General features: G+C 47.2%; 1 long non-coding RNA gene across 1 annotated transcript; it reads left to right on the plus strand.

Annotated features, from left to right (window-relative positions):
• The first annotated feature begins 47,280 nt into the window (after positions 1 to 47,280).
• LOC119977999 lies at positions 47,281 to 54,749 on the plus strand. The gene is made up of 3 exons (XR_005463341.1): positions 47,281 to 47,631; positions 47,824 to 47,951; positions 54,506 to 54,749. It is a non-coding gene; the product is annotated as an uncharacterized LOC119977999 (long non-coding RNA).
• Positions 54,750 to 72,089: the final 17,340 nt, after the last annotated feature.

Genomic DNA, 72,089 nt, shown 5'->3' on the forward strand with positions numbered 1-72,089 from the left:
TCACAGTTGGTCATTTATATTGCCTGCCTATCCTTGAAATAAAACATGAATCTATTTTCCTACAGAATGTTATAGAAAACTAATTTTAGCAGAGGGTGGTGAAGTTGTCAAACTCACTGCCCTATTGTGCGGTAGAGTCGGAATCATTAAATGGCTTCAAGAAGGAGATAGATATACTTCTGTTGAAAAAAAAATTAAAGGGATATGGGGAACAGGCAGGGTGGTGGATCTGAGACCAGGAAGAGATCAGCCCTGATCTGATTGAATGGCGGAGCAGACTTGAAGCGCTGAATTGCCTACTTCTGCTCATAATTCCTATGTTCCAATGTAACTTGAATTTGCTCTGTTCTTGACACTAGGCTACAGGATCTATTGACTTATTTCTTCGGTCCTCTGTCCAAAACATGTGACCTCTGCCACAGGTAGGACTAGGAGGCAGGTTCTGAATCCATACCCAGCCAGAACATGTTGTTGACACGAGTCTCAATGACACCAGCTGTCCAGTCAACTGGCCCCACCGAAAGAGCTTGCGTTGCATAGCAATGTGCACTTTTAAATGCATGTTGTATTCCAGATGTATAAATAGTGATCGTAAAGGCTCCAATTTTCTTTCCATCTCATGGCTGACCAGTAATATCTCCCGCTCATAAATAAAAGAGTATGAAGTAGGAGCAGGAGTATACCACACAACCCAATAAGGTTTCTCCACCATTCAATATCATCGTGGCTGATTTTTGGCTTCAAATCTGTTTTCCCACCCACTCCCTATATCACTTAATTCCCTGAGAGCCCAAAAAATCTATATATCCCAGCCCATTAAATGTATTCAACAAAGAAGCATCTACAACTGTCTGGGAAATGAGAATTCCAAAGGTTCACAACCCTTTGACTGAAGAAATAGTTCCTCATCTCAGTCCTAAACGATCGATCCCTAATCCTGAGAATGTGCCCTCTTGTTTTAGATTCCCCGACCAATGGAAACAGTCTCTCAGCATTCATCCTATCAAGCTCCTTCAGAATTTTGTAGGTTTCAATGAGTTCACCTCTTATTGTTCTAAACACTAGAAAATGTCAGCCCAATTTACTGAATCTCATAGGACCACCTGCTCATTCCAGGGACAAATTTATTGAACCTTGCTGTCGCTCCTCCAATGCAAGTATATCCTTTCTTAAATGTGGAGACTAAACTGCACACAGATGCAGTCTGTCATGTGAGAGTACCTTTAAGAAATGAGTGTTTATAAATGGGTGTTTATAAATGGATGTGTATATAAACATCTGTAGTGAGTGCATCTTTAAGAAATGCGTGTTTATTACTGCAGTGATGTCAGAGTGCGGGTGGAGCCGGGCTGTCTGTCAGCTTTTTACTTTTGTTTTAGGCTGTTTGCTGCAGGGTGTGTTTTAGATTCGTTTTAGAGCTGCATGGCTGCAGTCACAGCCAGAAGGTGTATTAGTCTCTCTCTCTCTGTAATCTAAAGACTGTAAATCAATTTAAAACTAATAACAGTTCTCAGTAGTGACTTTAACCTGATATGCGTCTGTTAAAAGTGTTTTTTAAAAAAGTCTTATGGATGTTAAAAGGACAGCTTAGGGATTACTTAGTGTTGTATTCTTTGGGGGTTGTATTTGAATTAATGGTTACTAAGATGTTCACTGTATGTTTTAAAAATGTTAACTTGAGTTCATAGAACAAGCATTGTTTTGCTTTAAAATTTGCTTTTCCATTTCTGCTGTACCACAGCTGTAGAGTGGGCCGTGTGCTCCCCGTACCACAAACTATTAAAAGTTGTGGGTCAGGTGAACTCCATGATACACTTTGGGGTCCTCTAAACCCTGACCCATAACAAGTCTCACCAAAACTCTGTACAAATATAGCAGGATTACTGCCTGCCATTGACATACTTTTGTCAGGAAAATAAAGGTAGTTTTAAGGGATTTATATTTGCATTGGTCATTAGAAATTAGGGGCTGGTTTAGCACACTGGGCTAAGTAGCTGGCTTTTAAAGCAGACCAAGACAGGCCAGCAGCACGGTTCAATTCCTGTACTAGCCTCCCCGAACAGGTGCTGGAATGTGGTGACTAGGGGCTTTTCACAGTAACTTAATTGAAGCCTACTTGTGACAATAAGCGATTTTCATTTTTCAAATAAGGTATAGGTGCAATCTACCGGCCGCGTCCCCCTGCAACCGGGGCACAACATGGCTGGTAAATTCCAGGAGAGGCCTCCCTGAGGATTTCCACCGGCCATTGCACTTCACGAGATTTAAACAAAAAATGTATTTTATTACAAACATTTATCCAAACAGGTTACAGCAAATAAACACCCCGGGAAGCATACTTTCCAGCAATCAACTATACAGTCTTTACAGATTTTTTCCCTTTTTCGCAATCCCAAAATGTGTGCGCATGATTCGCTGGCCCCCGGCCACACCTCTCACACTCATCTGCTACCCCCTGAAAGAACCCACTAATTCTCGCTCGAGACATATGCATCTTGTGCACCAACTAGCGGCCAGGTCTCTGGCACTGAGTCTGGCTCTGGGGATCAGAAGGGAAGGGGGGAGCATAGAAAAGCAATAGCAATAGGAGATTCAATGGTTAGGGCAATAGATTGGAGATTCTGTAGTCGCGAGCGAGACTCCCGGAAGGTATGTTGCCTCCCGGGTGCCAGGGCCAGGGATGTCTCGGATCGTGTCTTCAGGATCCTGAAGGGGGAGGGTGAGCAGCCAGAAGTCGTGGTGCACATTGGTACCAACGACGTAGGTAGGGCAAGGGGTGTGGAGGTAATAAACAAGTTTAGGGAGTTAGGCTGGAAGTTAAAGGCCAGGACAGACAGAGTTGTCATCTCTGGTTTGTTGCCGGTGCCACGTGATTGCGAGGCTAGGAATAGGGAGAGAGTGCAGTTGAACACGTGGCTGCAGGAATGGTGTAGGAGGGAGGGCTTCAGGTATTTGGATAATTGGAGCGCATTCTGGGGATGGTGGGACCTGTACAAGCAGGACGGGTTGCATCTGAACCAGAGGGGCACCAATATCCTGGGGGGGAGGTTTTCTAGTAGTCTTCGGGAGGGTTTAAACTAATTTGGCAGGGGATTGAGAACCAGATTTGTAGTCCAGCAACTAAGGAAGCCGATATTCAGGACGCCAAAGCATGTAGTGATACAGTGGGGAAGGTAACACTGACAAAGGAGAGTACTTGCAGGCAAGGAGATGGGTTGAAGTGTGTATACTTCAATGCAAGAAGCATCAGGAATAAGGTGGGTGAACTTAAGGCATGGATAGGTACTTGGGACTACGATGTGGTGGCCATCACGGAAACTTGGATAGAAGAGGGGCAGAAATGGTTGTTGGGGGTCCCTGGTTATAGATGTTTCAACAAGATTAGGGAGGATGGTAAAAGAGGTGGGGGGGGGGGGTGGCATTGTTAATTAGAGATAGTATAACAGCAGCAGAAAGGCAGTTCGAGGGGGATCTGCCTACTGAGGTAATATGGGTTGAAGTCAGAAATAGGAAAGGAGCAGTCACCTTGTTGGGAGTTTTCTATAGGCCCCCCTAATAACAGCAGAGATGTGGAGGAACAGATTGGGAAACAGATTTTGGAAAGGTGCAGAAGTCACAGGGTAGTAGTCATGGGTGATTTCAACTTCCCAAACATTGAGTGGAAACTCTTTAGATCAAACAGCTTGGATGGGGTAGTGCTTGTGCAGTGTGTCCAGGAAGCTTTTCTAACACAATATGTAGATTGTCTGACCAGAGGGGAGGCCATATTGGATTTGGTACTTGGTAATGAACCAGGGCAGGTGATAGATTTGTTAGTGGGGGAGCATTTTGGAGGTAATGACCACAATTCTGTGACTTTCACTTTAGTAATGGAGAGGGATAGGTGCGTGCAACAGGGTAAGGTTTACAATTGGGGGAAGGGTAAATACAATGCTGTCAGACAAGAACTGAAGTGCATAAGTTGGGAACATAGGCTGTCAGGGAAGGACACAAGTGAAATGTGGAACTTGTTCAAGGAACAGGTACTGCGTGTTTTTGATATGTATGTCCCTGTCAGGCAGGGAAGAGATGGTCGAGTGAGGGAACCATGGTTGACAAGTGAGGTTGAATGTCTTGTTAAGAGGAAGAAGGATACTTATGTAAGGCTGAAGAAACAAGGTTCAGACAGGGCGCTGAAGGAATACAAGACAGCCAGGAGGGAACTGAAGAAAGGGATTAGGAGAGCTAAGAGAGAGCATCAAAAATGTTTGGCGGGTAGGATCAAGGAAAACCCCAAGGCCTTTTACACATATGTGAGAAATATGAGAATGACTAGAGCGAGGGTAGGTCCAATCAAGGGCAGTAGCGGGAGATTGTGTATTGAGTCTGAAGAGATAGGAGAGGTCTTGAACAAGTATTTTTCTTCAGTATTTACAAACGAGAGGGGCCATATTGTTGGACAGGACAGTGTGAAACAGACTGGTAAGCTCGAGGAGATACTTGTTAGGAAGGAAGATGTGTTGAGCATTTTGAAAAACTTGAGGAAAGACAGGTCCCCCGGGCCTGACGGGATATATCCAAGGATTCTATGGGAAGCAAGAAATGAAATTGCAGAGCCGTTGGCAATTATCTTTTCGTCCTCGCTGTCAACAGGGGTGGTACCAGAGGATTGGAGAGTGGCGAATGTCGTGCCCCTGTTCAAAAAAGTGAATAGGGATAACCCTGGGAATTACAGGCCAGTTAGTCTTACTTCGGTGGTAGGCAAAGTAATGGAAAGAGTACTGAGGGATAGGATTTCTGAGCATCTGGAAAGACACTGCTTGATTAGGGATAGTCAGCACGGATTTGTGAGGGGTAGGTCTTGCCTTAAAAGTCTTCTTGACTTCTTTGAGGAGGTGACCAAGCATGTGGATGAAGGTAAAGCAGTGGATGTAGTGTACATGGATTTTAGTAAGGCATTTTATAAGGTTCCCCATGGTAGGCTTATGCAGAAAGTAAGGAGGCATGGGATAGTGGGAAATTTGGCCAGTTGGATAACGAACTGGCTAACCGATAGAAGACAGAGAGTGATGGTGGATGGCAAATATTCAGCCTGAAGCCCAGTTACCAGTGGCGTACCGCAGGGATCAGTTCTGGGTCCTCTGCTGTTTGTGATTTTCATTAATGACTTGGATGAGGGAGTTGAAGTGTGGGTCAGTAAATTTGCAGATGATACGAAGATTGGTGGAGTTGTGGATAGTGAGGAGGGCTGTTGTCGGCTTCAAAGAGACATAGATAGGATGCAGAGCTGGGCTGAGAAGTGGCAGATGGAGTTTAACCCTGACAAGTGTGAGGTTGTCCATTTTGGAAGGACAAATATGAATGCGGAATACAGGGTTAACGGTAGGGTTCTTGGCAATGTAGAGGAGCAGAGAGATCTTGGGGTCTATGTTCATAGATCTTTGAAAGTTGCCACTCAAGTGGATAGAGCTGTGAAGAAGGCCTATGGTGTGCTAGCGTTCATTAGCAGAGGGATTGAATTTAAGAGCCGTGAGGTGATGATGCAGCTGTACAAAACCTTGGTCAGGCCACATTTGGAGTACTGTGTACAGTTCTGTTCACCTCATTTTAGGAAGGATGTGGAAGCTTTGGAAAAGGTGCAAAGGAGATTTACCAGGATGTTGCCTGGAATGGAGAGTAGGTCTTACGAGGAAAGGTTGAGGGTGCTAGGCCTTTTCTCATTAGAACGGAGAAGGATGAGGGGGCGACTTGATAGAGGTTTATAAGATGATTAGGGGAATAGATTGAGTAGACAGTCAGAGACTTTTTCCCCGGGTGGAACAAACCATTACAAGGGGACATAAATTTAAGGTAAATGGTGGAAGATATAGGGGGGATGTCAGAGGTAGGTTCTTTACTCAGAGAGTAGTGGGGGCATGGAATGCACTGCCTGTGGAAGTAGTTGAGTCGGAAACGTTAGGGACCTTCAAGCGGCTATTGGATAGGTACAAGGATTAGGGTAGAATAATGGAGTGTAGATTAATTTCTACACTCAGCACAGTAGCATTGTGGATAGCACAATTGCTTCACAGCTCCAGGGTCCCAAGTTCGATTTCGACTTGGGTCACTGTCTGTGTGGAGTCTGCACATCCTCCCCATGTGTGCGTGGATTTCCTCCGGGCACTCCGGTTTCCTCCCACAGACCAAAGATGTGCAGGTTGGGTGGATTGGCCATGATAAATTGCCCTTAGTGTCCAAAATTCTATGATTAACCTAAGACAAAGGTTCGGCACAACATCGTGTGCTGAAGGGCCTGTTCTGTGCTGTATTTCTCTAACTTAAACTGTTTCAAGCTCATCCTTGCACAAGAGGAGGTCCTGTTAACCCTATGCAGTGCCTCACTCCATACTCCCTAATTGATCTCCCTCCCCTCCCAACTCCACTTTCCATTTCTCCTTAACCTTCACCACCCGCTCACCTCCCTGCTACCCGGAGCGAGATCTAACCAGATCTCACGGGATGTCGTCACCTTGATCCCGCTCACAATGGGCGGGACCCAGAATTCCATGGCTGAGTGAGTTCAAGAACCCACTTAGCCAAATTTCGCACCGGATCTGACGGCCACCCGGCATCTATCAGCCTCGCCGTGGAGACCCCAGCTGGACAACGTTCAGTACTGGCCCCCACAAATGAGGACCAGGCGGAACGGTATGTGGGGTGTCTCCTAGATAATCAGATGCCCCTAGGTGGTTGGCCTCCCGGCCATGTGGCACCCTAGCACTGCTGGTGCCACTCAGGCACCTTGGCACTGCCAGTCTGGTACCCTGGCAGGGTTATCCTGGCAGTACCACCTGGGTGCTATTCTGGCTGGGAGGAGTACCCAAGTGGTACTGGCAGGGTAGCACTGCCAGTGTGCCAAATGCAAAATGCTAAGGGAATGCATACTTAAGAGGGAAGGTTTTAGCGTGTGCTTTTGGGAGTAGAGTTTAGAAAGCCTCACGTGGCAATCATCTGGGGGGAGGATTCTGAAGATACATCCACAACCATTCACTTGGGGTTCAGAATGGAAAGTGTATTTTTCCACAGTCATCCAGTGTGTTTAAAAGGGTGTTTGTGTTGGGACCACTGTTGATTAAGATGTACTTTGTAATCAGTGTTAATCCTAACACCTATTGTGATTGTTGAGATAAGAGGTGAGTAAGGGCATATTTTATCATAATTCAATGTTTTCATGTTTAATAAATGTTTTTTTCTTGTTAAAACTAATTAGCGGCCTTGTGACTCTGTTCCTCTCCATTTTATTGCAAAATGTAAATGCTATGGTCTTTTGAGCCAGGGTTCCATTCTGGGATCTTCCTGTCCAGTTATGTCATCAACTGGGATCGTAACATTTTGGAAAGATTTACGGGTTGGTATTCAACCTATTTGACCATGTTACGAATGCACCTCCCTCAAGTATTAAATTCTGGAATGGGACCTGAACCCAGAGTTTCTGTCTCAGAGACAAGGACGCTACCCATTGTGCCACTCGACATCCTTACTGACCTTATGCAATTAAATTATTAATTCTTAATAGCTCACCACATTTTTAAAGATACAATGTAAAAAAAATGTGCTGATGAATCAGAGGAAATGTTGAATTACAATACACATATTTATCGTTGACCTGTTAATTGAGAGTTTAAATTTATATATGAATTATGATTTGCATCACCAGTAGAAATATCCATCACCATACACTATGACAATCACTCATTATTTCATGTGCCACACTTTAAAATTATAATTTCAAAATTTACATTTAATGACCCAAGTTCAGATATGTAAAATTATTTTCATGGTTACCATGGAATTCTCCGGCCGTTGGGATTCTCTTTTCCTTCCGGCAACGAACTCTGCCCACGGGTTTCCTGGTTATGCGGAGTATCTTCTATAGAAATCCCATTGGTGGTGGTGGGGGCGGTGTGGTGATTAAACAAAAGGAAGATGGTGATTTAGCAAAAGCAAGCAGCAAAGACATAGGTTTCAAAAAGTGATAGATTGACTCTAAGGGCAGCCCGGTAGCATGGTGGTTAGCATAATTGCTTCACAACTCCAGGGTCCCAGGTTCAATTCCCTGCTGGGTCACTGTCTGTGTGGAGTCTGCACGTTCTCCCCGTGTCTGCGTGGGTTTCTTCTGGGTGCTGTGGTTTCCTCCCACAGTCCAAAGACGTGCAGGTGAGGTGGATTGGCCATGATAAATTGCCCTTAGTGACCAAAAATGTTTAGGAGGGGATATTGGGTTATGGGGATAGGGTGGCAGTGAGGGCTTAAGTGGGTCTGTGCAGACTCGATGGGCCAAATGGCCTCCTCCTTCACTGTTCTATGTGGCTGGGGCATCTGAAGAATCCTTCCTGAAATATCTAGTTATGAGCAGAAACATTAACAGATTGTGTAGCCAACCCAATTATCAATGTATGTTTTACATTTTTAAAGGCTCAATATTATTTGAAAATGGTTTCTCATTAGTGTTTGCTCCAACAAATACTCAACGTATGTTTGCAGTTATTTAATCACAGTGGAAATTTGTTGTTTCACAAGTGTACATCTTCTCATTTAGATGGGAGTCATGTGCTGAGTTTATCTATTTATTTTCTTAATGTTGCTGAGTGTTACGTTGATCAAAGTGAGGGTTTTTAGTGCTGGGATATTGGAACAGTCTCTTATTTCAGGTAATGCTTTTCATTCGGTCCTGTTTTTTGCCTCCCAACCTTGCAGCTACGTACCAGTAATGTTTATGGTCCCCATTGGCATAATTTATAGAGACAGTTCCTATTGCAACATATTGATCTTCTGTACTGAAATGACTTCCTCAACACCAAACAACAAAAGATTTTCAGAGCCACCCACAGAAACCCATCTTCATGATTAGTTTTGGAAAGCACCAGCGATCTGCACACAGCTTGCTCATTGGCATGCTTCGATCTCCTAGTGAGGCGAAGATGAAAAATAAATTAATGTGCGAAGCCTCTCAGTTAACGATCACTAATACAGTCATGAATGATGGGCCTGGGCTTTGCTATTTATGTGGTTTTCAAATACAAGTATTTTGTTTCAGTCTGTGACTGAAATACAAGTGAGTTCATATTTGATATATCTATGCTAATCACGTGTGTGATACTGGCCACATTTATTACCTATTCCAAGTTGTCCTGAAATAGGGGGCGATGGAGTTGTTAAACCCGCTGAAGTCCTTGGGATGGTGTTGTTCGTATAAAGATGTTAGGTAAGGGATTGCCGGACTTTGACCCAGGAATGGGAAAAGGATAACACTACCGTCTAAACTTTGGTCTTCACCACCTGGGCATAATCTGGAAGGTGAGATCACCCACCCAGTATAGAACCTGCCCACTTTTCATTCTATACATTTTAATGGAATGAAAGTTGGACATTCCATTGAATAGAGATTGATTCTACTACATTGATACATATAATTTACAGTGCAGAAGGAGGCCATTCGGCCCATCGAGTCTGCACAGGCTCCTGGAAAGAGCACCCCACCCAAGATCAACACCTCGATCCTATCCCCATAACCCAGTAACCCCACCCAACACTAAGGGCAATTTTGGACACTAAGGGCAATTTTATCATGGCCAATCCACCTAACCTGCACAACTTCGGACTGTGGGAGGAAACCGGAGCACCCAGAGGAAACCCGGCGATGTAAACAAAAACTCACCCTGTATAAGTTTTAAGGTCAAAAGAAATAGGAGTTGGACTAGGCCATTCAATCCTTGAGCCTACGCCACCAGTCAATAAGATCCTGGCTGATCTGACTGGGCTTTAACTCCACTTTCCTGTTTCCACCCCCACAACCCTTGACCCTATTCACAAGGTCTAACTCAACCATGAATATATTCAATGACCCATCCTCCACTGCTATCTGAGGGAGAGAACTCTAAAGATTAATGAGAAGAAATTCCTCTTCATCTTCATTTGAAATGGGAGACCTCTTATTGCTGTCTTGCTCTTAGTTCGAGATTCCACCATGCTTTCAACAACTACCCTTGGTCAAAATCTTACATGTTTCAAGAAGATCACTTCTCATTCTTCTAATGAGTACAGATCTAATCTCCTTAAACTTTCCTCATAAGACAACCCTTAATCCCAGGGAACAACCACATGAACCTTCTCTGAACTGCTTCCAATTAAATTATTTCCCTCAAGTAAGGAGACCAAAACGGTATGCAGTACTCGAGGCATGGTCTCACTAAACTTCTATACAACGGTAGCAAGACTTTGCTATTTTAGTATTCCATTCCCCTTGAAATTAACAGCAACATTCCATTTGTTTTCCTATTTACTTGCTGGACCGGCATCCTATCTTTACCTGGTTCATGTACAAGGACACCCAGGTCCCACTACACTGCAGCATGATGCAATCTCTTCCTATTTAAATAATATGCAGCTATCGCCAAAATGGACAACCTTACATTTTCCCACATTATATGTCATCTGTCAAATTTTTGGCCACTCATTTAACCTATCTATATCCCTTTGCAGACTCATTATATCCTCCCCACAACTTGATTTCCTGGCCATTATCATCATCCTAAAATACTGTTGGGCCCTTCACCCGGGCCACAAATAGCTGAGGCCCCAGCAGTTAATTTGCGGTTCTCACTAATTATGGTTTGACAATCTAAAAATGACTTATTTATTCCGACTCGGGGCTGGATTCTCCCAAAATGGGACTATTAGATTACATAGATTACATAGAATGTACAGTGCAGAAGGAGGCCATTCAGCCCATCGAGTCTGCACCGGCTCTTGGAAAGAGCACCCTACCCCCTATCCTAGGTCAACACCTCCACCCTATCTCCATAACTCAGTAACCCCATCCAACACTAAGGGCAATTTTGGACACTAAGGGCAATTTATCATGGCCAATCCACCTAACCCGCAAATCTTTGGACTGTGGGAGGAAACCGGAGCACCCGGAGGAACCCACGCACACACGGGGAGGATGTGCAGACTCCGCACAGACAGTGACCCAAGCCTGAATAGAACCTGGGACCCTGGAGCTATGAAGCGATTGTGCTATCCACAAGGCTACCGTGCTGCCTATGTCCCCTACGCGGCATAAAAACGCTGGCGTTTCAGTCTGAAGATGCCTGTGAAAAACATGAGCCAATTGACTGACATGCAGGGGATTAGCAGGGACTGAGAGTAGTTTACACAGCTTTAGCTGTGGATACGAGCCCCGCACTTCCGATTTTGAACCCGTGCATGCGCAATGTGCCATGGTGGACTTGGACCGTGGAAAAATATAGACCCCACCAATCGGCCGCGCGCTCGAAGATCTGACCATGCTGATCTGTCCCGCGGCTGCCTATAAAGCCGCCCCCCCTCGGTTCCGACCCCCTCCCCCCCCCCCCCCGCCCCCTACCAGAGTGGCCGCGGACCAGGCAAGCATCCCGACTGGCGACGGAGGGTTAAAACCATGCCGTCGGGAATTCGGCCGGTCAGGAGCGGAGGATCACTGGGCGGGCCTATGTCAATGGGCCCCAGTCACGAGGAGTACTCCGAGGACACACCGATTCTCGGGTCACGGAGAATTGGCGGACCGGTGTCAGGCCCGATTTCGGCATGAAATTCAATTCCCCGCCCCCGCGCCAAACGTGATTTCAGCGCGAGGCTGCGGAGAACCCAGCCCCCTATTATTCCTGTTCATTAGTCAATCAAGAATTGAGCTAATATGTCACTTCCAACATCATGAATTCTTATATTGTGCAGTAATCTTTTATGTGGAACCTTAGGCGTGATTTAGGCCTCGTCGAAGCTGTTGAATCTTGTGAGAGGCTGAGATGAAGATTCACGACATTTGAAATGTCTCACAAGTTTCAACGGAATCTTTAGATGCGTCGGGATCTGGATCCCCCTCTCGCTGGACGAGATCCAGACGTTCATATTTACATGAGCCACTAGAAGATTAGTTTTAGTGATGGTGCCATGAAACTATCATTGATTTATTTTGTAAAGAACCTTTTCCGAGTCTTACCTATGTCATTATCTATGTGGACCACAATGACTGGATCCTTGTCCCCCATTCCAGGTTTCTCCCCAGCCCTGGGACTTATGATCTTGGCTGAAGAGAACAATTTATATCTACCTAAATGTATTGTCCCTCCTATAACTATATTTCCTATTTACGCCCCCTACTTGAATGCGCCCTTGCACCATACTGCTGTGGTCAGTTTGTTCCTGCTGCCCGCAGTCCCTGTTTTCAACCAAGCAGCTGCAGAAAACCTCAAACCCGCTGAGCAATTGCAAGGCCTGAAACTCCTCCACTGTTCCCTACTCAATCCCCATACTTGACTCTCTTACGTTCAGATCCTCCTGTCCCTGACCATGGGTTTAAATGTAAAGAACCTAGCCTAAAGGGTGTGACTGACTCATGAACCAAAATGGCTAGATAACTTTCCCTTTCCCTGATGCATTGCTGTGTCCGAAACTTGGATTCTGACTCAGCATTTCTGAGTCTTAACTCCTCAAGCTGCAGACATTTATTGCCGATGTTGTGACCGTGGATTACACAGGTGTCCACCCGCTCCCTACATGCCATAGCTACAACGCATCACTTGTCATTTTTATTGTGGTTTCTTTAACTATTTAGGTTTCAAATTTAGAAATATCGCCAGTTATCCATAGTTATATTATGGAGCTTAACTAGTTGTGTTATAGATTTAGTACAATAATCATATCTTCCCACTGTCCCAGTTTAGATAGCGAGAACTCGCCTGACTGCTCACACAATTAATGATCATGGCCTTCAGGAAGTGCAGCACGACACACACTCCCATCTGCATCAATGGCTCCGAAGTGGAGGGGGTCGATAGCTTTAAGTTCCTGGGGGTCACCACCACCAAAAATCTGTCCTGTTCCACTCACGTTGATGCAACAGTCAAGAAAGAAACTGTAGACTGTGGTGAACACAGCCCAACGCATTACACAAACTTGTCACCCCCACATTGATTCTGCATACACCTCTCGCTGCCTCAGGAAGGCAGACAGCATTATCAGAGACCTCTCCCACCCAGGCATTGCCTTCTTCCAGACCCTTCCATCAGGCAGAAGGTACAGAAGTCTGAAGACTCGCACATCCAGACATAGGAACAGCTTCTTCCCCACAGCTACAAAACTCCTCAACAACTCCCCCTCAGACTGATCTGTTCCCTGTAAGATCACTATTCACTATGCTGCTCTTGCTCATGTATTTGCTTTGTTTGCTTTGCTTGGCCTCTTGTTCTGCAATGTAACCGATCACTATTTTGTCGATGTACCATTTGTTAATGTTCTCTGTTGATTATTCTTGTGTCTATTATGTACGCACTGTGTACATTCCTCGGCTGCAGAAAAATACTTTTCACTGTACTTTGATACATGTGACAATAAATCAAATCAAATCAAATCCAGATTTTAGCTCTTGGTTCTCGCTGTCTCCAGTTCTTTCTCTTGGACCATTCTTTTGCAAAAGACTAGAAGAGCACCTTCTCATACAGCACCAATCTTTCTCACTTACCAAATTCCCAGAGTTAAGTACTTGCATCTGCTAAAACTGCTGTATTTATATTAGCTGAAATTCCATACTGTGAGCTGAATCAGCCACAGATGGCTAGGGAACCAGTTCAAACTGGCTATCTAATCAACTAACTGCAGCTGCCTCGACCAGTGAACTTATTTATCCTAGAGTAAGACTGAAAGAAACTACAATTTACTGTTCCAGCTAAGTTAAATGCTGAATGCAAACTTGACTAGGTTTTTGAGAGATCAACCTCACTTACTACATTCCAAGAGTTAAATACTCTCTCTTTCTCTGCTCAGTATCAAGCTGCCATCTTTATACAACTTACACATTGGCCAGACAATGGAGAAGCAGAACCTGGAATCCTCTTTATCATCCATGGACTACAAGAAAGAGGGAGTTAAACATTTGAATAATGATTGGAAAAGAAAGATGGATGCTCATTTGGTAAAATTGTTGGCAACTTTTAATATCACTGGAAAGAGAGACATGTTGCCACAGCTTTTCTTTTGAAAGAATGGCAAATTTCAAATGAATTCAACAATTCATACTGAAGGCAAAAAGGGTGCTGGTTGGTTGGCACGTCGACTGACTGGCCGAGACATTGCCATGGAGGAAGCAAGAGGGGACATTAGGCTCCCCAAACTCCTGAGTGATTCAAAGAAAGGCACAAGGTTTGAACATATTAATTTTGACTTAATTGAGTGCAAGAAGAAACACTTTGGATATAAGCCTTCCTTTTTAGCAATAATCAAGTTCTGTGCTGGCAAGTTCACTGTTGAGAAATTGTGAAGTACAGAATGAGAAAACATAGGTTTAGACATATCTTGTCATGTCCACTGGCTCGGTCTGATAATGTTCCAGGAATCATTTCCATTGCTTCCTTCAAAGTATCGACAAGAATGAGCTCAGCTGATATTGTTTTGATTTTTCATATTGATTCTGCAAATAGTGTCACTAGTTTGGGTTGAAGAGCCTGGATCTTTCAGGAAAGATCTCGCCATTCTATTTTTTTAAATATAATACAATCACAATAAATTGATCTTCGGAGCTTTCAGGGCATTGATTCTATTCCAGCGTTCACAGATCATAAGGGTGTTGAGAGAATGGAAACCCATCTGTTTATGATAGACATATCTTTATGTAAGTAATTCTCATATCTCTAGTGCAGGACTTGAACCCGCAACCTTTACACTCAGAGGCAAGAGTGGCAAGGATTGCTGATGCCAATGGCACAGGAGAAGGCACAGCTCTGACACTCCGCACGCGATTCAACCAAAAGATTTCTAAATGTCATTTTGGGCGGGCTTGGCGGATTGCTTCTCGCCGACATTTTGGATGAGATCCACACGTCTACTCAAACACACTTAGAGCGCGATCTAACAGAAAAAAACAGAGTCCGCTCCAGGCGGGATAAGTGGGGTCATTCCTGGCACTACAACGCTCTGGCTATCTAATGGCGCTCTGTTTTGTTTTTGGACCTCAGCACCTCGCCATAGTCGCACTCAGTCGCATTTCCTGCATTGAAGAGCACTGTTCGCCAGTGCAGGAAACGATCGGGACGCCATTTTTAGATGCCGCCCCAATATTTCGAGCCCCCAATGCGACCCTCGGATCCCCACAAAGCCCAAACTCACTTGTTGGGGGTCCTTTTCCCCAACCCCCCCGCCCCAACCCCTCCCCCCCCCCCCCCGCCCCCGCACCCCACCTCATAAGGGAAGGACACCCCCGGGCCCAGCCCCCAATGCGGGAAAAATACCACCAGGAAAAATGCAACCTGCAGTGCTAGGGTGACACTCAGGTGGCACTGCCAGTGCTTCAGCACTGCCAGAAGCGAAAGGCTCCTCAGAGATTGGGCCACCATTTTGAAAGGGCGCCCTGACCTTCAAGTGATATTGAAGGTCTCATACACACCCCCATCCCTGGGCAATGTCACCCTCTGTACACATGGACATTAGCCCACACCCTTTCAAGTGAGGACACCCCACTATAGGGTCACTGAGGGCCCTCCATTTTCAGACCCCCCTAACCCCCACTTTCGGCGCCCAGCTTTCAGAACTCCCACCCTTCACCCCCCCCAACCTTCATAACTCTTCTCATCCCCACTCTCATGGGCATGGACCCTCCCTTCAGGCCCCAACCCTTGGCAATGCCAACCTGGCAATGTCACCCAAGCACCCTGGTGGTGTTCCTGAGCACCCTGGCAGTGCCAGGGCTGCAGTGCCAAGGTGCCAGGCTGGAAGTGCCAAGATGCCGAGTGCCAGAGGGAGAGAAAGTGGGCCATCCTGCCCTGTCACTGACTACCCAGGGATCTCCAATGGTCTGGGAAATCCCTCAGGTGCCATTAGGCCTGTCCCACGTTTGTGTGGACCAGTACTAAACGTCGCCTGGTTGAAGCCTCGTTAGTACCAGGGTGGCGGGAGAATCCGGCACAGACATATAAGTGAGTCAAATGAATCATTTAAATATGTTGATCTCGATCTCGTCCAGCAAGATTCAACACAATGCCTGACATGGCGAGGCCGGTGAATCATGCCCTACATCTCTGAGGCTCTGCTCTTAAAATAAGTAGTAGTGCCTGGCTAGGTGCCATGATGTGGAGATGCCGGCGTTGGACTGGGGTGAGCACAGTAAGAAGTCTTACAACACCAGGTTAAAGTCCAACAGGTTTGTTTCAAACACGAGCTTTCGGAGCACGGCTCCTTCTTCACCTGAAGAAGGAGCCGTGCTCCGAAAGCTCGTGTTTGAAACAAACCTGTTGGACTTTAACCTGGTGTTGTAAGACTTCTTACTGTGGCTAGGTGCAACTAAGGAGATTATCATAGAATTTACAGTGCAGAAGCAGGCCACTCGGCCCATCGAGTCTGCACCGGCTCTTGGAAAGACCACCCTACCCGAGGTCAACACCTCCACCCTAGCCCCATAACCCAGCAACCCCACCCAACACTAAGGGCAATTTTGGACACTAAGGGCAATTTATCATGGCCAATCCACCTAACCTGCACATCTTTGGACTGTGGGAGGAAACCAGAGCACCAGGAGCAAACCCATGCACACATGGGGAGGATGTGCAGACTCCGCACAGACAGTGACCCAAGTCGAAATCGAACTTGGGACCCTGGAGCTGTGAAGCAATTGTGCCGTCCACAATGCTACCGTGCTACCCAGTAAATGTATGAGATGTATTGACACGCATATGAACAGTATGTTTTTATATCTCTGCCAACCCATTCATGGTCCTGATGATCTTCCTGACAAAGCTGAATGTGAGGGAAGTGCTAAATACAAGTCCCATTCTGCTGTGCGTACAGAACAACTTTGTCCAAAGGAAATTCGGTAAACCAACTCATTCCTGCTGAACACAAACTACAGATTAGCTCAATCCTTAAGGCGTACAGGTGTCAACAACACATCACAGGCTGTGTGGAAGCTTTGTTATATATTCTCTGTGCTCCTTCACTGAACACCCCATCAGTTAACTAACATTTATATGACATTAACTATCTTGATCAACACAGTGCATGCATGGAGAAATCTGATGCATAAAAGCCCCTTCTCAGGCCAACTGATGATATGTGGATAAAAGCAAATCACTGCAGATGCTGGAATCTGAAACAAAAACAGGAAATGCTGGACAATCTCAGCGGTTCTGACAGCACCTGTGGAGAGAAAAGGGAGCTCACGTTTTGAGTCTGGGTGACTCTTAGTCAACGCGAGAGAGAACTGGAAATAGGATGAGATTTATCCTACTCCAAGGGGTTGCTTGGAGTAGGACTGGAACAGGGAATGTTTCACGTACCCCATAAAAGAGACAGGGGCCGGGATTATCCCCTATCCAGCGGGGCGGGGGATCCCGACGGGACGGAGTGGCGTGAACCACTCCGGCGTCGGGCCTCCCCAAAGGTGCGGAATTCTCCACACCTTTAGGGGCTAGGCCCACGCCAGAGTGGCTCCTGCTCCGCCGGCCGGCGCGAACGGTCTTTATCGCCCCGCCAGCCGGGGCCGAAAGGCCTTCGCCAGTCGGCGGATGTCCACGCATGTGCCAGTGCGTCAGCGGCTGCTGACGTCATACCAGCGCATGTGCAGCGGAGGGGGTTCTCTTCTGCCCCCGCCATGGTGAAGGCCATGGCAAGGTAGAAGAAAAAGAGTGCCCCCATGGCACAGGCCCGCCCGCCGATTGGTGGGCCCCGATCGCGGGCCAGGCCACCATGGGGGCACCCTCCGGGGCCAGATCGCCCCGCACCCCCCCCAGGACCTCAGCGCCCGCCCGCACCGCCAATTCCGCCGGCACCAGACGTGCTTTGATTCCCGCCGGTGCGAACGGCCTGTCAGCAGCGGGACTTCGGCCCATCGCGGGCCAGAGGATCGCCGCGGGGGGCCCGCCGACTGGCGCGGCGCAATTCCCGCCCCTGCTGATTCCCGGACGGCGGAGAATTCGGGCCACGGCGGGGGCAGGATTGACGTCGGCCCCGGGCGATTCTCCGACCCCCCGGGGGGTCGTAGAATTCTGCCCAAGGTGCCCATACGCGTAACCATAGTCTTGGCTTTGCTTTGGAGGATGTGATACAAGTTAAAAATAAGTTTTTCAGTGTGAGGACACGTTCAGCCGGATGGACGAGAGTGGTGGTGGATGGGGATTGTTCAGGCCTATACTGGTAGGAAATTGAGGTATAGAGCAACTGAGATTCCATGGTAAAGAGGGGGTGGTTAGGGCCTTGGTACTGGAAATTGTTGATGTGACGTAGGGCATCAGAGCAATCGCAGATGTAGATGGGAATAGACTGGAGAAGAGGAGAGAGGATAGGGTCAAGATGGGAAGAAATTAGTTCAGTGGTGCAGGACGAGGCAGACACGATGGAGTTACTGGGACAGTCCTGTTGATGGATTTTGGGACTGAAATGGGAAACATGCTCCGTGTAGCATTTCTTTAAAAAAAAAACAAATTTAGAGTACCCAATTATTTTTTCCAATTAAGGGGCAATTTAGCGTGGCCAATCCACCTACCCTGCACATCTTTTGGGTTGTGGGGGTGAAACCCACACAGACACGGGGAGAATGTGCAAACTCCACACGGACAGTGACCCAGAGCCGGGATTCGAATCCGGGTCCTCAGCGCCGTAGGCAGCAATGCTAACCACTGTGCCACCGTGCTGCCTGCCGTGTAGCATTTCTGATATTATTACCACATTTCCTCCATTGCCACTGGCATACGTCTTTACGCTGACAGTCACTTATCAATGATGCCACATTCTTTGTATTTAATGCCATGATTTTCCAAAGTGTGAGTTCCTGTTATTTGTTGAGCCATTTTGCTGGAGCACTGCAATAAAAAAGAGCAAAACGGCGGAGGTTGTGCCAGTTTGAGCAACCTTTATGCCTCTTCTCCAGGCTATTTAGCAATGACTCAGGAATCCTTATCTACTGCAGCAGGGAGCAGTGTATGCCAGTGGTTAGAATTACATTACAACTTTGAGAATAAAAACAGGCATTTCGGCCCAATTGGTCTGTACAGGAGTTTATCCGTCACCTGAACCTCCTTTCACCCTACTTCATTTAACCCTGTCAGCATAACCTTCTATAAAAGCAGACAAATAAAGGAAGTCATCTTAATGAAGGGAAACTAGAAATTGAAATGCTTACATTTAGTTTAAATGTCGTGTTGTCATTTACCAAACATCAAAGACGAGATACAGTAACTAATTTACAGATGACAGAATTTATTGGTTAGTTTATCAAAACAGTTCTAATCACATGGTAATGAAAGGTATAAATCAGCTCTGGTGCCCTAAGTTGCAGTGTAATTTATTAAACAGGTCATGTATAAGTAAAGAATATAAATGCTTCAGTTTATGTTAATAAATGCTGGCCTCGAGTTTCTTCTGCATTTCCGTCCAGGCATGTCCGTAGTATGGTTATTAATATGCCTAAAAGTTCACTAATTGCACCTATGACCACAATATGCATATATTTCCTTGTTTATTATAACCCTTCTATCCAACCATAATGATGCCCTCAACATTAGCCACGACTCGGACTCTCAAATGCGACTATCCTCTAACTGCTCTTGTGCAGAAAAATGTCTCTGAATGAGATGACCAGATTTTCAGAAAGCAGGAAACAAAGTCATTTCTCTTAACTTCGAATTGCAATTTTTTGAGTGAGCTAAACAAAAGATTATCCTTAAGTTATCTTGCTCTGTGTTTTCTGTTTTGCAAAGCATGTCCCTGGGAGAAAAGTATTTTTGCAGTTCAGTGGAGCAGCCTAGACTTTTGTCAATGAGAAGGATTTTGGATTTGAAAAGGTTCCCAACTCAACAAACTCACCTCGCATAAGGAGGTAAAGTCCTCCATATTTTCGGTCTGGGGAGGTGCAAGTGGATGGTGTCAGGCGTACCACCTCCAAAGATAACTCGAGGTGGTAAAGGAGATGGGCAAGTGAGAGGTCAGGTGGACTAGAAGCCCCATCTCCATTTACAAATTCTGCAGCAGGGGAAGAGGCTACACTGAAAATAGGGTGAACGGTTATTGGGGGAAAAGCAGCAATGGGGAGTTCAGCTTACAATCCGGTCAGACGCAATATTATTGAATGATAGAGCAGGCCTGAGGGGCTGAGTGGCCTACTACTGCTCCTAATTTGTATATTTATATGCTGTGAGCAGATTCTAAATCGTTAGGGCTCAGAAAAGCCCTGGGAGCTGTTTCATGCAGTTTGGGATCAAGAGTGGCTTGGCAAGAGTCGCCCTCGCCGGCAGCAGGAATCTCCATTCCAGCAGCCGGCAAATGGGATTTCCCATTATGGCCATCCCATGCCATAAGACCATAAGACATCGGAGCAGATTTGGCCACTCGGCCCATCGGGTCTGCTCCGCCATTTAATCATGACTGATATTTTTCTCATCCCTTTTCCTGCCTTCTCCCCATAACCCCTGATCCCCTTATTAATCAAGAACCTATCTATCTCCGTCTTAAAGGCACTAAGTGATTTGGCTTCCACAGCCTTCTGCGGCAAAGAGTTCCACAGATTCACCATCCTCTAGCTGAAGAAATTCCTCCTCATAACTGTTGGATCGTCCCTTCAGTTTGAGGTTGTGCCCCCGGTTCTAGATTTTTCCGCTAGTGGAAACATCCTCTCCACATCCACTCTATCCAGGCCTTGCAGTATCCTGTAAGTTTCAATAAGATCCCTCTCATCCGTCTAAACTTCCAACGAATCCAGGCCCAGAGTCCTCAACCGCTCCTCCGTCGAGGATCCCGCGTGCGAGAGTGTGCTGCCGGCAGAACGGAGGATCCCGCTGACTGAGAATTCCACCCTAGATTGTTGAAAGTCAAGAGTCAAAGTTCCTCATAAAGGAGATCGGGGGCAATTCTCCCAAATGGAGCCCAAATATTCACGCCGTCGTGAACGCCGTTGCGTTTCACGATGGCGTAGACCAGGCCCCGGTATGACCGATTCTGTCTCCCACAGGGGGCCAGCACGGCGCTGGAACGGTTCACGCCGCTCCAGCCTCCCTTCCTGGTGCCAAATGGGTGCCGCGCCAACCCGCACATGCGCAGTTGAGCCGCGCCAACCTGCGCATGTGCGGGGGACTTCTTCCGCACGCCGGCCCCGACTCAACATGGCGTCGGTGTTCAGGGTCCGGTCGCGCAGGAAAGTAGGCCCGGGGGGAGACAGGCCAGCCCGCTGATCGGTGGGCCCCGATCGCGGGCCAGACCCCATCGGAGGCCGCCCACCGGGGTCAGAGCCCCCCCCCCCCCCACAGGCCGCTCCCCGACCGTTCGCGCAGAGTTCCCGCTGGCAGCGACCAGGGGTGAACGGCGCCGGCGGGACTCTATCGTATCCAGCCGGGTGCTCGGTCCGTCCGGGACAGAAAATTGGCAGCCCCGCCGATTCCAGCGTCTCGTGGCCGGCGCCGGGCCAACTGCGCCGGCGCAAATAACGCCGATTCTCTGCAACTCGGAGAATCATGCGCCAGCGTCGTGGCACGGTTGGGCCGATTCTCTGGCCCGGCGCGGGGCTCGGAAAATCGCCCCCTGCGCGTTTTAGTGAGATATTGGGACTCTCAGTGGTCAATGATGTTTGGGTGGGTTGCTGAGAAATCCATGGATCTGTCTTGTCCAAATCTGGCATTTAATGTGCAGTGTAGTGTGTTCGACCAGAGTTTGCCTGTTAATTTATTTTAACCTTCTTAAATCGGAATGTTTGATTATAAGGTTGACATTGTGAATTGTTTTATTTTTCTGACTTGGTATTGTAAAGTTTATTTTGTTTGTTGATACTCTGACAATCTTTTGACTTAACTCTGCTATTGGGTAACAGGGATTTCAACGTTGTCTATTTAAAACAAAGAATTACTCGTCCCTAACTGCACTGTATATACACTCAGGTTCCTCTGCTCCCACGCCCCCTTTACCCTTTATTTTCTATTTTCTCTCCGTGTTCCTCCTGCCAAAATTAATCACTACACATTCTTCTGTATTTTGCTTCATCTGCCACCAGTCTGCACATTCTGCCAACTTACCAATATCCTTTTGAGGTTCCACACGATTCTTTATACAGTTCTCAATGCTTTCAATTTTCATATCATCCGCAGATTTTGAAATTCTGCCATGTATACCAAGGTCTAGGCCAATCATATTTACATTAGGAAAAGCAAGGGTCCCAACATTGATCTCTGGGGAACTTCACTGCAACCTGTCCTCCAGTCTGAATAACATCTATTAGCCGTTACTAGCTATCTCCTGTCATTCAGCCAATTTTGTATTCATGTTGCTACTTTCCCTTTTATTACATGAGTTTGGTGAGTTGCTGCAGTGGATTTTGTAGACGTGTTAACACTGTTGCATCTGTGATGGAGGGAGTGAATGTTTAAGGTGGTAGAGGAGATGCTCATCAAGTAGGTTGCTTTGTTCTGGATAGTGTTATGTTTCTTGAATTCTGCTGGAGCCTGCATTGGAATAGCTTGGCCAAAGGCACAGCGAGTTATGGATTACAGGTTTTCAAGTTAATTATGAATAAATCCACTATGGAAATAAGAAGAAATACATTGATTCAAGAGAGTGGTTAAATGTGGAACTCGCCACAGTAAGTGATTGAGGCAAAGAGCTTAGATACTTTCAAAAGGAAACTGAACAAGTACACAGAGAGAAAGGAAGAGGAAGATTTGCTGAAAGGCTAAAACGAGATAAATGTGATGGGAGTAGACTTATGTGGAGCATAAATGCCAGCACAGGTTAGTTGGACCAAATGGCTTGTTTTGGAGCTATATATTCCATGTAATTCCGTATAAATAGAAAATCTTGTGGTACAGTAGTAGCATCCCTACCTCTGGACCAGAAACTGCAAGGCCAAGTCCAACGCCAGGACTTGTTGTTCATAGAAGGGGCATTCATAATATGGTTCAGAGGGCTGATAATCAGCACAGGAATCCTTCCATAAGTGTTTGTGTAAAGATGCGCTATAAAAGATTGCATATAATAAATATAAATATGCAGTTGACAAATTTTATTATAAAAACAATTGAGGTTGCGCTGATAGAAAATGGTTGTAGTGCACTTTTGTTTCTTTCTGCTGTGCAGGAAACATGCTGTGCAGATAGTTTCAAGGTTGAAATGGTGTGATAATAGGATTCAGGGTATTATGAAGATATGTGAGTAATTGCATCTTGTGACATACTATGAAATTATTTTTTTTCAACATTATACGAGTTCACAAACAATGTTGCATATATTATATGATTTAATAGCTTATACCAAATCATATAAATGAGAATACAATGTTTTCTGAATGTATATTAACAGAAAAAGGGTTGTCAGAGCAATGGGGCTTATTAAGGGTCAAAACTGAGATCTATTGGCAGAAGCAGGAGACATGGCAGAACTTTTTAAAAATGTATTTATGAGAAGTGGGTGTCACTGTTAAGACCAGCATTTATTACCCACTGCTGATTGCCTTTGAGAAGGTAGTGGTGAGCTGCCTTTTTGAACTGCTGCAGTCTCAGAGGTGTAGATACACCCACAGTGCTGCTTGGGGAGGGAGTTTGAGGATTTTGATCCAGCGACAGTGAAGGAATGGCGATATATTTCCAAGTCAGGATCATGAGTGACTTGGAGAGGATCCTTCATGTTGTGAGGTCCCCAGATATCTGCTGTTCCTGTCCTTCTAGATGTGAGTTTGGAAACTGCTGTCTGAGGACCTTGGTGAGTTCATGCAATGCACCTTATAAATGGTACACACGGCTGCCACAGCTCACCGGTAGTAGAGGGATTTAATGTTTGTGGAAGGGGTGCCTATCAAACTGGCTACTTTGTCTTGTTGGCGTCAAGCTTCTTGGATGTTGTTGGAGCTACACTTATCCACGCAAGTGGAGAGTATTCCATTCCACTCCGAACTTGTAGATGGTGGACAGTTTTTGGGTAGTCAGGAGGCGAGTTATTCACCATAGGAGTCTTAGCTTTTGACCTGCTCTGATAGCTATCGTACTTATTTGGCTAGTCCAGTTCAGTTTCTGGTCAATGGAAGCCCCCAAGATGTTGATAGTGGGGGATTCAGTGATGGTACTGCCATTGAATGTCAGGGGGCGATGGGTAGATCTTCTCTTATTGGAGATGGTCATAGCCTGGAAATTGATGTGGTGCGAATGTTACTAAAACAATAGTTTATCAAGGAAGGGGTTTTACCAGTAAATGAGAAGGGTATTTGGACTGTGAATAAGATAAAGGGTTAAAAGGCGGTGTTAGAAATGCTGGCGTAATAACTTCAAGAATTGGCTCCACCAGTTAATTTACAAGAATTAACAGGTTTTTCCAATAATAAACTATTTTCAGAGTGTTTTAAAATGGTCTTTTCATACTCAGCTCGAGGGTCCCACCACGTCTCAGTGAACTCTCAACTCCCGTATCTGAATAGACTAACAGGTCACTAGCATGCTCGTGGACAGCACGGTAGCACAAGTGATTAACACTGTGGCTTCACAGCGCCAGGGTCCCAGGTTCGATTCCCTGCTGGGTCACTGTGCGGAGTCTGCACGTTCTCCCCGTGTCTGCGTGGGTTTCCTCCAGGTGCTCCGGTTTCCTCCCACAGGCCAAAGACGTGCAGGTTAGGTGGATTGGCCATGATAAATTGCCCTTAGTGACCATAAAAAAGGTTAGGTGGGGTTATTGGGTTACGGGGATAGGGTGGAAGTGAGGGCTAAACTGGTTCGGTGCAGACTCGATGGGCCGAATGGCTTCCTTCTGCACTATAAGTTCTCTGTTCTATGTCACATGATCTCTTCCTCAAGAGAACATCCCTTCAAGGAGCAATACACCTGGCAGTATAGAAGTGACAATTTGGGGAACCTTTAAGGTTTCTGAGGAAAGCAATGTAGAAATTGTGTGGTTGCTGGTCTCAATCTACCAGTCCTCCTTAATGGCAGAACCATACGGTTTGTAATTGCGGCGTCATATTTGACCCAAACATGAGCTACCAACTTCATTTATGTGCTTTTTCTGTGGCTGTAACAAATATAATCCACTAACTAAGAAGGGAGAGCAAGAGAAAACAGAACTGCAGGCCTGTTAGCTTGACGTCAGCAGTAGGGATAATGTTCAAATCTATTATAAAGGGTGTGATAGCTGAACTCTAAGAAAAGAATGATATAATTGAGCAGAGTCAAGATAGATCTATGGACTTCCGGTGGCAGCTATGAGGGAGTAAGTCACACATTTGGTGGCTCTCGCTCCGGTCTGACTTTAAGACCTTTTTCCCTGACTTTTTTGAACTTTTGAGCGCTGGAGTGAAAAGCAATAGCACTCTAGATCTGAATCCATACAGAGTTGTATGGACTTAAGGAGCAGAAGGGAGCGAAAACAGGCGAAGAAAGGGCTGAACAAAGGTGGTGTGGAAGCTCAAGTAGGAGGAAAGATGACCGATGAACGGACCACGGAAAGGACGGTCCAGGCAGCACTGGACAACATGCTACAGATCATGAAAGAGAGCTTCGCAGTACTAAAGCGGGATAATTTGGAACCGCTCCAGAAAGCGGTGGAGCGACTTGACCAGAGGCTGGATGCTCAGGATAAGAAATGAAAATGAAAATCGCTTATTGTCACGAGTAGGCTTCAATGAAGTTACTGTGAAAAGCCCCTAGTCGCCACATTCCGGCGCCTGTCCGGGGAGGCTGGTACCGGAATCGAACCGTGCTGCTGGTCTGCTGAAGGTCCAGGCATTGGAGAAGACAGTGGAAGAGCAGGCGGATTTCCAAACGGTAGCGGACGTGGAAATTAGTAAGTTGAAGGAGCAGCAAGCAAGGCTGATGGACAAGCTGGAGGACCTGGAAAATAGGTCTCGCCGGCAGAATCTGAGAATCATTGGGCTCCCGGAGGGGGCCGAGGGAGTGGATGTCACGGCATATGTGGCAGACATGCTGCAGAAACTGGTGGGGGATGGTTTCTTCCTGCATCCGTTGGAGCTGGACAGGGCACACAGAGTGCAGGCGAGGCAGCCACGAGTGGGGGGGCCCGGGCGATGGTGGTCAGGTTCCAGAGGTTCGTGGACAAGGAGCGGGTTCTACAGTGGGCCAAGAGCATGAGGAGCTGCTCATGGAACAACAGTGTCCTGCAGACAAATTTAAGAGATTTTGTTTAAAAAGAAGGTCAAGTTTGGGCTATTTTTCCCGGCGCGGCTTTGGGTCACATACCGAGAACAGCAACATTATTTTGACGACCCGGAGGAAGCGATGGACTTCGCTAAGGGGCATGGACTGGTGCTGAACTGAGGACCCATGGACTCAAGTTAGAGTGTACTAAGGGATGTCTGCAGTTGTTCACAGATTGCCCTTCGTGTTAGCGATGTCGTTCGGCATGCTCTTTTATTTAAAATTGGGGGTGTTCTTCTGTTTGTGTTTGCCTGTTTGAAAGTTGATGTACCATCAATTGAACGCGAGACGAGTTGCTGGACAAAAGTACGGCTTTAATCAGCTAGATGTTAGCCCTGCGGTCGATTACAGTATAAGGACGACCGCCGGGAGTACTGGGTATTTATGGGCGGGGTTAACTTAGCCTCCCGACCAATCGGGGAGCCGTCACATGACTGGTCTCAACCAACCGGTCGAGAGGCACATGACCGACCAGGGCCAATGTTTGTTTGCTCTCTGTCTCGGTCCCAGAGCGATTGCTCGAACAGGGCTGTTCTGGGGAGGTGGTGTTGATGGGCGGGGGGAAGGGGAGCAGGGGGACAATAGGTGTGAGACATGGTGGCGGCGGAGTTGAGAGCCACCAGGCCACCAGGCTCTCAACTGATGCGGAGGCATTCGGGCTTGATCCGGATCGCCATCTTCAAATTTCTAGCTGATTAAATTGATGTAATGAGGGGACGGGCCTTGTCGGCGTAATTGGGAACCCATTGGGCGTAGTAAGCGAAGAAACCCAGGCAGCGTTTAAGGGATTTGAGGGTATTGGGGAGAGGGAGTTCCATCAGGGGGCGCATGCATTCGGGGTCGGGGCCTATCACTCCGTTACGCACTACGTAGCCGAGGATGGCTAGACGGTCGGTGCTAAACACGCATTTATCCTTATTGTAAGTTAGGTTGAGGAGTTTGCGGTTTGGAGGAATTTTCGGAGGTTGATGTCATAGTCCTGCTGGTCGTGGCCGCAGATGGTGACATTATCGAGATACGGGAAGGTAGCCTGTAATCCGTACTTGTCGACCATTCGGTCCATCTCCCGTTGGAAGACCGAGACCCCATTTGTGACACCGAATGGAATCCTGAGGAAGTGGTAGAGGCGCCCATCAGCCTCGAACGCGGTGTACTTGCGGTCACTCGCGTGGATGGGGAGCTGGTGATAAGTGGACTTGAGGTCCACAGTGGAGAAGACTTTGTATTTCACAATCTCGTTTACCATGGCGGAAATACGGGGGAGAGGATACGCGTCCAGTTGCGTAAACCGGTTGCTGGTCTGGCTGTAGTCGATGACCATCCGGTTTTTCTCCCCAGTCCGGACCACCAGCACTTGGGCTTGCCAGGGACTGTTGCTGGCCTCGATGACCCCTCCCTTCAGCAACCTCTGGACCTCGGACCGGATGAAGGTCCAGTCCTGGGCGCTGTACCGTCTGCTCCGGGTCGCGACGGGTTTGCAATCGGGGGTGAGATTAGCAAACAAGGAGGGGGGGTCCACTTTGAGGGATGCGAGGCTGCAGACAGTGAGGGGGGGTATAGGGCCGCCGAATTGGAAGGTCAAGCTCTGCAGGTTGAACTGGAAGTCTAGTCCTAGGAGTGCCGGTGCGCAAAGGTCGGGAAGAATAAGGACTTTATAATTTTAAAAAACCTTCCCTTGGACCGTGAGGTCCGCGATGCAGCACCCGGTGATGCAGACGGAGTTCGAACCTGAGGCTAACCCGATTTTGTGTTTTACAGAGTGGACAGGGAGCGCGCAGCGTCTTACCGTGTCAGGGTGTACGAAGCTTTCCGTGCTCCCGGAGTCCAGCAGGCAGCCCGTCTCGTGCCCGTTGAGGTGGATTAGCGTCGTCGTCTTGGCGTGCGTGCGTGGACGTGACTGGTCGAGCTGAATGGCCGCGAGCCGTGGAGAAGATCCATCGTCGGCGGCGGCGGCCGAGTAGGTGCTGGCAGGACCTTGTGTGCCAGTCCAGGATGGCGGCGCCCAGGATCCGCACGTGGAGTCGGGGCCCCAAGATGGCGGCACCCAGGACCGGCACGTGGAGTCAGTGCCCCAAGATGGCAGCGCCCAGGACCCGCACGTGGCATCCGGGGCCCAAGATGGCGGCGCCCGCAGGACCCTCGTGGTTGCTGGGGGCGGGGTTAGCGGTGCCGGCGGGCCGATCGGAGCGGCTGAGAGCGGGGGCAGAGAGGCGCGCAGGCCAGGCGCAGGGTCCCGGGGGCGGGGGGGGGAGAGATTGGCGCTGTGCGCTGGAAGGGCCTGGGAGGGCCCGGAGGAGGAGATCCCCGGTCGCTGCGTGGCACAGCAACAGATTGCTCAAACAGGGCTGTTCTGGGGAGGTGGTGTTGATGGGCAGGGGGGAGGGGAGCAGGGGGACAATAGGTGTGAGACATGGTGGCGCCGGAGTTGAGAGCCACCAGGCTAGCTTTTTTGAGCTAGTCAACGGGAGCGAGGTGGGGGATGTGTATACAGCCAGTATATGGCAGGGGTTAGGTTACAAGGGATTGTTGCTGGGGGAGGGGGGGAGGGGGAGAAGATGATCTGCTGACGAGGGAGGGAACTGAACCAGGTTACAGGGTAGGCGTCGGGGGTGGGAGCTGCCAAGAGGCGGACCAGGGGAGGCGCGGCACATGGGCAGGGGGTGGGCCAAAGAAGAGGGATGGCTGATCGGCGTGGGGGGGGGGGGGGGGGGGGGGGGGGGGAGCAGGGTGCCCTCCAGCCAGGCTGATCACCCAGGATTAAACGGGCCGGTCAAGAGGGCACGTGTGTTCGCGCACTTACGGGCTCTGAAGGCGGATGTAATGTTACTGCAGGAGACACATTTTAAAGTGGCGGACCAGATTAGATTACGGAAGGGCTGAGTTAGACAGGTCTTCCATTCGGGGCTTGACGCTAAGACCAGAGGGGTCGCGATCATGATTAACAAACGGGTTAAATTTGAGGCGGACAGCACAGTTGCGGATGGGGGTGGTAGATTTCTCATGGTCCGGGGCAAGCTTGAGGGGGTGAGGGTGGTCCTAGTTAATGTTTACGCTCCAAACTCGGATGATGTAGCTTTCATCAAAAGGCTGCTGGGGAAAATCCCCGACTTGGATTCGCACAAGTTGATTGGGTGGGGACTTTAATACAGTCCTCTACCCCAAACTCGACCAGTCGTGCTCCAGAACGGGCAGGGTCCCGGCAATGGCAAGAGAACTGAGAGGGTTCATGGAACAAATGGGGGCGGTAGACCCCTGGAGAGTCAGCCGGCCGACGGGGAAGGAGTTCTATTCACATGTTCACAAGGTTTATTCTCGTATTGACTTCTTTATTATGAGTAGGGACTTTTTGGAGGAGGTGAGGGATACTGAATACTCGGCGATCGCTATTTCGGACCATGCTCCACATTGGGTTGATCTGCTGGTCTGCAAAGAAAGTTACCAGCGCCCACAATGAAGGTTAGAGATGGGATTGTTGGCAGAGGAGAGGGTCTGTGAGAGAGTGGGGAAATGCATGCAGGACTACCTGTAGGTCAACAATACAGGGGAAGTCTCAGCAGCGGTGCTCTGGGAGGCGCTGAAGGTGGTGGCGAGAGGGGAACTGATCTCAATCTGAGCCCATAGGGACAGAACGGATAGGGCAGAGATGGACAGACTGGTGCAGGAGATGACACGGACAGATAGGGAATATGCGGACTCCCCGAGGGAAGAGCTATTTAGGGAACGACGGAGACTGCAGGCGGAGCTGGGAGCGCTATCCACTGGGAAGGCCTTAGAGCAACTCAGAAAGTCAGGGGCGCGGTGTATGAGTATGGGGAGAAAGCCAGCAGAATGCTTGCACAGCAACGTAGGAAGAGGGAGGCAGCCAGGGAGATAGGGACGGTAGTGGACGGGGCAGGGAACCGGGTGGGAGACCCGGCAGAACAGGGTATTCAAGGACTTTTACAGTAAGCTGTATACCTTGGAACTCCCCACGGGGATGGAGGGGATGAGGCGCTTCTTCGATGGGCTGACCTTCCCAAAGGTGGGCAGGGGGATAGTAGAGGGGCTGGGGGCCCCGATTAGAGCTGAAGCAGTAATGGGGGGCCTGAACGGCATGCAGTCGGGTAAAGCCCCGGGGCCGGACGGGTGTCCAGTGGAGTTCTACAAAAAGTTTGCGGGTATACTGGGGCCGGAGCTGGTTAGGGTGTTTAACGAGGCGAGGGACAATGGGGTGTTACCCCCGACGATGTTGCAAGCCACCATCTCGCTGATATTAAAACGGGATAAGGATCTGGAGGTCTGTGGGTCCTATAGACCAATCTCCCTGATTAATGTAGACACTAAACTGCTGGCCAAGATCCTGGCATCCAGAATCAAAGACAGTGTACCTAAGGTGATTGTGGAGGACCAAACAGAGTTTGTTAAGGGCAGGCAGCTAGTAGCCAATCTAAGAAGGCTACTCAATGTGATTATGATGCCCCCGGAGGGCAGAATGGTGGAGGTAGTGGTGGCAATGGATGCCGAATAGGCTTTTGACCGGGTGGAGTGGGACTATTTATGGGAGGTGCTGGGACGGTTTGGGTTTGGAGAGGGCTTTGTGGACTGGGCTAGACTGCTATATCAGGCCCCTGAGGCTAGTGTAAGGACGAACAGGACGACATCTGAGTATTTTAGACTATACCGCGGGAGAAGACAAGGATGCCCCCTCTCTCCACTGCTGTTTGCGTTGGCCATAGAACCGCTGGCAATTGCTCTGAGAGCGGCAAGGGGATGGAAGGGAATGGCCAGGGGAGGGATAGAACACAAGGTCTTGCTCTACGCGGACGACCTGCTTTTGTATGTGTCAGATCCAGCGGCAGGGATGGACGGGATTATGGAAATCCTAGGGGTGTTTGGCCGGTTTTCGGGCTACAAGTTGAATATGGCAAAAGCGAGATGTTTGTGGTGCAGGCGAGGGGTCAGGAGAATAGGCTGAGGGAGCTACCATTTAGGCTGGTTGGGGAAAGTTTTAGCTATCTAGGGATACAGGTGGCGCGCGACTGGGGTAAGATGCATAAGTTGAACTTGTCCATGCTGGTGGAGCAAATGAGGAGCGAGTTTCGGAGGAGGGATGCACTCCCGCTGTCACTAGTGGGGAGAGTACAGACAGTGAAGATGACGATCCTCCCGAGATTCCTATTTATTTTTCAGTGTCTCCCTATTTTCATTCCACGGTGCTTCTTTAAAAGAATCAATAAAATCATCCTGGGGATTTGTTTGGGCGGGGAACCCCCCGCGGGTAAAGAGGGGGATCCTGGAACAGAACCGTAGCGAAGGGGGGCTGGCGTTGCCGAACCTCAGCAACTACTACTGGGCGGCTAACATAGCCATGATAAGGAAATGGATGGTGGGTAGGGGGTCGGTTTGGGAGCCGGTGGAGGCTGCTTCGTGCAGGGGCACCAGCTTGATAGCCCTGGTCACGGCTCCCCTGCCATTTCCGCCGGCCAGGTACTCCACCAGCCCTGTAGTGGTGGCGGCTTTGCGGATTTGGGGTGATGTACCATCAATTGGACGCGAGACACGATGAAGATCCAAACTGTGGCTTTAATCAGCTAGTTGTTAGCCCGGTGGTCGACTACAGAGAAAGGCCGACCGCCAGGAAACCTGGGTACTTATACCCCGCCTCCGAGGCGGGGTCTACTTGCCTATCGACCAATTGGTGAGCAGTCACATGACTATTCCCAGCCAATCAGACGAGAGGCATATGACCAGCCAGAGCCAATGGGAAACCAATGCTCTGCACCAATGGCAGTGCTCCCACTCATATCACCACATGGGGCCAATGGAGGAAGCATGTGGGGGACGTGGGAGCATCGGTCTGGTCCCCAATATGTGACAGCCACCGATTTGTCCCGGGGAAGATGGATGGCGGGTTTCGAGCGTGGCGGAGGGTGGGGGTGGGAAGGATGTGCGACTTGTTCCTGGAAGGGAGCTTCGTGAACATGAGGGCGCTGGAGGAGAAGTTCGGGCTGGCGAGGGGGAATGACTTTCGGTACTTGCAGGTGCGGGATTTCGTACGTAGACAGGTCCCATCCTTTCCACGCCTTCCACCAAGGAGGATCCAGGACAGGGTAATTTCCAGGGGTGAGGTAGGAGAGGGGAGAGTCTCAGATATTTATAAGGAGCTTATGGGAGCGAAGGACACAGGGACCGAGGAACTGAAACTTAAGTGGGAGGAGGAGCTTGGTGGGGAGTTGGAGGGAGGCGTATGGGCAGACGCTCTGAGGAGGGTAAATACAACCGCAACATGTGCCAGGCTCGGTCTGATTCAGTTCAAGGTGGTTCGCCGGGCCCACATGACGGTGGCCCGGATGAGCAAATTCTTTGGGCTGGAGGACAAGTGTGCTAGATGTGGGGGAGGACCAGCGAACCATGTCCACATGTTCTGGGCATGTCCAAAACTCAGGGGATACTGGCATGGATTTGCGGACGTCATATCCCGGGTATTGAAAACAAGGGTGGCGATGAGTCCAGAGGTGGCGATTTTTGGGGTGTCGGAAGACCCGGGAGTACAGGAGGGGATAGAGGCCGATGTGGTGGCCTTTGCTTCCCTGATAGCCCGGCAATGGATACTGTTGGCCTGGAGGGACTCAAAGCCCCCAAAGACTGAAATATGGCTGTCGGACATGGCAAGCTTTCTCGGCTTGGAAAAAATCAAGTTCGCCTTACGAGGATCACTATCAGGGTTCGCCCGGAGGTGGCAACCATTCATCGACTTCTTCGCGGGGAACTAATCGTCAGCGGGGGGGGGGGGTACAATAGTGTAGAGTAGGGGGGAAGAATAGGCGGGTCTATCTGCGAGAATGGTACTGTCATTTGCACTATGTTTTTTGTAATTGGTAGATAGATTTATGAATTGCCAATCATGTTTGACAAAACTTTTGGAGTTTTTTGAGGATGTTACTTGTAGTATAGATAAAGAAGAACTAGTGGATCGGGTGTATTTGGGTTTTCAGAAGACTTTTTATAAGGTCCCACAGGAGATTAGGAAACAAAATTAGACCTCACGGGATTGGGGGTAATAGATTGGTATGGATTGACGAGCAGTTAACAGACAAAAAACAGAGTTTGAATAAACAGGTCATTCTCAGGGTAGCAGGCTATTACTAGTGGTCAGCACGGTAGCATGGTGGTTAGCACAGTTGCTTCACATTCCCTGCTGGGTCACTGTGCGGAGTCTGCACATTCTCCCCGTGTCTGCGTGGGTTTCCTCCGGGTGCTCCATTTTCCTCCCACAGTCCAAAGATGTGCGGGTTAGGTGGATTGACCATGCTAAATTGTTCTCAGTGTCCAAAACATGTTAAGTGGGGGTTACTGGGTTCCGGGGATAGGGTAGATATGTGGGCTTGAGTAGGGTGCTCTTTGTAAGGGCCAGTGTGGGCTCAATGGGCCGAATGGCCTTCTTCTTCACTGTAAATTCTATGGTTTTATGATACTAGTGGGGTACCGCATGGCTCAGTGCTGCGGCCACAGCTGCTCACAATCTATATAAATGATTTGGATGCGGGGAACAAATTGTAATATTTCCAAATTTGCTGATGACAAAAGACTAGGTGGGAATGTAAGTTGTGAAGAAGATGTTAGGAGGCTTCAAGGAAATTTGGAGAGGAACTAAATGGGGAAGAACATGGCAGATGAAATACAATATGAAAAAGAGAGAAGTTATCTGCTTTATAGAACAAACAGAAAGGCAGAGTCTTTCTTAAACGATGAGAGGTTGAGAAGTATTGATGTCGAATGAAACCTGAGTGTCCTTATTCACGAGGCACTAAGCAAGAAATTAGGAAGGCAAGTGACATGTTTGTCTTCATTGAAAGGGGATTTGCGTGCAGGTGTAAAGAAGTCTTGCTGCAATTGTAGAGACCTCTTCGTGAGACCACACCTGGAATATTGAGTACAGTTGATCTCTCCTTATCGCAGGAAAGATATAATTACCGTCACGTTAGGTAGATTGGCCATGCTAAATTGCCCCTTAGTGTCCAAATATATGGAGGTTAGATCTGGTGATGGGGTTACGGGGATAGTGCAGAGGAGTGAGCCTAGGTAGAGTGCTCTTTCAGAGGATTGGTGCAGACTCAATGTGCTGAATGGCTTCTTTCTGCACTGTAGGAATTCTATGGTTCTTAATCACTCTCTGGCCTCACCCCTTCCATGGCTATAATTTCCTCTTGTGAAAAACTCTCGAATAAATCTGTGCTCCTCCAATTCTGGCCTCTTGAGTGTTCTTGAATGTATTCATTCCATCGTTGGTAGCATGCATTCAGCGACTCTGTAATTCTACCACTAAAGCTCTCTACTTCTTACCTTTCTTTATTCCTCTATGATGTTCCAATATATCTACCTTTTTGAACAAGCTTTTGATTATTTGTCCTAATATCTCCTTTTTGTGACTTGATGTCATATTTTGATCAGTAACTCTCCTTTACTACTTTAGAGGGGCTGTTTAAATATAAGTTGTTGCTGGGGACAAATTAGTGTTTCATATCGATTTTGCATAACTTCTGGCTTTTGTACTCAGTGCTGAAATTTCAGGATCCCATAAAATGTATTAGATAGATAGATAGAAGATAGAACAGTACAGCACAGAACAGGCCCTTCGGCCTTCGATGTTGTGCCGAGCAATGATCACCCTACTCAAGTCAACGAATCCACGCTATACCAGTAACCCAACAACCCCACCCCCATTAACCTTATATTTTATAGGACACTAAGGGCAATTTAGCATAGCCAATCCACCTAACCCGCACATCTTTGGACTGTGGGAGGAAACCGGAGCACCCGGAGGAAACCCACGCACACACGGGGAGAACGTGCAGACTCCACACAGACAGTGACCCAGCCAGGAATCGAACCTGGGACCCTGGAGCTGTGAAGCATTTATGCTAACCACCACGCTACCGTGCTGCCCGTATTAATGTCTTTGTTAATCTGTCCTGTCCCCTGCAAAGAACTGTGTCCAGAATGTCTCAGGACTCTCTCTTCTTGCACCATTTGTTGTGTATTGCCTCTCCTCATTCTCCCTACCTAAATGTATCACCTCACAGTCTTCTGCATTGATTTTGACCTTCCACGTGCCTGCTCATTCCACCAGCCAATGTCCTCTTGAAGTCTATTATTGTCTTCCTCACTGGTAATGGTATCTCCATATTACACTGGTACCTGTCATCTGCAACTTTCGAAAATCTGCTTTGAATCCCAATTCCCAGTTTTTAATGTATAACAAAAAAAGAACTAGTGATCCCACTGCTACGCTCTGAGAAAGCCCACTGGATACCTTCCTCCAATCTAAAAAAATGTGCATTCTCACAACGCTTTGCTTTCTTTCTCTCAATCAATTTTGTATCCCTGCTGCTAATGTTTCAACCTTACACTCAAGCTTAATATGTGATACTTTATCTAAAACCTTCTGCAAATCCATATGTGCATCAATTGTATTGCACAAATCCATCCTCCTATTACCACATCAGAAAACTCAATCAAGTTAGTCAAGCACAATTTGCCCTCAACAAATTCATGCTGGCTCTCCTCTATACTTCTCCAAGTAACTGTTAAATTTCTCCCAGATTGTTGATTCAAAAAGATTCCCCATCACCAACCTTAAATTTATTGACCTATAAATGCTAGATTTATCATTTTCCTCTTTTCTCGACAAGGAAGTAATACATGGAATTCTCTAGTCCTCCATCTATTGAAACAGCAAAAAACATGGGCAGATTCTCCAGTGGCTGACCCTGAAATCGCGTTCGTCGATTGGCCGTAGAATCGACGTATGTGCTGAAATTGGGGGCAGCGCCACTTCTGCAATGCTCCACCCACTCAAAAACGGCGTACTCGCAGAGAACACTGCATGCTGTCGGACGCCCAAAGGACTTCACCTGAGGGTCTTCCCTGATTCTCTGTCCCCGATGGCGTGGAACACTTGACCATTTCATTTTCGTGAACCCTGTCTGGTGGCTGCAGACTGAGTCCAGCAGCGCCAGAGTCGGGGGGGGGTAGGCGTGGAGAACCGTTCTGTGGGCAGGGGGGCTTTGGCGGGGGCTGGGGACACTGGTGAGGGGGGTGGCGAGGCTGGTTACAGGGGAGCAGTTTTTGACAGACTTGGGGCGCGATTCTCCGCAAATGCGGCGAGTCGTAAAGGCTGCCGTGAAACTGGCCATGTTTCACGGCAGCCACCGCGCCCCCTCACAGGACCGGATTCTCCCCCCCGGGTGGGGCTAGCAGCGGGACCCCGTGAAGCACGGCATCGCGGGCTTGGCGACCGTCGCTAAGTTCGCGCGCCAAGCGTCATGCCGGCTGACGCGCACGATGACGTCAGCCGTGCGGCACGGGTTGGACGGCTCCAACCCGCGCATGCGCGGATGACGTCATCACGCAGACGCGTCAAACCCGCGCATGCACGGGCTGTCATGCCCCTCACCTGCCCCGCGGACTGATCCTGCGGGGCGGCGGAAGAACAAATAGTGCGCGGGTATCGAACCCGCTGCCCGCGATCGGTGCCCACCGATCGCAGGCCCATGCCACCCTTGGCACAGCCGTGGTGCGGCCATGCCAGTCGGTGCCATGATTGTCAGGGACGGGCACTTGGCGGCCATTTTCACGAACGGTGAGAGCAGGTGTGATCGCGTTCGTGAAAACGGCCGTAAAGGCCTGGGAACTCGACCCATTGGCTTGGGGAGAATCGCTGTTCGCTGTAAAAAATGGCGAGCAGCGATTCGTGTTGTGGGGCGGCCGTGAGGGGGGGGGGTGGAGAATAGCGGGAGAGCGTGAAAATTGTCGGGAAGGCCCTCCCGCTATTCTCCGACCCGTCGTGGGCAGTGGAGAATCGCGCCCTTGGTTTACATGCAGCTGGTGCCGTGCACATGCGTGGCCATGGTCCTGCCAATTGTCCTACTGTATCTGCAGGTAAAGCCGGGCCTTCGCATGCCTGTTAGTCCCCACCAGATGACTGATTGGTGCAGCTTTGCGCCATTTTTACGGAGGTAAAACGCCACTGTTTCCACTTAGAATCAGCACTTAGTATTCAAATCAGAGAATCCAGCCCCATACGTTTGTACAGGGTGACTGGGAATGGGACTTGATGTATGTAAGGACACGGGCAGCACTGACAGTGATTTGGGCATCACTAGTTAGGCCAGCATTTATTACCCATTCCTAATTGTCTATAAGATCGTGATGGTGACCTGCATTCTTGAACCATTGCAGTGCATGTGGTGTAGGTACACCCACAGTGCCGTTGGTGCAACTCTGGAAAGGCGGGTTTAGGAAGTTGAACCTTTAGTAAGTCTCGCCGATTACGTCTAAACAGCACACCCTCATCAGACTTTGCAATATAGGAGCATGGCGCTGCTTGTTGTATTACCGTTGTAGTGTTCGTTGTCTGACCTGGTCTTTTCTTGTGCTTGTAGTATCAATTTTGTATGTCATCTGCCTTGAAAACGGGTTTGCTTGTTCGTTTTGGAGCAAATATGAATTTGTGCAATTCATTGGCATGACATTTGTTTTGTGTCTCCAAGGTCCATGTCATGTTTCTGCTCTTGCCATTGTGTTTTGGACTGTGCTGTTATATTGTCCTTCATGTGCAAAGTTGTACCATGTTGTACAAGTTGTTGTTTCATTGATGCTTTTGTTGTTGTTTTCGTTCTTTCTGCTTTTGTCTTTGTTGTTGTTTTCGTTGTTGTTCTTGTTATTGTTTTTTTGTGCTCAGTGACTGTTCCTTGTGGTTGATTTGAGTCAGTCTCAAAGTTATTGGTATCAGTATCCTTTGTAGTATCTGATGTTTCATTGAGCTTTTTGAATTGAGGTTTGTGAGAATGATCTGATGTTGATCTTGGTGTCATCAGTAATTTCTGGTTGATTTGATTCCTCTTTGCTTCCTTGGTGCTCCTCTCCTGGAGCATTTTTGGTTGATGTGTTTCATCAGTGATCTTGTGGTGCTCCTCTTCTGGAGTCAACGTCTTCAAGATTTCAGTTTCTTGTAGGTTGTCAAGAGTAGATGAGGACTCATGTGTAGTTTTAGTTTGATGGCCAAGTTCTTTTGTACAGACAAGCTGAGATCTGTCAGTCTCGCTGTGATCTTGCACATCTTGTATTTGATTGTGATCACATTGTCACTATTCTCATATACAGTGGTTGGATTTTCATTGTCTTATTTTTGTTGATTGAATGAGGTGGGTAGACTTTCATAGTCTTCTTGTTGCTCAACTAAGGCGGATAGACCTTCATAGTCTTTTTCATGCTTGGTTGTCGCTCTGGAATCATTCCATTCTGGAGTCTTCAACAATCTCTCTGTGGAGGCTTCCATCGCTCTTGCTGTGGAGTCGTGCAGTGTTCTCTAGGTGGAGGTAATCAGCGCCCTCTCAACGGAGTCGGTCAGTACTCTATGTGTAGCGTTGTTTTCTTCTTGGCTATTTGACAGGTTGCTGTCTTCCAATGTATCAACGGCCTGCCATTCCATCATGGTATTGGATTCATCTACCATGAGTAGAATCATATTGAGCTTTCCAAAGGTGTTGGTGATGCTGTGATCATCATATCCGAATAGCTCAGACATGACTGAGTAGTATTCTTCAATGAACACATCTTCTTCTTTGGTTTCGGATTTGTTATTGCTTTTCATGAAGATTCTCTGGACAAGCCACAAGTCCTTGCAGACTTGAGCAACGAACAGTAAAGTTTTCTGGTCATCCACGATCTTGAACCATAGTACTTTCTTGACCTTCTTATTGACTACTGTTAAATGGCATGATCCTCTTGAAGTGATCTAGTTACCATTATAGTCCTTTAACTTGCATGCAGCAGGTATCAACTCGTGTTTTCCAGGGATGGATGCGAGACCTTTGCTTGTCTTCAATGTGGCGGACGTAGCACTGTCAAGCTTCAACACAATCGGGAAGTTGTTCACTTCACGGTCCATTCAGTGTTGGAGTCAATCACGTGGATTTGTTGAGGGTCATTGGTCATTGCTTGAAGTTCCTCTGCTGAATCTATTATTCCAACGAAGAATGTATTCTCCAAGGAATTAAAATCTTCATGGTTGGAAAAATCTTCTTTGGATGTTTGATTCTCCACTGTATCAACAATGTGAACCTTGAAGTTTGCTTGTTTCTGTGTTGGAGAGTAATATTTTGCTGTTGACTTACAATGGGAGGTGAAATGATTCAGTTTGGAACACTTTAAACATTTTTTCCCGTGAGCAGGAAATTTCCCTTTTAAGTGGGCCAAAGTGGTAGCACGTCATGCATTTTCATTGATTTTGCATGCACAACTTGATTTCCTGCCTGCGTGCAATCTTTTTGCAACTGCATATGCGCAGCTTCTGGTGCATGCGCAGAACGGTATTTTGCTGGTTCGCGTTTTTCTTGGACATGTGCTTGTATGTACTGGTTTGAATGAGAGCTGCTGTTGTGAAGAAGGTTTTTAGAATGCTGTGACATCATTTTGACTTCCTCAACCTTGTGGAGGATTTTCGCGCCGCTCTTTCTTTGTAAGAACTCAAGGCATTTTTTTTTTTGGTCTTGCGATTGACTTACTGTTTCTCTGGATCCTATTGCGAAAGTTAAATCTTTCCAGGATTTCATCAGACTGCGTTTTACAGTGTTTTTCAAAGTTTGCGATTTTCACTTTAAATTTAGTTCTGCCTTCACTTTCCAAGTATTTAAAGGAGTTATAGATCTCTACAGCTTGCTGGTCTGCTGTTGCTAGTAACAGTGATATTCTCCTTTCTTCAGAGGTTGTGTTTAAATCATTAGCTGCCATATATATTTGGAACTGTTGTTTAAACACTTTCCAGCTACTATTTAAGTTACCGGTAGTTTTAAGCTGCCGTGGAGCTTGAACGTTGTCCATCGAATCGGTCAATCGTCGGGGATCCAAATGCTGTGAAGTCTTCCACAGTGGAACAGTCAGTACTTTCATTTCTTTCTTTTTTTCTCTAACCAAATCTAACTAGTACTCTTCTTTTAAAGCCAAATATTCTGGTGCCATGTTTTATTACTCTTCTGTTGTATGCTATGATATTCAACTGTTGTTGATAAGGTTTTCTGAATCTTGATGAAAAAGAATCAATGTCATCCAATAGTAACAAAAGATTTATTGAGTAACTAAAACAATAATTTTGTGAGTTCTTTACTTTATATTAATACTAGTAATAAGGTTAACAAGATCTAAATACAGTAACTATGTTTAACAAAACTAACACTCTGAGCTTATCTATACTGCTCTCGTCACAGTGCACCCAAAGGAGAGAGAGCAGCATAATGAGCTTGCCTTTTATACCCCTGTTGGTACTGCCCTCTAGTGATCATCTGATTCTATTGATTACAGATTAACCCCTTATGTACATGCACATACAGAGACCACTGCATTGACTTTTCTGATTACTTTTTAAATCTGTCCACAATTCCTAGCTTATGTTTATTAAGGCAATGGCCCATAACTTCCTGGGTTCCCCAGCATTGCATTTAGGGGGTGCCCAGTGATGCTCAGGGGAATCCCTCTGGGAAGTTCCCATAGAAGTATTTACCTAAAGTTAGCCATTTAAAGTTAGCCCAACCCTGGACAATTCTGAACAATTGCGTTGGGCTGGGAAACATCTGACAAAAGTAATTTAAATGGCTAACTTTGGATGGTTCTGCCAGTTTTATCCAGATAGTTACTCTGAAAGAGTTAGAGGAAACAAAAATCACTTCTAACTCCAGTGAAACTATTTAAACACCCAGTCCGAACCTCGTACAGGACGCCCCAAACAAACATAACCCCAGCGGATCCCCCACACTCACACCATCCCCTACCTCACCACCACTCCCGGTCTGGCCAGACCCAAACCCCTGACCTATCCTGATCCCTCCCCACTACCTGGCCCAGCCCGAACTCACTTCCGACGTGAACTCTACCTCTGACACAAGCCCCAGGTCAACCCCAACAGTCCACAGTCTGACCCGACACCCACCCCCCATCCCCCAAAGACTCAGCACGCCCTCAACATCAGGCCTGACCCCCCCTCCCTTCCATGTTCTGAACCCCCTCCACAGCCTGACTGGACCAACCCAATGCCCACTTCCTCCCCCCCCTCCTCCTCCACATCCTGACCTGATAACCCTTCATTCTGACCTAACACCTGGCACACGACCCAATCCAATCACTCGCCTCCTTCATGGTCTGATACAAACCCCCCATCCTACCCTACAACCTATCCCCCCTCAACGGCCCAACACCTCAACATGCCCCCCTATGCCCCTCTATGCCCCCCCAAGGTCTGACCCAACATCCCCCTGTCCAATCTGAACACCCTCCTGGCATGACCCGATCCTACCCCCTTCCATCTGACCTGACCCCCCCTCCCCATCCTGAGACCCACACCCAACTTGACCCCCCTCACTGCCCGATACTCCCAGTCTAACCTGACCCGACCCCCACCCCCTCCTGCTTTTCCCTCTCCTCCTCTGCCCACACAGTCCCGATATCTGCAGCTTCCCTCTCCCTCTCAGTGTCCCTGCACAACGACCCTGCCCCCACACAACTCCCTCCCCACCCCCCCTACAAACCCCTCCCCACCCCAGTCTCCTCTGATTCTTTGAACCACTTATATTTGAATCTTATCTTCTCGCTTTAAATTGTCCTTTTAGAAATCTCCTTCATGGCAGATTATGCTGTATAAAGGGAGAATCCGCACCTTTAGGGGCCAAGCCCTCACCTTGAGGGGCTAGGCCCGCGCCGGAGTGGTTGCCGTCCCGCCGGCTGGCGTGGAAGGCTTTGGTGCCACGCCAGCCGGGACCAAAGGGACTTTGCCGGCTGGCAGACGTCCGCGCATGCGCCGGAGCGTCAGCGGCTGCTAACGTAAAGTGCATGCGCAGGGGGGGGGGGGGGGGTGGGGGGTCACTTCCACGTTGGCCATCGTGGAGGCTATGGCCGACGTGGAGGGAAAAGAGTGCCCCCACGGCACATGCCCGCCTGCGGATCGGTGGGCCCTGATCGCGGGCCAGGCCACCGTGGGGGCACCTCCCAGGACCAGATCGCGCCCCCCCCCCCCCAAGGACCCCGGAGCCCGCCCACGCTGCCAGTCCCGCCGGTAAGGGAGGCGGTTTGATTCATGCCGGCGGGAGAGGCATTACAGCAGCATGACTTCGGCCCATCACGGGCCAGAGAATCGTCGGGGGGTGGGGGGGGGGCACCGACCGGCGCGGTGTGATTCCTGCCCCCGCCGAATCTCTGGTGCAGGAGAATTCGGCGGCAGGCGGGGGTGGGATTCACGCCGCCCCCCGGTGATTCTCCGACCCAGCCACGCCATATTTCTGGGGGGGGGGAGAGAGAATCCAGCCCAAAGGACTGGATTCTCCTCCCCGCCACGCCATATTTCTGTCTCGACTTGCCGGTGGGATTTTCCGTTGCGCCGGCCAGTCAATGATGGGCAGGATTCTCCGAGTGTCCGTGCCAAAATCACGATGGGTGCGGGGGGTGGAGAATGAGCGTTGACGCCGAAATCTGGCGTGATGCCGCTCCCGCGATTCTCTGGTCCCCGGAGAATTGCCACAAATTGCGTGCCCGTGGTCTATGTGGCGCGGGTAGGGGGCCATTGACAAAGGCCCCTACGGCGATTCTCTGAGGACAACTGGCCTAGTTCCCAACGGCGTGGTTCTAACCACATTTTGCCTATCGGGAACAGCCAGTGGCGGCTGCAGCCACCCTGGTGGGGGGCAGGGGGATCCTTCACCGGGGTGGGGCCTCACAGATGACCAGGCAAGCAATCGGGCCGCACTGATCCATGGGTTTGCATGATCTCGGGGGATCTACATTCCTGGTGCCGCTCCGCGGGCTGAGTCTACAATGTTGCAAGAGGCCGCCGCTGCAGGCCGCCGCCGTGGGCATATGCGGGCTCCTGGTCGGAAGTGCAGGGACCCATGTCTGCAGCCAGAGCTGCGAGAAGCACTCCAAGGCCCTGCTAGCCCCCTGCAAATTGGAGAATCACTTTGGGCTTTCTTATGGAAAGTCCAGAGTGAAACGCCCGCTTTTTGATGCTGTCATGGGGACATCGCCCCATTATTGGAGAATCCCGCCCGGGGTTTCTCATTGCGGGTCAGCCCCACACCGTCAGGAAACCCCCAGGCACCAGCAAAATGGAGATTCCCGCCGGTGGAGAATTCCGCCCAAGGGATTTGAAGTTTCAGCGAGGGTAAGTCCATCCACAGTGTTAATCCGCTAGTTCGAGGGAGGTACAGACAACTTTGTTTTTCTTGGATTCAAAGTGGATGACCTCACATTTCCTCATGTTGAATTTATTGGCACAGTTTTGCCACTCAAAACTTCTTTGAAACTTCTTGCTCCCATTTGCACAATTTACTATAGTTCGTAACTTATGTCTCCTAACTTAATGTAACCTGTAAAATTAGATCAAGAACTGTTCATTCCTTCATTCAAGCGATTGATATATATGATAATAAGCTGAGGCTCCAGTACAAACCCCTGGGGAAATCCAAAGTTCTCTTTCTCTTTACTTTCTATTCCCTGCCTCCACCAAGTCCCTAACACATGTCATAAAGTCGCTTCCAATTTCATTTGCTTTCATTTTTGTTAATATCTTATGAAAAATCTTTGAAATTCCTGCCGGAAATCTGCATACATGACATCCACAGATATTTTGTTACCTTCTATGTAAGTGACCTCTTCAAAAACTCAACTAGATTAGTCAGATGTGACCTAAGTTTCACACATCCTGCCACTCTTGAATCAGCTCATACTTGACAAATACTCATATCTCTGTCCTTGGTGACAGGTTCCAGCAGCTTGCTTGTGACAAATATTAGGTTGACTGGTCTTACTTGGCTTCACTGTCCCTTTTTAACTAATGGAGTTATATTTGCAATTTTCCAATTTAAAAATCCCGGGCGCGATTCTCCGCTCCCACGCCAGGTGGGAGAATCGCGGGAGGGCCGCCCTGGCACCCCCCCCCCCCCCCCCCGCAATTCTCCCACCCCCCCCAAAATGGCATGTCGCGTTTTGCAACACGCCACTCAGACAATCGCGGGCCGCCGTTTTTCACGGCGACCCGCGATTCTCCAACCCAGATAGGCCGAGCGGCCTGCCGTTCCCGACCGGTTCACGCTGGCGGCAACCACACCTGGTCGCTGCCGGTGTGAACATGGTGCCAAAAGCTGGTTTGTGGCTTGTGGGGGGCGGATAGGGGAGTGAGCACCACGACTGTGCTCTGGAGTGGACTGGCCCGCGATCGGTACCCACCGATCATTGGGCCGGCGTCTCAAAGGGTCGCACTCTTTCCCCTCCGCCGCCCCGCAAGATCAAGCCGCCACGTCTTGCGGGGCAGCGGAGGGAAAGACGGCAACCGCGCATGCGTTGGTTGGAGCCGTCAGCCGTCATGACGGCAGCCGCGCATGCGCGGGTTGGCATCGGCCAACCTGCGCATGCGCGGCTGACGTCTTTAGGCGCGCCGGCCGTGCCATTCTCGGCGCGCCGGGCCTTGACACCAGCGACAAGGCCCCGTGGCCGAGGTTTATAGCACGGCCCTCCTAGCCCCCCCCCCCAGGGAGGGGGGAGGGGGAATAGAGGGCGAGGAGCGGCCTCCAACGCCGTCGTGAACCTCTCCGGGTTTCACGACGGCGTTGGGCCTTGTGGAGAATTCCGCCCCTCATTCGTAAAAGGAGAGCACTTTGGAAAACGATGACTGATGCATGTACGCTTTTTGTAATTGCTTCTTTTAATACTCCGTGCTGGCAACTACCAGGTCCCAGGAAGTTGTCTATTTTAAACTTGCTATTTTCTCTATTATCTTTTATACAGATATTCAGTGAAATACATTCCTCCCTTTGCCTTGTTTTTAATTTCTCTACGACCACTGGTGTTTTATACCCTTCCTTTACTGTGGAGGTAGATATAAGATGCCCATGTTTCAGGTGTACCTGAAGACAGAAAATACTGGACCACTTAGCAGGTCTGACAGCATCTGTGGAGAGAAAATGGAGCTAACGTTTTGAGTTTGGATGACTCTTTGTCAACTTGGAGAGAACTGGAAACAGGGTCAGATTTACACTATTGTGAGGGGGGAGACCTGGAGCAGTGTGTTGGATAGGGTGCCAGTGATACGTGGAGATTGACAAAGGTGTCTTGGACAGAAAGACAAAATGAATGTAAATAGGGGTTCATTAAGGTTAAGAAGGGTGCTGATCGTGGCACATAAAGAGATTAGGATGTGTAAATGGCAGAAAAAAGTGAGCGGTGTGTCAAAGGGCAATGAGGATCAGGGATCAGAGGGCCCAGGTGGGGGGGGGGGGGGGGGCGGTGGTGGACAATGATGAGGGGAAAACAGATCAATAGAAAAAATGGAAATAAATTGATAGAAATAAAAATGGGGGAGAAGGTGGAGGAGAAAGTGCACAGTCTGAAGTTGTTGAACTCAATGTTAAGTCTGGAATCAAATAAAAGCAGGTTTCCATCACAGCTTAGGTTTTCATTGGCATTCAATTCTGGCTGTCAACATAATGATTTTCTGGTGCCTCCTGCATTCATTTAAGAAAAATACTACAAGTTCAAGGCTAAGCTAAAATATTCTTTACAAATTAACTGACCTAAGGTCGAGTGGGAGGCAATAAAAGCTTCAAGTTATTTTATTCATGTCTCAGTTGAGTGAATATCTTTTAAGAAGTTGCAGGGATTTCAACGTTTTCTTACTGTCGCAACATTGATTAAGGTAGTAGACCCAGAGATTTGCATGTTGCTCAGAAGAATGTTCCATTTCATTGTCTTCAGTTATCTGTCAGGTGATGCTTGAGGGGGTGTTAAACCATCTTTTGTTCTCAAAAATTGTATTTCCTACTCAGGAATGTAAAATGTACTGTGTAGCAATAAGCGTTCATATGAGTGAGTAATGAAACAAATAGACATTCCAAGAATCAAATGAAGTCAGAAATGTTTTTACGGAAAACATGAATAAAAAAGTTTCCTTGTGATTTTTACAGTGTACAGAACATTGTTACATGTTCTAAAATAATTTAAAATTAGAACTGATTTTCTCACTTATGATTAGCAGTTTTATAACATCAATGAATAATATTTATACCGTAAACTTTGATAATGGCAAGTGCAGTTCTATTCAGAGAAGTATAAAGTGAGATACTTACAGGGAGTCTTTCCTTGGCAAATTGTCCCAAGTCAGCAAATTGTTTTTCATGTGCTTCTAATCTACATCTTCGAGGTGTTGATGCAGTCTTTGCCATTTCCACCACCTTCACCGAGGCATTTGCATTTTACTCTTGTAAAATGGGGGTGCAACAATTAAATCCTGCTTTTGCCTACTCTCTGCAATAGCACCTGCAGTTGTGAAGTGGAGTGTCATTGGCCAACATTGTTCTACTGGTTGAGCGAAAATGATTTCGAGCTGAGGTCAATTTTCTCCCACCGAAAGAAAATCTTCTTTAAAATGGCTGCTGCAGTCCTTTAAGTAGTTGCAGAAGTGCCAGGAACTTGACCCGTCCAGGGTCAAACTTCCAGGGTCAGCAGATTGAATGCCTGGAACCTATGTTCGATGGTAATTACTGGATAAAAGCAAATTACTGCGGATGCTGGAATCTGAAACAAAAGAGAAAATGCTGGAAAATCTCAGCAGGTCTGGCAGCATCTGTAGGAAGAGAAAGGAGCTAACGTTGTGAGTCCAATGACTCTTTGTCAAAGCTAACAGACAGAGAAAGTGGGAAATTTTTATACTGCGGAGTGAGAATGAAAGATGAGTCATAGCCACAGAAACCCAGGGAAACCAGGTGCTAATGGCCACAGAAACCAAGAGTAAAGAGTGCTAATGGCAGTCCCCAGAGAGCCGATGAGTCTTTGTCAAAGCTAACAGACAGAAGACTACCATTAGCACTCTTTCTCCTTGGTTTCTGTGGCGATTAGCACCCGGTTTCCCTGGGTTTCTGTGGCTATGACTCACCTTTCATTCTCACTCCACAGTATAAATATTTCCCACTTTCTCCATTTGTTAGCTTTGACAAAGAGTCATCGGACTCGAAACGTTAGCTCTTTTCTCTCCCTACAGATGCTGGCAGACCTGCTGAGATTTTCCAGCATTTTCTCTTTTGGTGGTATTTATCCTGAATCAATATTTTCTGTGGGAATATAGAACTCCACCATGTGCCACCCTCCAGACTGGCAACTTCAGAAAAAATCATTCTACTGAGCTCCAGTGTGGCCAAGTCTTTTGGCTGCAAAAGTAATTTTCTGTCATCTATTGTTAATTGTGGAAAGTTGTGCTATTTAGATGGCAACGTGATAGGAAGTAGTTGACTTCACCTTAACCTAAGGAGGGCATATTGTATGTGCTTAATAATGTCCAGAAGCTTTTACATTTTCCAAATATTGAAACAATAGATTAAGCAAGATGGAGTCACCTTGAACTACCTGACCCACGTGTTCAACTAGAATTCTAATACGTCCGGACATTGCTGATTGTGCACAGGTAAGCCTGACTAATAAAATTAACCAATTAATCTAACAGCTATTGCTGAAGTATTTTTGTTTTTTCCAAAACAAATAGAATATTATTTCATGCATCACCTTCAAGATGGCTGAAGCATTTGTTACAGCGCTTTTCATTTTACAATGAATAAATTCTTGTCAAATATTTATTTTATCTCTTTCGCTGTCTTAGTTGGAAAACTGATCTGACAAGTTGACAAGGAAATTTTGCTGATCTGCTTCAAATGGAGGAACAGAGCAGTCCTGTCCCTGCAGGAGCTTGACGGCTACATGCAGAGCACAAGAACCATTGCTGCATAAGTAATATCATGAACATATTAAATATTTATTGTCATTGTAAATTAAACAGCATGTTATCTGGTTCGACTGCTAAAGTACAGATGCCAGGAAAAAGTCACTTACAACAGTAATTTCTGCACATCTGTTGTCAAAATCAACATGACTGTTATCACAAGTCAACGGATATATTCGCTTTGCAGATTTATTGTTTAATCAGTATTTCTCACTTAAAGGTGCTCTATTAACTTCTAGTATACATCTCAGAAAGCAGACACTGACAAATGTGCTCAAAAGACCATCTTTGGGGATAGACAGCATGCCATGTGTGATAAAACCTATAGCCTAATTGTTGTCAGAAATGCTGCAGGAAACTGCATCAACTACATTTCATGAGCCACAATCCCTTCTACTGAATCAGCTCTATGTGTACACCCGTCATGGGGGGGTGAGTTTAACTTCAGGTAATGGAGTAGGATTAGCCGACCTTGCACAATTTTCCTTTTTTTGAAGTGAATGGAAGGAAGAATCGAACGTGGTGTATAAGGAGTGAATAATTCTATGTCACGTGTTCAACCCCAAAGTTATAACTACTCTTCTTTTTTACACTTAATCAAATATGTTATATTAAACATTGGATATCTACTTAAAAATTAACATTTGTAAGCTATGGGAAGACAGCAGTGGGCATGTGGGGCTGATTAGATCACTTTTTTCAAAGAAATGGCGCAGACACGTTCAGCTGGGAAGTCTCCTTCCCTGTTCAAAGATCCCACACAAAACACACATAATCCTGACTTGGAAATATATTGCAGTAGAACAAAATCCTAAATCCTAGAACTCCCTAACCAACAGCATTGTGCAAGTACCTTGACTGTACCAACTGTATCTGTTCAGGAAGCTAGCACATTCACCACCATGCTCAAAGGCAATATAGGCAATGAATGCTGTTCTGGCCAGCGAATGAATATGTGGGTGGGTACATGAAACAAAAATCTACATTACATTGAAAAGAAGAGGAAAAGAATGCAAGTGAAAAAAAAATTCTTCTGCCAAACTTTTTTTTTGCACACAATCGATATGTAAGCATCGAACCCAGGCTGTGTTACACTATAAAGTGGGCTACAAGATGCAAGTGCTGGTCACGCTAATCAACGCACCAGGCAGCTGTTTATTCTACGAGCAACATATCAGCTGCTGACATTGCAGTGCTCATGAGCAAATAGCCACAAACAGAGCAGTTCAAGATAATTTTATCTCTGTATTGCAACTTTTCTGGAGGTATTCTCGTTCCAGATGGCAGGAATCTGTAACTGGCAGCTCCCTGATCCACAGGAGACCAAGATAGTTGTCTATAAGAAGTTTTGTTGCCAGGTACGTGCTCCAATGTCTTTTTTGAATTATTCATGGGATGTGAACATTGCGAGCGAGCAAGACCAGCATTTATTATCCATTCCTAATTGCCTTCTTGAACCCCTGCAGACAATCCGGTGTAGGTACACCCATAGTGCTGTTAGGAAGGAAGTTCCAGTTTTTTGAATGAGCAAGCATGAAGGAACAGCAATATATTTCCAGGTCAGGATGATATGTGGGTTGGAGGGGAAATTGCAGGTGGTGGTGTTCCCATACAACTCTTGCCCTTGTCCTTCCAGATGGTAGAGGGCAAAGATTTGGAAGGTGCTGTCAAAGTGAGTTGTTGCATCTTGTAGATGGTACACACTGCTTCCACTGTGTCCCAGCGGTGAAGGTGTTATTGGAGCAACACTTATCCAGGCAAGTGAATCCCTTCACAGTTCTCTCTTGCGCCCTGTAGACAGTGGATAGACTTTGGGGAGTCAGGAGGTGAGTAATTCAGTGGAGAATTCCCAGCCGAAGACCTGCTCTTGTAGCAATAGGATTTATATGGATGTCCCAGTGGTGTTTCAGGTCAAAGGTAACCTTCAGTACATTGATGGTGGGATATTCAGTAACTGTAAAGTCATTGAATGTCAAGGGGTAATGATTAGATTTTCTGTTGCAGGAGATGATCATTGTCTGATACTCGTGTGGTGTGAAAGGGTCACCTCTCGTGTCCCTTCTGACTACATCTGCGGGAAGTGCACCCAACTCCAGCTCCTCGAGAGCCGCATTAGGGACCTGGAGCTGGATGAACTTCGGATCATTCGGGAGGCGGAGGAGGTTATTGAGAGGAGTTATAGGGAGGTAGTCACACCTCAGGTAAAAGAAGAAAGTAGATGGGTTACCGTCAGGGGAGGCAGAGGTAACCGGCAGGCAGTGCAGGGATCCCCTGTGGTCGTTCCCCTCTATAACAAGTATACCGTTTTGGATACTGTTGCGGGGGACGACTTACCAGGGGTAAGCAATAGGGCGCAGGTCTCTGGCACAGAGTCTGTCCCTGTTGCTCAGAAGGGAAGGGAGAAGAGGAACAGAGCACTTGTCATTGGGGACTCCATAGTTAGAGGAACAGACAGGAGGTTCTGTGGGAACGAAAGAGACTCACGGTTGGTGTGTTGCCTCCCAGGTGCCAGGGTTCGTGATGTCTCTGATCGTGTTTTTGGGATCCTTAAGGGGGAGGGGGAGCAGCCCCAAGTCGTGGTCCACATAGGTACCAACGACATAGGTAGGAAGAGAGATGGGGATTTGAGACAGAAATTCAGGGAGCTAGGGTGGAAGCTGAGAGCTAGAACAAACAGAGTTGTTATCTCTGGGTTGTTACCCGTGCCACGTGCTAGCGAAGTAAGAAATAAGGAGAGAGAGGAGTTGAACACGTGGCTACAGGGATGGTGCAGGAGGGAGGGTTTTGGTTTCCTGGATAATTGGGGCTCATTCTGGGGTAGGTGGGACCTCTACAAACAGGATGGTCTTCACCTGAACCAGAGGGGTACCAATATCCTGGGAGGGAGATTTGCTAGTGCTCTTCGGGGGGATTTAAACTAATTCAGCAGGGGGATGGGAACCTAAATTGTAGACCCAGTGTACAGGATGTTGAGAGTAGTGAGGTCAGGGATAGGGTTAAAAGTTCGAAAGAGGGCACCGGCAAGCAGGACGCTGGTTTGAAGTGTGTCTACTTCAACGCCAGGAGCATCCGGAATAAGGTGGGTGAGCTTGCAGCATGGGTTGGTACCTGGGATCTCGATGTTGTGGCGATTTCGGAGACATGGGTAGAGCAGGGACAGGAATGGTTGTTGCAGGTTCCAGGATTTAGATGTTTCTGTAAGAACAGAAAGATGGTAAAAGAGGGGGGGGTGTGGCATTGTTAATCAAGGAAAGTATTACGGCGGTAGAAAGGACGCTTGAGGACTCGTCTACTGAGGCAGTATGGGCCGAGGTTAGGAACAGTAGAGGAGAGGTCACCCTGTTGGGAGTTGTCTATAGACCTCCGAATAGTCCCAGAGATGTAGAGGAAAGGATTGCAAAGATGATTCTTGACAGGAGCGAGAGTAACAGGGTAGTTGTTATGGGGGACTTTAACTTTCCAAATATTGACTGGAAATACTATAGTTCGAGTACTATAGATGGGTCAGTTTTTGTGCAGTGTGTGCAGGAGGGTTTTCTGACACAGTATGTAGACAGGCCAACAAGGGGCGAGGCCACATTGGATTTCGTACTGGGTAATGAACCCGGCCAGGTGTTAGATTTAGATGTAGGTGAGCACTTTGGTGATAGTGATCACAACTCGGTTATGTTTACTTTAGCAATGGGCAGGGATAGGTATATACCGCAAGGCAAGAATTATAGCTGGGGGAAAGGCAATTATGATGCTATTCGGCAAGATTTAGGAGGTATAGGATGGGGAAGGAAACTGCAGGGGATGGGTACAATCGAAATGTGGAGCTTTTTCAAGGAACAGCTACTGCGTGTCCTTGATAAGTATGTACCTGTCAGGCAGGGAGGAAGTTGTCGAGCAAGGGAGCCGTGGTTTACTAAGGAAGTTGAAGCACTTGTCAAGAGGAAGAAGAAGGCTTATGTTAGGATGAGACATGAAGGCTCAGTTAGGGCACTTGAGAGTTACAAGTTAGCCAGGAAGGACCTAAAGGGAGAGTTAAGAAGAGCGAGGAGAGGACACGAAAAGTCGTTGGCGGATAGGATCAAGGAAAACCCTAAGGCTTTCTATAGGTATATCAGGAACAAAAGAATGACTCGAGTAAGATTAGGGCCAATCAAGGATAGTAGTGGAAAGTTGTGTGTGGAATCAGAGGAGATAGGGGAAGCATTAAATGGATATTTTTCGTCAGTGTTTACACTGGAGAAAGACAATGTTGTCGAGGAGAACACTCAGGTTCAGTCGACCAGGCTAGATGGAATTGAGGTTCAAAAGGAGGAGGTTTTAGCAATTTTAGAAAATGTCAAAATAGACAAGTCCCCTGGGCCAGATGGGATTTATCCTAGGATTCCCTGGGAAGCCAGGGAGGAGATTGCTGAGCCTTTGTCCTTGATCTTTATGTCGTCTTTGTCGACAGGAATAGTGCCGGAAGACTGGAGGATAGCAAATGTTGTCCCCTTGTTCAAGAAGGGGAGTAGAGACAACCCTGGTAATTATAGACCTGTGAGCCTTACTTCGGTTGTGGGTAAAATGTTGGAAAAGAGATAGGGTTTATAATCATCTTGAAAAGAACAAGTTGATTAGCGATACTCAACACGGTTTTGTGAAGGGTAGGTCATGTCTCACAAACCTTATTGAGTTTTTTGAGAAGGTGACCAAACAGGTGGATCAGGGTAAAGCTGTTGATGTGGTGTATATGGATTTCAGTAAGGCGTTTGATAAGGTTCCCCACGGTAGGCTATTGCAGAAAATAAGGAAGTATGGAATTGAAGGTGATTTAGCGGTTTGGGTCAGTAATTGGCTAGCTGAAAGAAGACAGAGGGTGGTGGTTGATGGCAAATGTTCATCCTGGAGTTCAGTTACTAGTGGTGTACCGCAAGGATCTGTTTTGGGGCCACTGCTGTTTGTAATTTTTATAACTGACCTGGAAGAGGGTGTAGAAGGATGGGTTAGTAAATTTGCAGATGACACGAAGGTCGGTGGAGTTGTGGATAGTGCTGAAGGATGTTATAGGATATAGAGGGACATAGATAAGCTGCAGAGCTGGGCTGAGAGGTGGCAGATGGAGTTTAATGCGGAAAAGTGTGAGGTGGTTCACTTTGGAAGGAGTAACAGGAATGCAGAGTACTGGGCTAATGGCAAGATTCTTGGTAGTGTAGATGAACAGAGAGATCTCGGCATCCAGGTACATAAATCCCTGAAAGTTGCCACCCAGGTTAATAGGGCTGTTAAGAAGGCATATGGTGTGCTAGCCTTTATAAGCAGGGGGATTGAGTTTCGGAACCACAAGGTCATGCTGCAGCTGTACATAACTCTGGTGCGGCCACACCTGGAGTACTGCGTGCAGTTCTGGTCACCACATTATAGGAAGGATGTGGAAGCTTTGGAAAGGGTTCAGAGGAGATTTACTAGGATGTTGCCTGGTATGGAGGGAAGGTCTTACGAGGAAAGGCTCAGGGAATTGAGGTTGTTTTCGTTAGAGAGGAGAAGGCTGAGAGGTGACTTAATAGAGACATATAAGATAGTCAGAGGGTTAGATAGGGTGGACAGTGAGAGTCTTTTTCCTCGGATGGTGATGACCAACACGAGGGGACATAGCTTTAAATTGAGGGGTGAGAGATATAGGACAGATGTCAGAGGCAGTTTCTTTACTCAGAGAGTAGTAGGGGTGTGGAACGCCTTGCCTGCAACAGTAGTAGACTCGCCAACGTTAAGGACATTTAAGTGGTCACTGGATAGACATATGGATGAAAATGGAATAGTGTAGGTCAGATAGGCTTCAGATGGTTTCACAGGTCGGCGCAACATCGAGGGCCGAAGGGCCCGTACTGCGCTGTAGTGTTCTATGTTCTATGAATGTTACTTGCCACGTGTCAGTCAAGCCTGAATCTTATTTAGTTATTTCTGTACATGCTTTTGCATCTGAGGAGTTGATAGTGCCATTGAACATTATGGAGTCACCAGCAAACATCCCTATTTCTGATGTTTTGGTGAAGGGGTAGGTCATTGGCATGCCCTTCTGCAATTTTCATTGAAGCAGGGTTGTTCCCTGGTTTGATGGGAGTGGTAGAGCTTGGGATATGCTATAAGGTTAAAGATTGTGGTTGAATACAATCCTGCTGCTGCTCATGACCCACTCCACCTCATGGATGCCCAGTTTTGAGTTGCAAGGCCTATTCTGAATCTATCCCATTAAAAAAAAAGTGTGTTCATATACGGGATGCGGGCATCGTTGGTTAGGCCAGTATTTATTGCCCATTCCTAGTTGCCTTTCAAAATGTGGTGGTGATGACTTCTTGAACAGCTGCAGTCAATGTGGTGTAGGTACACCTACTGTGCTATCTGGGAGGGAGTTGCAGGATTTTGACCCAGCAACAGTGAAGGAACGACGAGATGGGGCCGAAGCATGGTGACTCTCTGCGAGCTTTCTCACATAGATCCTCTTCTTACATCTCCTATAACCGTACTCATCTATTTACATTTAATTCTAACACTAACACTATCACGAACCTCTCTCTTTTATGTTTTATTGCAGGTTTGAAGATTCTCAGAAGCCCATGGACTTGACCTGACGACCTGAATCGATCCGACCCGGCAGCACTCCTCAAATGACCCAACCCGGAGGTTGAAGAGGTCCATCCCGGCCGTCCAACCCTGAAGACCCCTCACACCTGGTTTACTCACTCTTCCAACTTCTTCCATTGGGCAGGAGATACAAAAGTCTGAGAAAACGCACAAACTGATTCAAAAACAGCTTCTTCCCCGCTGCTACCAGACTCCTAAAAGATCCTCTTGTGGATTGATGGACTGATCTGATCTTTTCACACATCTTTACCCAGTGCCTGTGTCTATGTATTTACATTGTATATTTTATGTTGCCCTATTATATATTTTATTTTCATATATGGAATGAGCTGTTTGAGCTGCACACAGAACAATACTTTTCAATGTACCTCGGTACACGTGACAATAAACTAATCCAATCCAATATATTTCCAAGTCAGGGTGGTGAGTGACTTGGAGGGGAACATCCAGTGGTGGTGTTCCCAGGTATCTACTGCTCTTGTTCTTCTAGATGGTAGCGGTCATTGGTTTCGAAGGTGCTGTCTAAAAAATCTTGATGAGTTCCTGCAGTGCATCTTGTAAATGGTACACATGGCTGCCATTGTTCGTGGGTGGTGGAGGGTTTGAATGCTTGTGAAAGGGGTAGCAATCAAGTGGACTGCTTTGTCCTTGATGGTGTCATGCTTTTTAAGTGTTGTCGAGCTGCACTCATCGAGGCAAGTGGAGAGTATTCCATCACACTCCTGACTTGTGCCTTCTAGATAGTGGATAGGCTTTGGGGGGACAGGAAGTGAGTTACTCGCTATAGGATGTCTATCGTTTGACCTGCTCTGGTAGCCACAGTAGCAATATGGCTAGTCCAGTTCAGTTTCTGATCAATGGTAGACTCCAGGATGTTGATTGTAGGGGATTCATCAATGGCAATGACACTGAAAGCCACTGATGATGGTTAGATCCTCTCTTGTGGGAGATGGTCATTGCCTGGCATTTGTGTGGTGTGAATGTAACTTGCCATTTGTCAACCCAAGCCTGGATATTGTCCAGGTATTGCTGCATTTGGACATGGACTGCTTCATTATCTAAAGAGATGTGGATGGTGCTGAACATTGTGCAGTCATCTGCAAACATCCCCACTTTTGACCTTATGATGGAAGGGAGGTCATTGATGAAGCAACTGAAGATGGTTGGACCTAGGACACGACCCTGTGGAACTCCTGCAGTGATGTCCTGGAGCTGAGATGATTGACCCCCCGAAAACCACAAAAAACCATCTTCCTTTGTGTCATGTATGACTCCAGCCAGCGGAGAGTTTTCACCCTGATTCCCATTGACTCCAGTTTTGCTCGGGCTCCTTGATGCCGTACACGGTCACTTGCTGCCTTAATGTCAAGGGCAGTTACTCTCACCTCACTTCTGCCATGTTTTCTTTTCTCCATGTTTGAACCCAGACTGCAATGAGGTCAGGAGCTGAGTGACCCTGGCGAAACCCAAATTTGCATCTGTGAACAGGTTATCACTGAGTAAGTACCGCTTGATAGCACTCTTGATGACAATGATAATGTAATAATAGTGCCACACAGCACAATGGATGGTATCTTCAATGGAACTTCATCTCTACAAGAACTCTGTCGATGTTACTACTACCAATAATGTCATGGAGAGATACATTAGTGACAAGCAGATTACTGAAACTAAGATCGAGTAGGTATTTCTCTTTTATTGGTGCCCTCACTAACTGCCTCAGATGCAGTCTGACAGCTATAACCTACAGGGCTCGACTAGCTCATCAGTAGTGGTGCCACTGAGTTTTTCAAGTTGATGGGCATTGAAATTCCCACCCAGGGTACATTCTGTTCTCTTCCATCCTTAATGCTGCTTCCATCTGATGTTCAACAAGGAGGAAAGCTGATTCACCAGCTGAGGCAGGGCAGTCGGCAGTAATCATCAGGAGGTTTCCTCATCTAGTTTGACTTGATGGCGGATCTGGAGTCAATGTTGAAGACTCCCAGAGTAACTCACTTTTACAGTGCACTGTTATGCTAGTTGGCTTATCGTAATGGTAGTTCAGGAGGTACACTTGGATGATGATAGAAGTGTGAGGGATGTTCACTGTCGGACATGATTTGGTACACATGATTGTGCCAGTGCAGTCTGTTGTTTGCCAGTCTCTGTGACACCATTCCCAGTTTTGCCCCAGATGTTAATAAGGACGATTTTGTAGGATCGACTGGGTGGGGTTTGCCTGTGTAGTTTCTGTTTTCTTTTATTCTTTCACAGAAAGACCAGTTGGGCCAGACCTGCTGAGTTTATCCAGCATTTTCTGTTTTTATTTCAGGTTTCCAGTATCCACAGTATTTTGCTTTTATAACATTAGCACTACACCAGTATCTTCTCATGTATGCTTGGCCTGCTGACCAATCTGGTGTCCTTTTAGCTTGAGCTGATCAAACCACAATATATTGTATTGCAGGCAAATCAAAGCGCACTTGATTTATTCTTTTTTAAACTTCCTCCCATTAATTTCCACAATTTTTTGGAAATAAATGTTTAAAGTAACAAAGATATGAAAAAATCTGGCTTAACATGAATATTTGCTGAAATATATAAGATTTGTTAAAGGCATTGTAGTTTTATCATTTATCACCTGATAATCCACATTCACAATTCCATGTATCTGTAGAAAAGTTCCCAACTTGGGAACAAGTTGGAAGCAATTTTTTAATTTACAGTGGACAGTATCTCAAAGGAGGGGGCACATGAGACTGAAAAATGGAAATCAGCCATGGAAAATTGAAGGCCAGTAACGGAGAACATCAAGTTCTCGTTATGAAATGAGGAGGTGGTGAACCCCAGGAAAAAAACAGTAGGAAAGTAATTTTTAATAAAATCAATTTTTTGTACTTTTGCTTCTTTCATTTTTTTAATATGAAATGTTTTGTAAATTTGCCCTTTTCCCCTCCTGAGGGTTCAAAGGAATGAGACAAATTTAAAAAATGGACATATATAGAGCAGAAGGCACCACAGGAGCTTGTAATGGTTCTGTTGTACTGGGCAGGAAAGGTGTTTCGGCACAACATCCTCAGGGTGGTGGTCTAATCCCATCCGTGACTCCCACAAAGACTGAATAAATAGTTTTGGGTTTAGCCATCCTTTCAGTCTGCATTTGCTGATATCATTAAGAGATGCCTGACCACAGCATAGTGATACTGGCTGCAAGTTCAAGATTGTTCCGTGTGATACACTATTGCTTATCATGGTCGAGCTGCACATTGATGGAATGGTGGCCTTTTGAGATTGTGTAGATCCAGTGGCCTTATCACCTGACTCTGGGGAATCCAGACCTACAGTTAATGTGGGCAACTGTATCATGCTGAGGCCACTATTCATTGGCAACCAGACCTTATTTAAATCTGCCTTGCCAATGAATTTGCTGTCTACAGATCTCCACAAAATGACTCGTAGGCTGAATCTGTAATTTGTTTAATATCAATGGACAACTGTTTGGATGAAAACAGAGATAAATTCTATGATAGCCAGGTAGAAGTACACAGCAGTTGAGGGTAGTGCTGACATTGAATACTATTGGGGTGATGAACCTCAGACGAAACAGATCTCCAAATCTCTGCACTGCAGGTATAAGCAACAGATTTTCAACTCTTCCATGATGACCTAAATTCAATGGAGACAGTTGCTCTCAATCATTGTGCTATAAGTCTACCAACACAAGTGGTGCTGTAACGGGTGCTGGCAGTTCAGATTTGGCGCTGGCTGATCTTGTTGGAATATATTCTTTCATCTTGTGCCATTTGAATCATTAAAGACTATAATTAGGATGCTTTAAAAACAAACCATAAAATCAATTGTAAATCAACTTGCCAGAAGTGCCTCAGTCCCTTTAAAAGTTACCTTTGGTGTGCAATTTACATCTATATTGCCCGCTGTGAATGGAATAGATACTTTTATGTAACATACTCTTGTTCCATGGAACCTCTACAGTGCATAAGGAGGCCATTTGGCCCATCAAGTCAGCACCAACCCTCTGAAAGAATACCCTACCTAGGCCCACTAATCTGTTCGATCCATGTGACCCCAATTTTAGTATGGCCAGCCCACCTAACCTGCACTTCTGTGGCAGGAAACCTGAGTACCTGAACGAAACCCACACAGACATGGGGAGAGCGTACAAACTCCACACAGACAGGAACTCAAGGCCGGAATTGAACCTGGGTCCCTGGCGCTGTGAAACAGCCGTGCTAACCACTGTGCCCTTTTTCAAGCTTAATAAAACTTCTGCACATTCTGTGCAAGAACGCTCCATTGCAATACAAAGACTGGCTAGACATTTGTGCAAGTGGGCATGACAAGATCACGGGACTTAGTACTTTCTGCTCGCTGACTGGAATCCATGGGATCAAAATGGAAAAGTAAGCATTCTCCTTGTTACAAACTTGGATGGTTGGAAAATTCAAGAACTCTAAATAAATGAAATTTCCATTTCCCTGCTCATCATTCTTATTTTCTCCCTTTTATGCTGCTCTGTGGTTCACAGATTCAGAGACACTGTTGTGAATCATCTCCATTTCCGATGGCAACACTGATGCACTCCGTTGTTGATCACATTCATTCTCTCTGGTTTTGCCTGAATAGTCGACAGCAAGCTCGTCTGTTCATTGCCATTTCACAATTTATGGGTAATTCAACTGCTATTGCACTTTCCCACCCTCTTAGTCTTCTTTATTAGCTCATTTGTATATTGTAGAGATGCGGAGGCTTTCAGGATTTAACTGAAGTCTAGAGCATTTTAATGCTCAGACATGTCAGCACCTAATCACCATGTGATTTATTTAATTTCTATTCATCTTACCCTGTGCTGTCCCAGGCAATGAGTTTTGGATCATCACCTTGGTTTCTCAATTAATAAAATGACACCTTAATGCTCTTTTCATCTCACTGCTTGTGCATTTTTACCTCCCATGTCACCCTCATGAACTTTCCCAGGCAAATTGTGCAAAGGCAATTTATTCTCCTCTTGGCAGCTTCCCGTATTGTCCATATTTATGAACTATATGGCAGAAAGCTAGACCTATTCTGATCAGCCGCAAACAAGTCATTTCAAATCTGGGGAAGAATAAATGTGAAAGGCAAGACCTTGTCTCATTACTGAAATAGCCAGTGATCAATTGGTGATTTATGAGAAATGTATTCAAATTAATTATTCCGAACTCCAATTTCAAATGTGCGTTAGTAATACTTCTCCTCAAGTTGGAACAGATTATAAATTTAACTTCTGAGGCTTCCGTGAGTAATCCGGCACGGCAGCATTTGTGTTGTTCTGCTGAAATTGTAGCTGAAGCCAGGGAAAAATAATACTATAATTGAATTGTGGGTAAACATCTATACTCGTGCAAACTAAAACTTTGGGCAGAATTCTCCCAACCCGCCCGTGGTGGATTTGGCTAAAACGTCAGCCTGCCGATGTAGCTACGCATTGCAATTCTCCCATGGGTGGATGGGTGTTCCCGTTGGCAGGTGGCGTGAACACCCTGCACTAAGTCGCATCTTACAAATGCTTATTAAAACAGTTGCCTACCAGAATCCCATCAGACCTTTCAATCTCACATCACGGCAGTAGGAAATTATGTCTGTGTTGTTGTGTATTCATGGTATTTCTAGTGTTCCTTACAAGCAGCTTTGCAGAGGAACAAAGGCACTTTAAGAGATCGCCCGCTCTCATTATGTCATTGGCTGTTGCGTGGGCAAACAGGGAGTGTAACATAACAGCCTGTGGTGCTAACATCTTCCAAATAAAGCTCTTTGTTTATTTGAACCTCTGAAGCCTGCAGACTTAATTTTCAAACCACCGCATAAACTGGCAATGAGGTAGGCAAACACCATTTGTCGGCAGCTGAAAAAAAGGTTGAACATCATTTGTAAGCACCCAAAAAGAAAAATAAATAATTAGAAGCATTGCTGCACAAAAGCTGGTGATGAGGGAGCCAAACAACGGTTGCAGCCACTGAGGGAACCAAAATATAATCTGAAAAAAACAACTTCGGAAAGAAATTTGCCACATAGTCTGTTCAAGCGATCTGTTACAGTAGCGGGAGCACCATGAATAGCAAGTACCCTGCACTAACAAAATTAGAACTGGGGGTGGTGTAAAACACAAAAGGAAAACAGGCTGAGCTCAGGTTTGCCTTGTTTTGGGGAGAAAGGAAGCAAGAGTGCTAAATATTTGTGGCACATCGTGCACATGCAAGTCATTCCATAGTGAAAAATGGCGGGAGGTCTTGGCACCGTGGGAGTGTTTGATGAGAATACAGAATGATAAAGCTTGTAAACTGAGAGATTCAACTATTTTGTTCAAGCAAACAAGATGGCAGCAGATATAAAAGCATGTATAAAAGCCCCAACTTTCCTGAGCATAATGGGAGGGGGGGGGGGGGGTGAGATATTTAACCTCCTGAGGAGTCTGGTATAGCCGGAAAAGCCAGACATGAAAATCTATGAATGAGACAGTGGCAATATTGCCACTATTGACCAAAACCGTTAGTCATCGCAGAAAGATTTAGGTTTCATAAGCGCAATCAAGAAGGAGAATCAATTGCGCAGTTTGTAGCTACCCTGAAAAGACTGGCTGAACATCACAAATTTGGGGATGTGCTAAACAATACCATCAGGAGCGAAGCTATTCAAAAGTGATTGTGAACTGAAAGCAACCTGACTTTGAAGAAAGCTTTTGAAATTGTTATATTCATGAAATTAACAGCCAAAGAAGCTCAAGACTTGTGCTCAAGCACAAGAATCCACAAGATGTCGGCCAAAACCCGAACACAGGCACAGACCCGCACTTGCCAAAGGTGTTCAAAATGCTGGACTCTGAAGCAGATGGCTGGTGCAAAGACATGATGTGCAGGAATTGTGGCAGAAAGGGCCACATTAAATGTGCTTGTTGGTAAAAGAAACAAGCTTCAGACAAAAGTTGCAAAAAGTAAGTGGACAGACGGCAAATTTGTCCTTGCACTAAGTCAAAGGAAATTATCCAGCACTAATGGGAAGAACGTAGCTGGAAAAGATCAGATTAATTTGGGCTGAGGTAAATCTCATGATGGATTCCGAATCTGGTCTACCCAATATCTTGAAGAAACATGCCATTGTCTTCAACGATGAACTGGAATACATAAAGGATCTCTCACTAAAGCTGAAGATCAAGGAAAAACCTCAGGCAAGGTGATTAAAGGTTAGGTCGGTGCCGTACACAATCAGACCTAAGGTAGAGGCAGAATTTGAACTTGACCTTGAATCCGTTAACGTGAGTGATTGGGCCATGCCAATCATACCCGTGATGACAAAAGATGGATCTGTATGCATTTGAGGTGATTTTAAAGTCACTATTAACCCTGTACTGTGTGCAGAGCTGTTCCCTCTGAGTTTGATTGGTGACATATTCGCTGGGTTGGCTGGAGGCCAACACTTCTGTTAAATTGACATATCTTCAAATCATCCAGATTCATAACAGTTCTTGACCATTATGACACACAAGGGTTATTTCAATATAAAATGCTACCATTTGGCATCACGTCCACACCACCATTGTTCCAATGAGCTGTGTACCAAATTTTAAGCGGATTAGATGGAATCCAGTGTTATTTAGATAACATCTTGGTTACTGGAAAGAATGAGAAAGAACATGTCCACAACCTACGTGCCACATTTCAGAGTTTAGAAGATGACGGACTGAGATTCCAAAAGGACACATGTGAATTCTTTCCAATCTTCAATTGAATTCCTGGACCATGTCATTGACGCCAAGGGACTGCATACGTCGTCTTTGAAATGTCAAAGCCATTACCAAGACACCCCGCTCCTCAAAATGTGAACCTATTTTGATCTTTTTTCGGCTTACTGAATTGTTGCTGAAGGTTTGTTTCTAACTATTCCAAAACCTTTACACAATTTACTGTGTAAAAATATAAAATGAACATGGGTGGATTAATGTGAGAGGGCATTCGTGCAAGCCAAACCGGGCTGGTTTAGCTCACAAGGCTAAATCGCTGGCTTTTAAAGCAGACCAAGCAGGCCAGCAGCACGGTTTGATTCCCGTACCAGCCTCCCCGGAAAGGCGCCGGAATGTGGCGACTAGAGGCTTTTCACAGTAACTTCATTGAAGCCTACTCGTGACAATAAGCGATTTTCATTTCAAGAGGCGCTACACAAGTCGGAAGTCCTGACACATTTTGATGCAAATTTACTCCTGCAACTGGCATGTGATGCATCACCTTATGGGGTTGGGGAGGTGGCTGATAGCATTCGCTTCCAGGACATTGAATAAGGCCAAAAGCAATAACGCGCAGATCGAAAATGAAGCCTTCGGAATCATTTTTGGCATAAACGGTTCTACCAATTCCTGTTTGGGAGGAAATTCACTTCATTGTCAGAACATCATCCACTAACAATGCTTTTTGGACCTCATTCCGGGATTCGATCAATGGCAGCGAGCAGGAAGCAGAGGAGGGCATTGCTTTTGTCAGCACACAAATACACGATCGAGTATCATCAGTCAAACCTTCATGGGAATCAAATGGACTCTCCCGATTCCCCTTACCAAATAAATTGTCGATGAGAAGTTCATGTGGAAACGTTTTCTACTTTGAGCAAGTAGGTAACACTCCCATAACTGCAGGACAAGTTAAGAAGCATACCCAAAATGTTCCAGTACTGTCAGAGGTCATGAACATGGTGATTTAAGGAAAGAATACCCTGGCTTAAAACCATATTCCATTCGAAGACTTGAATTATTCGGACTGGCAAGTTGCCTCCTGTGGGAAATGAGAGTCATAATTCCACCACAACTAAGAAAATGTGCATTAAATCAATTATACAAAGGCCTCTGTTAATGCAAGTATGAAGGGGATAGCTAGAAGCTATTTTTGTCATCGGGCTAGATGGTGAAATCGAGGAGAAGGCGGTGATGTGTTTGTCTTGTGCAAAAGTGTGGAACATGTGAGCCTTTAGCCCCAATACACCTGTCTGTGGAAATGGCCAGAGCCACCTGGCAACGGGTACATGTTGATTATGCCGGGCCGTTTGAAGAACGTAAGTTTCTCATTCTAGTCAGTGGTCACTTGAAATGGCCTGAAATTGCCAACATGAAAACAATGTCAACAGTGAAAACAATTGAGAGATTGGGTGAAATCTTCAGAAGATTTCGGTACCCAGAACAACTCATGAGCAATAATGGAATTCAACACATCTGATACGTTCCTTATCATCCTGCCACAAAAGGTCTGGAAGAATATTTTGTGCATTGAAGGTAACTAGAGAACAAGGTTCAATGTCAAAATGTTTGAGTCAATTGAAGAAAGGACACTTCACACAAATTGATGACTCTGACCAATTTTATGTTAAAATAAACTTTAATTTAAACACAGAATTAATCACATTATCTTCAAAGAAATAGCTTTACAATTATCAGTTAAAAGCTATTGAACAAAAAGAAAAACTTGAACTTACGATCCATACTTTAAAAAAAATAAATTTAGAGTACCCAATTAATTTTTTCCAATTAAGGGGCAATTTAGCGTGGTCAATCCACTTACCCTACACATCTTTGGGTTGTGGGGGCGAAACCCACGCAAACACGGGGAGAATGTGCAAACTCCACACGGACAATGACCCAGAGCCGGGATTGAACCTGAAACCTCAGTGCCACGAGGCAGCAATGCTAACCACTGCGCCACCGCGCTGCCCTTTACGGTCCATACCTGCTCCTAACTCCAATTAAGCAACCCAATGCAGTTCAAATGTCACTTATAAATAACGCTAAGAAATGGATTACTTGATTTGCTGTGTAGAGAGTTTTGGAGAGAGAATCTTTCAAGTGCAACCTGAAAATCCTTCTGTTTTGTCAGACATTTAGAACATAGAACATAGAACAGTACAGCACAGAACAGGCCCTTCGGCCCTCAATTGTTGCACGTTTTACTATGGGCGTAAAACGCGTTTATTGGAGTGTATTAACACGCCTCCGAGTTCGACGTGTGCTTAACACTGCTAGGCTCTGTTCTATGTAATTATTTAGCTCTGGAGTCGCCAGTTGCCGTATAGGCAACGTCACAAGTATTCCAAGGTCAAATTCAAAGTAATAAAGACGATACACCGATTAGTCAAGTTCAAACGATCAATATTTATTATACAGTTAATAATAAATGCTCATGCACACACTAAGAGACTAAGCTATAACTAAACTTAAGCAAACAGAATACTTATCTAACAGGAACAGGCAAGGTCAGAGAACGAGGCCTTCGTCCTGGTTTTGTCTGCAGCCTTCAGCAAGCGTTCTGGTACTTGGGAGTCTAGTGGGCTTGGATCGCGTAGCGAGCGTTGAACTTACGGTTTCGGCGGCTGGTGCTCAACGGCTGGAGTCAGGATGCCAGGTGTCAGTCAGAGCCGGAGCACGGGTTTAACAGACCGGACAACACGAGGTCCCTATCTTTTATAGGGGTTCCGTTGTCCTTCCCTCTTCTCGGGCGGGCTCTACCTATTGGATCAATTTCTTATCGATACTGGATTAATTCCCCAATGCGAGGGGGTCTCCGTGATGGAGGGGGCGTTTCTTATGTCCTTTTGTTTGGAGGTTTCTGGTGCCTCGATGTCTGGGTCTTGATTAGAATGTGTCCATTCAGAACCAAATGTATCTATTGTGTGGGTGTTCAAGTCTGATGGCCTCATTAGCATGCAAAGCGTTTTGCCATTTGCACCTAGCTAAGGTCTTTTCACCTGAGCCCAAACTGGTTTCTGCTGCTGCAGAATGCAAACTGCTCTTTGCAGACTGCTGTTCTGGCTGAACTGTCTGTTTCCCAGCAGCCTTCCATTTTAGTTTGGCTCAGTGTCCATTTTGCGTGGCCAGCATGGCTACACAATGTTGTGCCGAGCCATGATCACCCTACTCAAACCCACGTATCCACCCTATACCTGTAACCCAACAACCCCCCCCTTAACCTTACTTTTATTAGGACACTACGGGCAATTTAGCATGGCCAATCCACCTAACCCGCACATCTTTTGGACTGTGGGAGGAAACCGGAGCACCCGGAGGAAACCCACGCACACAGGGGGAGGACGTGCAGACTCCACACAGACAGTGACCCAGCCGGGAATCGAACCTGGGACCCTGGAGCTGTGAAGCATTTATGCTAACCACCATGCTACCCTGCTGCCCCTAAACAAATTTCGACACCGAGACACCCGAAGCGAGAATCATACCCCTAGACCAACGAACCCCTCGTTCTACCCAACCTGACAGCATTTGACAAAACTGCTGTTCAATGTAAAAACTTCTAGAAGACTCAAAATCAAGACAGACTTGGTTCCTCTCACTAATTAAATTATCTATATCCCACTAAGTTCCATGATGCGTAGCTAGGACGAGATACAATCCCTCATAAATTACCTACACTCCAGGGAATCTCCAGCAATCAAAAACATGATTCCATTAGCCCTTTCTTTGTAACTAAGCAAGTGGTTGGAGTGAATGATTACCTCACCTTTTGCATCTCTTTAAATAAGCTTTAGCAGACAAACAGTCTGGATAGCTTAACCAAAGTTCTTTAATAACATTACTGCAACAAATATATGTTTAAATCCAGGCTTTTAAAAACCTTACTGTAACAGATATAAAATACAATATATAAATATAGAAATTTTGTGCATTCATCACACCACACTGAGAGTTTGCTAGTGGAGGGTTTGAGAGAGTATGGGCTGGATTCTCTGACTGCCGATGCCAAATCGCGTTCGCTGATCGGCCAGAGAATCCACATTTGTGCAGGAATCGGGGACGGCGCCATTTTTGCGATGTTCCGCCCCTCAAAAACGGCGTCCACATGGAGTACGCCGCATACCATATGGATGGGGGGCCTCAAGACGTCACCTGAGGCCCTCTCCCGTTGCTCAGTCCCCGATGTGCCGAGTCCCCGACGGTGTCACTCATGTGTGCTCACACCGCTCGAAGACCATGCATGGCGGCTGCGTACTGAGTCCTGCGCCAGGGGGAATCGTTCCGTTGGCAGGGGGGCCTCGGCGAGGGCTGGGGGACTGGTGGGGGATGGTCCAGGGGTGGCGAGTCTAGTTACAGAAGGGCAGTTTTTGGCAGGCTGGGTCCGCATGCGGCCAACGCATGCGCAGCCACAGACCGGCCCATTCTCCGGCTGTATCCGCAGGTAAAGCCAGCACCACGCGGCTGCTAGCCCCTCATCGGACAGAGGAGCAGTGCGGGGGCTGCGCCGGCTTTCTGGTTGAAAGACCAGACGGATCCTGCAGACATAGCCACAGGATCAGAGAGTCCAGCCCTACATACCTTGGTGGAGGGGTGAGATAATTAATCTGCTTCTTGCATTCGGTGGCGCTTTGTGGGTGAGTGGCAGCTGGCTGACTTCCTAGGCCAGGGAGGTGAGGGTCATGTGCATCTTTGAGCCATCCCTGGGGTAGAGGACATGTCAGTGGGGTTTCATTCCTGAATATGGTCCTCGAGGGCCTTAATGGTGAAAGCTGGTGTTGCCTTCTTCTTGAGGTTGTTAACCTTTTGCCACTGGGTTCTAAACATCCTGCATGGTCTAGCTTAGACAGGTGGGCTGGAGAGAGTGAAATGAGTGTGCTGGAATGGGGGGATTTAAATATGGCGCTCGGACTTTCGAACCCATCAGCTGCGGGTAGGCAGATGAATCAACTGCCGGTCCAGTAGGAGAGTCGGAGGTGCCAAGCGTTGAATCTGGAGCGGGATCCCACCATTTTGGCCGAGGGGACAGACCCTGCTGGAGCTGCCCGCCACCGAAATTAGCCTCATAAATGGGAGAATTCCATCCTTTGACATTAAAACCAGATTTAACAATTAGAGTAGTCAGATTATGATTCTCCTTAACTTTCCCACTTCTTTCACCACTACATTATACTGCGAAGTTTTGGGCTGATATTCTTAGTCCACGTCACTATGGTGCTGGATAAATGCAATGCAAATGAAATGTTCTGAATCCTCTAAGCTTGAAAGAGTGATGGTTTGTCATGCTCCCAGATTATTAACATGGCCTGACTAGTGCAGGCCCAGCACTGGAGAAGGCTTAATGCCATCAAAAGGCAGAGGAAAACTGAAGATAGCACTGCTGCTGGCTTGTGAGGCCAACAGCTATTCTTTTGGGCACCAGCCTCAAGAGTGCATGGCTGCTGCTGGAGATGGAGATTATGTTGGCTGCACTCCTCTGTGGCTTGTCGCTGGGTCCCTTCAACTTCTCAGAATGAGTTATGTCTGGATGTCCCAATGTAGTATTGTGTGAAGCAAATAATGGCATGATGGGAAAACTAGTCAAGTCTTCTTGGTACAAGTGAATTTAAACTGATTTTCATATAACCTAAGGCCCAGAATACAGAGACAGCCGAGGTCAGCATGTCTTGGGAACTGGGTGACTCTGAGAGTCTAGATAAGGCTTGGAGCTAGAAGTAGTCTTTATACATAACAAGCTGAACAACTGTCTCTTTCTGTATGTAAACAACTTCTTCCCTTTCTTAAAACAAAGACAAGATAATGATATGAAACACAAGTCCCCTAAAGGTCAGAAGGTGACGCCATTGTAACGATTATTACTTATGTTTTACTTTCAATCAAATTCCTGACCAAGCTGTATTCATGTTATCTTGATCCTATAATGTATAAGAATCGCCTTCTTTTCTGTACTATCGCAGACTTGGGACGGACTCCGCAGTTTGTAATTGACTGCCTTCCGACTCCAAGTATCAGCCATTTTCTGCTAGCAGTTCTAATTAGTGAATAAAGTTCAGTTTTGCTTATCTAATGAATGCTGTTTGAATTTCTCTATCACAGTCAAGACGCGGGGAAAATATAAAATACAACACCAAGGCTACAAGCCGAGGAAGAAATGAACAGTACAACAGGAAAGACCCTTCCAATGACGACCGAATGCCAATTAGTGTGGTAAACATCAATTTAGCTCTGCCCGTTCCAGCAGCAAGACTGAAGTAATTCGGGCCACTGGTAATCAGTATTGTACTGTATTATTTGGAATTATTGAAACTTCCAGCTCAGCTATGTTACTGAAGATACAGTGTAAGAACTACTCTCTGCTCAGAGCTACACCAGACAATTCATTTATTCACTGAACCTATCATCACTGCTCTAATTTTAGTAATCAAACATTTTTTCTCCCTCCCTTAAGGTAGGTTGCTGCATTAAAGTAGATCAGCGCATGAATTTCAGATGAGTACTGACAAAGCTCCACTCAATGTTATACAGGACACAAATCACAAGTAGCCCAAAGACAATGAAAGTCGCTTTTAGAAGTCATTGCATTCGCCACCAGGCCACTTGACATCGTAAGGCTGTGATTTCAATGAGTGAAAGATTATTCTCTTGATGGACACCAATTACAGCATGAATACTTTAACTTGTGAAAACTGCACTGGTTTCTTTTTGGGCAGTTTTAACCATGAAATAAATTAAGTGTGGTTTTTTTTTGATGCATTTGTGAAAGGTAATTGTGAAATAAATCTTCAGGACAAGCGTTGAATCATTCGTGCATCATACAAATTGCAGATGCAACGATAATATCACCCATTTCAAGGAAAATACTAAAAGGAAAGTAGAAAAGGCAATTATGGCTTTGTTTTTAGAACATTTATAGTAATTGACCCCATAGATTCATATTTAAAGTTTTACTGATTCAATTTAATTAATACAACCTATATGTGACTTGAATTTTCAAATTTGAAAATTGAGTCAGGTACAAATAACTTCAGAGCAATTTTCTCTTGTCGATTTAATTAATTAAGCCTCCAAACTGATGTAATTAATTTTGTTAAAGGTTTGATCCATAAATATATTGGAATTATGGAATATTATCTCATTTCAGGTTTACATATATTCCATATATTTATGGAAATATGGGGTTGGGTTCTCCGCTGTCCGGATTCTCCATTGCGCTGGCAGCGCACCCACACCCGGGGATTTCATGACGGCGTGGGGCTGCCCACGATGAAAAATCCCATTGGCCGTCTGGCAGGACGGAGATTCCCGCTGCTGGCGGGGGCGTGAGGGGGAATCCCGCCCATGGAATTTATTTATGACATTCAGCATTTTCCTGAGGCAATGGAGACGGTTCATCACTGGCCGACAGCACGACAGAGCTTTGGAGTCACACACCACAGAAATAGGGGCAGGATTTGCTGTTTCAGAGGCTAAGTCCTGACATTAGGATGGAATCGGTGATGTTCTGTGAGCACAGAAGTGGCGCTGGTCCCAGATCAATACGGGATCTGTTAATCGGCTAGCATCAGCGCCACGTGGAACTAGAGCAATTCCAATGAAAAACTGTCCGATTCGTTGGGGTCGGCATTGGCACTCGGGAGCTGCAGCCGCATATAAGCACTCCACTCCCCAGCACACACTAATTCCAGCCAACAAGATGGCAACTCGAAGAGCGGCACCCTGGTTCACAGATGCGGAGCTTGAGGCTGTGGAGGAGAAGCGGGGCACCCTGCTTTCCGGGGTGGGAAGGAGGCTGCCACCCGCTGCCGGACAGCGGGCCTGGGTGCAGGTGGCAAAGGCTGTGAGCGGCATCAACCCCACTGCCAGGACCGGCTAGCAGTACCGAAAAATGCTGCAAGACCTCCTCATGATGGCCAGGGTGAGTAGTCCCTGGTACTAACCCCCCATCCTGCACAACCCTCACTATTCCCCCCTCCCCCCACCCAAAGGCGACCAAAGCCTACATGCTGGCAGCCTGCCTGTACCCCATCCTGCACCACATGCCAACATCCATACCACCCACCATGGCGGGTGCCCTTCATACTCAAACTACCAGCTGCCCACTCCCTGTGCTGCCCATGTCTGACTGCCTAACACTGTGCATTTTCTGTCTCCTCCTCCCCCAGGAGAAGGTGGTGCACAACTGCAGCGAGAGAGAGATGTCGTGGAGTGGCAGACACTGGACCTGGTCGGTGGACCCGGGGAGAGTCGCCAAGGCTGAGGTCAGCATCAAGGAACCCAGTGAAGCCCTGCTGAGTTGCGGTGTCCCTATGGCATGCATGGCACAACCCCCACAGCACCCGCACCCCACCCCGTCACCCCCAGACCACTCCGCCACCCCAATCACCCCACACCATCCCAACGCAGTACCCCACCTCCACCACACCACCCCAACCCCACCACCCTAGCACCAGCAACCCCACCCCACCCCAACCCCAGCACCCCACGACCTCCACAGTGCCCCATCTCCCCCACACCACCACCGCAACCCCAGAACCCCACCTTCCCAAATCACCCCAGCATCCCACTCCACCACCTCTACACTGCCCCATCTCCCCACACCACCCCAACCACAGCACCCAAACTCCACCACACCACCCCAACCGCAGCACCCTGCTACCACCACACCAACCCCAGCACCCCACCTCCACCACACCAACCCCAGCACTCCACCTCCACCACACCAACACCAGCACCCCACCTCCACCACACCAACTCCAGCACCCCACCTCCACCACACCAACCCCAGCACTCCACCTCCACCACACCAACCCCAGCATCCCACCTCCACCACACCAACCCCAGCACCCCACCTCCACCACACCAACCCCAGCACTCCACCTCCACCACACCAACCCCAGCACCCCACCTTCACCACACCAACCCCAGCATCCCACCTCCACCACACCAACCCCAGCACCCTACCTCCACCACACCAACACCAGCAGTCCACCTCCACCACCCCAACCGCAGCACCCCGCCACCACCACACCAACCCCAGCACCCCACCTCCTCCACCACACCAACCCCAGCACCCCACCTCCACCACACCAACCCCAGCATCCCACCACCTCCACACCACCCCACCTCCCCCATACCACCACCTCAACCCCAGCGCCTCACCTCCCCCCTCACCACCACCCCAACCCACGATCCAACTATGTGTCATGTCTTGTGTCTTTCAGGATCACCTGACAATGGGGTGGGCCCATCTTGTTTCCCCCGCCCTTGGCCACAATCCCAGGGCACATTTAGAGTCGAAGCGGCACCAGACAGCGATGCAAACCCCCAAGCGCCAGCCGACAACACCAGTCCGGGGGCAACACCGACTATCCATCACAGCTGTCTCCAACACCCTCCACCAACCCAGAGATATTCACCTTGGTTTAGGCACTTTAGTTAAAAGGCTCCTGGGACACTATCTGGTGCACACCACACATGTGTAGTGGTACATAAGGTGGAGGTAGGAATCCCTGAAGGGGCACACGGTCAAAGGGCAGCCTGACCCCAGAGGCCAGCTACCATCCAGATGGGTCTCGGAGTTCTGGAAATGGTGATCTCATCGATACTGGAGATGTAAACATAAAGACGGGGCTTAAATGAGGGGTTGTCAGCAACTATCCAGTGCCTGCAGGATCAGTTGGAGGAGTCCAATCACCTCCAGGGACCGGAGGCACTGCCAACCGCGCGTGACACTCAGGCCAACACCCCACCAGTGGCATCTACGGTGGAGGCCTTGGGG

The sequence above is a fragment of the Scyliorhinus canicula genome, chromosome 15 (assembly GCF_902713615.1).
Source record: "Scyliorhinus canicula chromosome 15, sScyCan1.1, whole genome shotgun sequence".
NCBI lineage: Eukaryota > Metazoa > Chordata > Chondrichthyes > Carcharhiniformes > Scyliorhinidae > Scyliorhinus > Scyliorhinus canicula.